The following is a 72,089-nucleotide window of genomic DNA, read 5'->3' on the forward strand; positions in this document are numbered from 1 at the left end:
GAGTAAGTAGAATAAAGATTTTCATCCTTGTAGTGCACCTGCCTTTTTGCAGTTAACGAGGCATCACCATCGAGAGTTATGGTCTTAATAGTGGAGTCCTACGGGGCTTGCCTATGGCTTAACCACTATTGAGCTATTAGAAGCTTGACAAGAGCCGGTGCTGTTTTTGTTGAGATGTCGAGCTCTACATCTTGAGCTGGCATCCACTACGGGTCTTGGCCGCTAACGACATTTACTCAATGGCGCATTAGGTGACCGACACGGAGGATCACTGCCAGTGATTCTACAACTCAACTACACTTATAGTGCCAGTCTAGTACGCTTCTAGCGAGTTCACACTTAGTGACCGCATGTACATATGTGCTACTTTTCAGTTTTAGCACTTAGTCATTTTGTACTCTCTTTTCTGTAAGAAGAAGAAGAAGCTTTCCATCTCTGTGTGCTTTGTGCTTGTCTTGTGTAGCTCTCTTGCATCCTCTTTCTTTACATGGTATCAGAGCCTGGTGCAGGCAAGAGAGGCTAAGAGAGCAAGAGCATCACAATCCCTTCGTTCGCAATCCACTTTTTCGTACAAGTTTCTGAACAGGTCTCCAGTGGTTGTATGTACGCTTGATTGTGGACACTCGTTCAGTGTAGAAAGCGTTACAAGTACCACGATAATAGGTTCAGCAGATTTGAGGTTTTTGCAGATTGCAGCTATTTTGTCTTAGTGCTTCAAGATGTCTGACGGTTTCAGTCATATTTTTACTGAGAAGCTTAAGAAAAATAACTACCCTGCATGGAAGTTCAGAATAACTAATTTTCTAAAAGGAAAAGGTTATTGGGACTATGTAGAAGGAGACAATGAAAAGCAACCAGAGATTCCCAAGGCAAATGCTACAGCAGAACAAAGAAAAGCTTTGAGGGACTGGCAACAAGGCTAGAGCAAAGTGATGTATTGGCTTTCTATGAGCATCACAGATGGCATGATGGGCTATCTACAGGATGTTGAAACCCCCTCCATTGCATGGAAAAACTTAGGAAGAGTGTTCGAGGTGAACACCAAGGCCAGGAAGCTTCAACTAAAGTCGGAGCTAAATCAAGTTAAGAGGAACAACCTCTCCATAAATGATTATGCCTTGAAGATCAAGAGTATCATTGAAGCTCTTGGATCTATTAAAGTGTCAGTGGAAGACGATGACATTGTTCATGCATGCTTGGATGGTCTAGGAGATGAGTATGTACATTTCAGGTCTTCCATGAATATAAGAGACGACATCCCCGTGTTCCAAGATTTGATTTCTATGCTTATTCTTGAGGAGAATAACCTTGACACATCTTCTTCTCATGGAAGAAATAATTCTGAACAGGCCTTCTATTCTAACTCGAACAGAGGTAGAGGTAGAGGCCGTGGTCGAGGCCCAAGTGGTTGCAGGGGCCAATTTTGAGAAGGTCAATCAAATCAAAACAATACAGGTGGCAAGGGAAACCAGTCTCAAGGCAGGGGGAGTCAAAGAGGTCGTGGTGCAGGATCAAGCAGGCAGCAACATACTGCAAATTGCAGAGAATGTTGGACTTGTGGTGAAAGAGGTCACATGTCACATGACTGTCCAAAGGGAAAAGCAAGTGGAAAGAGAGAACAGGGCAACTATGCATCTACTAGTAGAGATGCAGATGACAGCAAAAACGAGCGCATGTTTGTTATGCAGCATGTAATGAATACAATGACTGCAGAGAATTCCACCCAAGATGATGTTTGGTATGTAGATTCAGGTGCCTCTAATCACATGACGTCTCGTGGAGAGTGGTTTAGAGATATGCGCAAACCAGATGTGTCAGGCTATGTGCAGACAGGAGATGACACATCTCATCCCATTGCTCATGTAGGGGACATACCTCTAAATACGAAGAGTGGGAAATCAAAGTACTTAGCAGATGTACTTCATGTCCCAAACATTACAAAGAATCTTGTTTCTGTTGGACAAATGGTTGAGCAGGGTTTGCAGGTTCGTTTCAATCCGAATGGCTGTTATGTAGAAGATTTCCAGAATGACTGTAAGCTGATCACAGAGGGCAAATGTGTGGGCAGAATGTTTACGCTGAATGTAGACATGCCTGAGGTAAAAGCTGCATTATTTGCACAAGGCACAGGTGTTGTGGCTGATGTTGACATTTGGCACAAACGCATTGGCCATGTCAATGAGCAGAGATTGCATAGCATGCAATCAAAACATATTGTAAAAGGTTTGCCCAAATTCAAGGTGGATGGTATGCATAAAGTGTGTGCAGCATGCCAGTTTGGAAAACAGTCAAATGGCTCATTTCCACATGAGCGCAATGTATGTAAAAATCCACTTGAGGTGGTGCACACAGATATTTGGGGTCCAACCGATACTGCAAGTATACATGGTTGCAGGTATTATGTCTCTTTCATTGATGACCATACAAGGAAAGTATGGGTCTACTTCATGTGTAACAAAAGTGAAGTCTTTGGTCACTTTCAGGACTTCAAAGTCATGATTGAGAAGGAGACAGATATGCAAATCAAGACATTGAGGTTAGATGGAGGGGGAGAGTACTTCTCCAATGATTTTTCAGATTTTCTGTGAATGCATGGTATACGCAGGCAGTTTACATGCAGATATACTCCACAGCAGAATGGGGTCGCAGAAAGGAAAAACAGGCACATTGCAGAGGTTGCATGTGCATTGATGAATGAGAAGAACATGCCTCATTATTTCTGGGCTGAAGCTGTAAATACAGCTGTGTACATTATGAACAGGACACCTACAGCTGCGGTGCATGATGTAACACCTGAGCAAAAGTTTACAAGTACAAAGCCTGATTTGGCACACTTGAAAGTGTTTGGCTACATAGCTTACGTGCATGTGCCAGATGAGTTGTGTAGGAAATTGGATCCTAAAGCAGAGAAATGTATTCTTGTGGGATATTCCCTTGAACAAAAGGGGTACAGGTGCTACAATCCTACTACACGAGAATTACGAGTGAGCAGAGATGTAGTCTTTGATGAGATGAGCAGCTGGTACAGTAATGCACATGGCACTATTGGGGCTGATGTAAAAGATGATGTGGTTGTACAAAATGTGAGGCCACAGTCACAGGTTTTGAGTGGACCACAAGAGTCGTCTTCTCGTGGCTCTGTTGAGAAGCCATGGAATGGTAGACTACGTACGCAGGTTACTCCACCAGCAGGTACAGGGAATGTATCACGAAAAGGAAAGGAAAAGGTTGATGAACCTCCCTTTATGGCTGATGCATCATCAGGTTTTTCACATGTAGACATGGATTCAGATGGTTCTGAACAAAGTCTTGATGAGGAATTTGGAATTCCGGCTGTCAGGACACCTGGTGTAAGGAAAGTACAAGAAGATGCTAGAGGCCAAAGGAGTGACCCAGGACCGCGCAGATCTAACAGAGTCAAAAATCCAGTTCAAAAATTGACTTATGATGGGTATCTAGCGCATCACCAAGCCTACATGGCTAAGGTGAAACAGGATGTGGAGCCCACATGTTTTGAGGATGCAGTTGGACATGTGCATTGGGATGATGCAATGAATGAAGAGATGGCTGCATTGGAAGCAAACGACACATGGGAGTTGGTGCCATTGCCAAGTGGCAAGAAAGCTATTGGCTGTAAATGGGTGTATAAAACCAAGCATAAGGCTGATGGTAACATTGAGCGTCAGAAGGCAAGGCTGGTCGCAAAGGGTTATGGATAGACGTATGGCATACACTATGAGGAGACCTTTGCTCCAGTGGCAGTGGCTGCATCTAGAGGATGGATTATGCATCAAATGAATGTAAAGAATGCCTTCTTGAATGGTGAGTTACAAGAGGAAGTGTATATGGATCAGCCACCTGGCTATGTCGATCCAGGTTACCCAGATTATGTATGCAGACTTCTCAAAGCTTTGTATGGTTTGAAGCAGGGCTCTAGAGCATGGTATGACAGGATTGCTAAGTATCTTGTCAGTATTGGGTTTAGGAGAGCTCATACTGATCATTCACTCTATGTACGTGAGAGTGATGTGGGGATTGTGGTCATTACCATTTATGTAGATGACCTTATTATTGTGGGTGACAATGCTATGGAGATTGACCATATGAAGGGTCTTCTCAAACAGGAGTTTGAAATGAAAGATTTGGGCAAGTTGCGCTACTTTCTTGGCATTGAGGTGATCAGGACTCCAGAGGGTGTATGGCTGTCACAGAGACAGTATGCTTTGGACATGTTGCCAAAGTATGGTATGGCTGCTTGTAAGCCTTTTTCTATGCCCTTGGATGTGAATGCAAAGCTGAGTGCAGAGAAAGGTGACATTGTTGAGGATGTCAAGATGTACAGGAAGATCGTGGGTAGTCTAATCTACTTGACTATCACGAGGCCAGACTTGAGCTACACAGTAGGCTTGGAGAGTCAGTTCATGCAGCTTCCGAGGAAGCCACATTTGGATGGAGTACAACGCACACTTCGGTATGTGCAGGTAGCATTGTTGATAGGAGATCTACGAGTGGCTTCATGTTCTCTTTTGGGAGTGCTGTTGTTACTTGGAGCAGCAAAAAGCAGTCTACGGTTGCTTTATCGAGCACAGAGGCCGAGTATAGAGGTGCAGCAGTTGCGGCGTGCGAGGTAGCTTGGCTACGCACATTACTTGAGGACTTGGGAGTGCAGGTGGACCAGCAGATTTTCATCCATTGTGACAACCTCAGCAGCATGCAGTTGGCTAGGAACCCAGTGTTCCATGCCAGGACCAAGCACATAGAGGTCCATTACCACTACGTTTGAGAGCGAGTATTGGCGGGCGACATCGACTTGGTCTACGTCAGCACAGAGGAGCAGATAGGGGATATCTTTACCAAGGCCCTCGGATTTGAGAAGCTTCGACGTTTCCAGACTATGCCTGGACTCTGTGACATGCAGAGCTCGAGGGGGAGTGTTGAGATGTCGAGCTCTGCATCTTGAGCTGGCATCCACTACGGGTCTTGGCCGCTTACGACATTTACTCACTGGCGCATTAGGTGACCGACACAGAGGATCTCTGCCAGTGATTCTACAACTCGACTACACTTATAGTGCCAGCCTAGTACGCTTCTAGCGAGTTCACACTTAGTGACCGCATGTACATATGTGCTACTTTTCAGTTTTAGCACTTAGTCATTTTGTACTCTCTTTTCTGTGAGAAGAAGAAGAAGAAGCTTTCCATCTCTGTGTGCTTTGTGCTTGTCTTGTGTAGCTCTCTTGCATCCTCTTTCTTTATAGTTTTGGTGTTGAACGACCCTCTCTTCTATTCCTTGCACTTAATGGTATTCAAGCCACGGGTATAGTAGCTTGAGTGCTTTTTCTAAAGGGGTAAAGAGTAGGAACTAGGGCTTGAAGTGCCAAAGTACACCTAAAAAGTTTACACCTAAAAGTTGTTAGAATGGCTGACAACAGTAAAGAGAGTGAAATTAATGTTGATAAGTTTGATTTTGCTAATGAGCAAGCTACTAATGATGCCCCGATGCTTGTTAACTATCTTGTTTCTAGGCTTCAACAAGCCATGGGAAATCCATCCCTCCAAAGTGAAGTGCAACGGCAGATTCGTGCTCATGGGATTCTCCAAGCTCCCCACCATGACGAGAGAGCACCAAGGAAGCCTCCTTGCGAGACTTCCAAAAGAGTTCTCTCTCTGATATGGGAAGAAGAAGAGGATCCATATGAAGGGTTCAGAAATTTTCTCCTTGATGACGTGTCTCCTTCTCAAAGGAGAATTCAAGAGCCTCCACCAAAGGAACAAGAAAGCAGTGAGTCTCCTGCCACCTCGGTGGAGATGGCTCCATGAAGACAGCGGGCTAAACACTCTCCATCGCCTCCAAAATGGAGAAGACCATCGCATACTTCTCCACACCATACTTCAAAGAGGGATGAAAAAAACCAAGAGAAGAAAAAGGCGAGAAAGAGGATACCCTCTTCTCAATCTTCTTCATCCTCTTCCTCTTATGAAGTGATGGTGAAGACAACAAAGATCAAGGAAAGAAAAAGACGAGAAAGAGGTCACCCTCTTCTGCACCTTCCTCAAATTCTTCATCTTCTGAAGAAAGTGATGGTGCATCCTTTGAACCATCGACAAGAAGAGGCCATAGGAAATCCTATGCCACGTGGAAGAGGTCATCCAAGCTCAAGAAGTTCAAAGAGGGAGGGAAGCGCATCTCTTTCCTTACCTACGATGGAACTTTTGGTGCTACAGACAAAGTCTTGGCCTTTATCCAACAGTTCGATGCGGCGTTTGGAGATGAGGGCTTCACCGAGTCCTCTAAGCTACACCATGTAGCTATGCACTTTCAAAAGTCTGCCAGGCAATGGTGGTCTAGCCTATGGGCCAACGATGAAGCTCCACGAACATGGAAAGCTTTAAGAGCTTCCATTATGAAGCAAATTTTGGCCACCGATGCCAAAGACGAAGTACTCACCGAATGGCGAAGCTTAAAGCTCTCTCCTTATGAATCCATTCACAAATATGTAGACAAGTTTTGGGACCTACAACTCAAAGCCACTGTCTTCAAAAAGTTGGATTTTGGAGAGCAAAAGAAACAATTTTGTGCGGGCTTAACTGAAGAAATGGCGGAGTATGTCAACTCCCAAAGGCCACTCACCATATCGGTGGTTATACACCATAGTATGGTGGCCTCTCGAATCAATTTTCAAACGGGGGACTAAAAGAAATTCTTAGCCCACGGAAAACAAGGGTTCCAATGAGCCTAAGGGGAAGGACAATGTCCAAAAGTCTCCTAAGGGAAACCCCAACAAAGCTAAAGAGAAGGGAGTTTATAAAGGCAAAAATAAACTCTCTCTTGAAGAGCTTGAGCGTTATCGCAAGGATAACCATTGTTTCAAGTGCAGCGAGCAAGGGCATGTGTACCGCGCTTGTCCCCAAAAGAACACCCTCCATGAGCTACCTTGGTCGAAATCCAAGAGGAGGAAATTTACCACAAAGGATCTCCTCTATGCCATGCTTGGGGAAAAGTAAGAGAACATGATGCTTTTATTCTCTTTGACCCTGGTTCTACTCAAAATTTTATATCTAAAGATTTGGCCACCAAGGTAGGCATACAAGCTTACGAGATGGGAGATGTCCTACCGGCAGACAGTGCTTTCAAGGGGCAAGAAGCTTCAGTCACTCCCTTAATCAGGAAATTGAGGCTCCATGTCCAAAGCTATGTGGACAAAGAGGACTTCTTTATCTCTCCTCTCAAGCATGAGGATGTAATCCTAGGGGCACCATGGTTTGATCGCATGGCTTCCAATGTTAAATCCCTTGAAAGGAGAATCTCCTTTAAGTTCAGGGAAAAAGATATGTATATACATGCTAAGGAGATGGGTAACACTATACCCATTGTACATACACAAGATTTCAACAAGTCAATAAAGAGCTCTATTTCCGTGTACATGATTTTTGTTAAAGATTCTCAAAATGAACCTAATGTTTTAGCAAAAGAAAATATACACAATCAAAAGGAATTAGAGTTATCCAAATTTCTCAAGGGGTTTTAGGATATCTTTATTGACGACATCCCTTGTGAGCTACCTCCTAAACAAGGTAATGATGACCATGCAATTAAACTTCTTCCAGGAAGTTCATTGCCTAACAAAACTCCTTATAGGGTTTCTCAAGCTCAACAAGAGGAGATTATTTGGCAAGTTCATGAGTTAGTTGAGAAGGGCATGGTTAGGCCTAGCTCATCTCCATTTTGTTCTCTTGTGCTACTAGTGCAAAAGAAAGACGGCACACATTCAACCACTTGATGGAGAAGCTATTCAGGCCTCATCGAACCTTTACTGGAGTGTTCTTTGATGATATCATCATCTACTCCAATTCATTAGATGAACACAAGCGACACCTCCAAGTTATATTTCAAGTTCTAAGAGAGAATAAACTTTATGTTAATCAAAAGAAAAGTGAATTTTTCTTAGAAGAGATTCAGTATTTAGGTCACATTATCTCTCAAGATGGCATCCAAATGGATCCATCAAAGTTAGAGGTAATAAAAGGATGGCCTAAACCAAGGAATCTTCATGAGTTAAGAATCTTTATAGGTATGTGCGCATACTATAGACGCTTCATAGAAAAGTTATCACTAATAGGAGGACCATTACATGACCTAACAAAGAAAAACGTTAGGTACACATGGTCTGCCAAGGAGAACAATGCTTTCAAAAAGCTTATCTCTCAACCTGTGCTTACATTACCGGATCTCTCAAATCCATTTGAGGTCCAATGTGACACTTGTGGTGATTGCCTTGGAGCTGGTTTGCTCCAAGAAGGGCACGCCATAGGCTATGAAAGTTGAAGGCTCGACCCTGTTGAGCAATCTCTAGGCATATATGAAAAGGAACTCCTCGCAGTTCTACATGCCTTAGACTCATGGAAGCACTATTTATTGGGGATTGCTTTTATTCTGCGAACGGACCACCAAAGTCTTAAGTACTTCATGACGTAGACCAAGCTCTCCGACAAAATAATGAGGTGGCCAAACTTTCTTTCGCAATTTCATTTTCATATTGCTCACATTGCTGGAAAGCATAATCAAGTAGCCGATGCACTCTCAAGACGACCAAGAGTGAATGCGGTTTCCATAGAAACTCACAATGATCTATCTTCTATGATAGATGAGTATGCTATTGATCCCTATTTTTGAGAGGTGATTTAAGCCCTTGCACTAGGGAAGAAAGAGGAACCATTTACTTTACAAGATGGTTATCTTCTCTACAGCAATAGACTATGTGTTACTAGCTCACTACGTGAGAAAGTAATGTATGAATCTCATGCTCCTCCTTATGCAGGGCATAGAGGGATTCACTCTACCCTAAAGGGGATTGAAACATATTTCAATTGGCCTACCATGAAAGCAAACATACAAGAGTATGTTTCTAAATGTGTGGTATGCCAAAAGACGAAGTTTGATAGAGGGAAGCAACTTGGATTTCTTCAACCTTTGCCAATCCCTAATTCACCATGGGATAGCATATCCATAGATTTTATCTTTGGATTGCCTAAATCTATCCATGGGAATACGGGAATATGGACGATAATAGACAGGTTCAGTAAAGAAGCTCATTTTATACCTATCAAAAAGACTATCAAAGCTCATCAAATGGCAACCCTCTTCATTTCACAAATCTTCAAGTACCATGGCTTTCCAATGTCCATAGTGTCGAATAGAGATCCTAAAATGACCAGTAATTTCTGGAAGGGTCTCTTTGAGAATTTAGGAACAAGGCTAAACTTCTCTTTGGCCTAGCGGCCTATCACCCGCAAACGGATGGCCAAAGTGAAATAGCTAACATAACAATTCTCGATCTACTAAAAGCCTATGTAATGGAAGTAGATCAAAGATCCCAATGGGAGAAGTACTTACCCTTAGTGGAGTATGCCTACAATAACACTGTACATACTTCCACGGGAAAAGCACCTTTTGAGGTAATTGAAGGAAGATCAAAAAGTCCCTTGCTACTTAAGGCACACGGGAAGATCTTCACTGCAGATGAGTATAGCCGAGACCTACAAGAATCTTTCCAAAAGATTAAGGATGCTATCTCTATCTCAAAACAAAGGCAAAAGACTGTTGTTGCTGACAAGCATAGAAGAGCCCAAGCCTTTAAAGAAAATGATTGGGTCTTACTCAAATTTCCCAAGGCTCGATTAAGGCACATGACAGGCAAGAATCCTACGGGACACCAAAAGTACTATGCTAAGTTAGCAAAAAGGTACTATGGTCCCTTCCAAATTCTTAAGCCAATCAATGAGATGGCCTATCAACTCATGTTTCCCAACCATTGGCTCATACACAATGCTTTCCATGTGAGCCTACTAAAGCCTTACAAAGGAGAGCCACCGCAAGAACCAACTATTGAAGACCCACCGGAGATCGAGGACCAAGAAAAGGTGTTGCAGCCCGAGTCTATTCTCTGACATGAGGACAAGGTACTAAGAGGCGGTAAGACTATCCGACGATATCTTATTAAGTTTAAGAATTATCCTTTTGAAGATGCTAGATGGATGCAAGGCATACAATTGAAGGATAACCTAAACCTTGTCAATGCTTACAATGCTTCCCTAGAGTAAGAAAATGCACAAATGTTTAAAATGAACAAAGTTTTTGTCTTATAAGACTCTCTTTTTCTTTATTGTGCACAAAAATGAAGTAGTATGCATGCTTAGATCAAGTTTGCGGAGACGACGTCTCCCGAACACCAAGTAGAGCTTGTCACTCTACTATGGAAGACTGATAGGACTAATGTGCAGACATGCTTATAGAATCGTAGGCTCTCAAGCACCAAATGGACTAGTCATCCATTCTGGAACGATGTCGTAGGGTAACATAGGGATCCCCTACCCGCTACAAAAAGGACTAATGAATATGCTTTATCTTCTCTACCCCATAGTCGAGGATGACTATGATTTCAAGAGAGAGGTAATGTCATAATAATCAATATCTAATTCTCCTAAATGATTCTCTCATGTTAAATTGATCATTTAATATGGGAAAGTGCCAAGGGATAAAAAGCTAGAATATTGGTTAAGCTGGTAGATCGGCCACAGTAGGGATCCATAGGAGGGAAAATAGGGATCCAAAGTGAGGGCCATCTGCAAAAGAGCTATGTGCAAACAATGGACTCAAAAGACCCTAAGGTTCAACCCATTAAGACTTCCAAAATGCTAAGGTTCCAAAATTCAAAGGTTGTGTCCAAAGGTCAAACATTAGGGGAATTGTATGCTTTGTGTGTGTCCCAAAAAGTCTTTGTCAAGCCCTACATAGGAGGGGGCGAGCCCAAGAAGTAGGGGATGAGAGAGAAACACCCCCCCACACATACTCACAAGCTTTATTTGTACACAAGGGGAAAGAAGGACACATGTTAGCTCCCTAGGCCAGATGCCCACAAGGTGTACTCAAATCCTATTGGATGGCCATGGAGGTGGACCAATGAGAAGGCTAGAGTAAATCTAGTTTAATTAATTTAAAAACACTTAATAAAGAACCAATAAGAATTAGAAGACTATTGGACAGTCTCCCAAGGGGACCAATGAGAATTCAACAGCTCAATGGCTTGCCTGATTCCTATTGGCCAGGAGGCAAAGGGGTCCAATGAGAGTTTAGTTGCATTTATTAATTACCTAAAGCTCTCACAGAAGGGGAAAGGGGGACACATGTCAGAAGGCTATCACTTATGCTGCTTAATTTCCATTAGCTTAGGCCCAGGGAGGTCAAATAAGGCTGCATCATGAGCATTTAGCAAGGGGGGTCCCCCAAGAGAGAGAGGGGGCTGATTTTTGCAAGGCATTATCACACACACACTCACACAATCTCATGTGTGAAGCAAAGAAGAGTCTCTCTCCTTCTCAAGCTTTAATGGAAAGCTTACCACCTACTCCAAGCTTGTGAGAAGGGATGCCTACACCAACAACTCTTGGCTTTGTGATGCAAATCCAACCAAGAGCAAAGCTTCAATGCATGCTCATCTCCTCTACCATGCTAATTACTAAGCTAAGCTATGCTAATATGAGTGATTATGTGAGGAGATGTACATCTTTCTCGAAAGAATACTCCTTCCTCTCAATCTACTCTCATACCCCGCTAGCTCTCACCATCTTCGAAGGTGTGTGAGGTCTTGGGTCTGAGACCGTGAGGGAATTGATGTTGTGTTTGATAAGTGTTTTGCTTAGTGCATGAAGTTTCCATCTTCATTGCACTAGCTAGTACTGAAGGAACACAAAGAATTGTATTGTAAAATGTCTCTCTTGATGGGAGAAACCATAATACAAAGACTTTTGGAGGGGGGACCGGCTCCAGGGAAATCCGATCCTCAACTGTTGTCAATTGCTTAATTTCTCTCTCTTTTGAAGTATTGTTCATGCTATCTAACTAGGTGTTATACTTTTTGTTGCTCTCTCCACGTCCCAATCACTCTTGTTATTCTCATTAGGAAGCTATTCTAATGAAATGCTCACTATGTTCATGCTATTTTCCACTACACACAAGTTACTAGACCATTAAATGTTACAGCATGGGAAATCTATTGACAGATAGACCAAAGAAAACAAAATCTGAGTTTGGTGAATTTGGGGAAGGATAGCTACAAAAATGGCCAGCAAATGGATTAAGAGGGCAATGGGATCTTATGGGATTTACTCTCAAAGAGAAATATCAATAAATTCAAACTGATTCACTATAAATCCTGGTCTAATTTGTCTTAAGAGATCTACTTTTCTCTTTTCTATGATCCAATGGGCCCCAAATTGGCATGTAGGTTTTGGGTAGCCTTGAGAGAAGTGGTCCTCTTGGAACCATCTAAAGAGTACATGACTAACATCTTTTATTTTTGAGATGACTCTCCATGGTTTGGTTTTTCTACAGACAAGTGCAATTGAACATTCAAGAGGAGAACCCATACATGATTTAAAGCAGGGCTCCAAACCTGGGGGGAATTTCTTTCAGGATCACACCATATAAGATGTTTGAGATTTATAGGAGGAGTTTAAAATAAACTATATAGATGCATAATGGACTCTAGATAGCCTACAAATTGTCCTAGACAAGTTCCATCTATCCCCTAGAGGTTCTAGACTAAAAAGTGCCACAAGCAATGTGGCTAAGGAAATCCACTCTTAGTTTAAGGCAAGGTGGAGTGAGTGAAGAATTCAAGAAGAAGCTAAATAAAAGATGGAGTCTTACCTGGAGCTCTAAGGAATGAAAATATAGGCTTAACTGTGTTTGGATTTTCATATAGCTATAGTTTTTTGATGTGGAATATAATACATCAAGGGGTTTGGAGTAGTTCCAAATCATTAAGGTTTGGAATTAGTAAAGGGAAGTGTTCAAGATGTAAAGGTACAATCGAAGAGATATGTCATCCATTATTCTCATTTAAGGAGAACAACCAAGCCATCACAATACTTCAGAAGGGGGCCTCAACATAGTACCCAAATTCTAGGGATACAAGATCTGTTATTGCAATTAGGTAATTGCAAGAAAATGGCATCAATCTTAATTAGAACATTTAGAGGGGCCTTTGAGAAGAGAAAGAAAGAGAAAAACAAAGAGATAATATGCAGAGACTGCAACTCCAAAATGTGTAGAATACTCACACTATATGCATATATAAGGGGCTATATATAGATCAATCATACATATGGCTCAAACAAAGGTCCCTATTTGTGGATGAAAAACGCTTAAGGGCTCAAGAAAAAAACCCATAGTTCCATAAATCCACACGTTATATTAAAATATCATTTAGCTATTAAAAAATATTTATAGAATAAATGCCATTGACTTTATCTTTAGAGTTTTCCACCAGCTTTACTTTGTCATATTTCAGCTATGTATAATCTACCAACAACTCAAAATCATAGAGCACAATATAGAAATTATTATACATGTCTTTGGAGGCGATTTGTGATGTAGCTCTTTTGAAAACATTGAAATTAACAAAACAAAACATTACATATAATCTCACATAATATGAATATCCCATGCATGCAACATATATGCAAGTATAATATTGCAACATGAAAACAATACAGTGGGACCCCTAATATGCATATGTTCTCTTCAATATAAAAGGCTAAATGTAATTATCATGGAAACGCATCATGATATCATGAAACAACTTCATGAATAATAATTATCTCAATGATAAATGATCAGTACAAACAATTTCTAGTCATGAAAATGTATCATGGCACCATGAAACAACTCCATGGAAGGATAATCATCTCAGTAACAAACGACCAACATGACAATTTATAATCATCATGAAAACGTATCATACCATCATGGAATAATAACCATCTCAATAACGGAAGATTAGTAGGAATGATTTGTAATCATCATAAAAATGTATCATGGCATTGTGAAACAACTCCATGAAAGAATAACCATCTTATGAACAAACAATTAGTACGAACAATTTGTAATCATCATCAAAACGTATCATGGAATCATAAAACAACTCTATAGAATGATAACAATCTCAATAAAAAATGATCATAAGCAATCATCATGAGTAAAAACCACAAATCTTTGATTTTGTATTTAAATATAAATTGTCAAAATGTACCTCTTCGATTAATCATCAAAGTTATAACTCTTCAACATTTGTACGTAAGGAATAAAATGAATCAATAAACCATCAAGATTTGACACGAGTTAGCAATGATAACCAAAATTGTTAAAATTAAAATTCTTTGATGTCATAATCAAAAGTATAACTCTTTTCTAAACCATCAAAATTATAATTTTTTGACGTTCCTAGAGAAGAGAATTAATATGAATTGTCAAAGCATAAGCTTCAACATCGGTTAAAGATTATAAGATGAATCATTAAAATCATAAGTATTTGAGATCTATAGCCAAAGAAATCATTAAAACATAACTCTTTAATATCCACATGAAAAGAATAAAAAGAATTATCTAAACATAATTCTTTGACATCGATCCTTGAATATACTCAAATAGGCAATGCATGGGGGCTATACAGCTGTGGCCAAAAGAAGACGGGCCCAAAAACACTCGGAGGATTGAGCTACTCGGATCCTAGGACCTCTCGACGGACTCCATGACTCTGGAAAAGAAAAAAACAACAAAACCTTTAATTAATACAAATGGATACATAATTCTGCATGCACTCATTTTATAAAAAAAACTCACACTTACAGGCTGTAGTGTACAACATGCATTTTCAAATTCCTCGCGATTGATTTTGTTGTTTTCATACAGCCAGCACCATGTCTGATATTCGGAGTGGCTCTCTCTGTATCTCTGGATCTCTCGACTTGGGCGGGTCATGGTAATATTTTGCTATATATCAATTAAAAAATATCACAAACCTAACCTTATTACCACAAATTAAATCAATTCAAATGAAAATACACGCACTCACAAATTTATCTTTCCATGCTGCTTTTCCGCCCGAGCCGTAATGCGTGGGAATTTGTTGCGCCCTCGTCTCCACCTGCCGAGTGTGCGCCCTAGCACCTGCCACTCTCTCGTCCTCCAGCTCACCCTGGGCTTTCTCCCACTCCTCATCGTGAACATTTCCAGGGCGATAGTTGTGACCCTCAGATTCAAACGTTTGCTTTGCCGCCCTCCGCACACTAGACTTCTCATGTTTCAAGAAATTCTTGACGTACTCCTCGAGACACTGCCTGCAGAACTCTTCCACTTCCGGATTAGGGAACCGCATGAGCAATGTCCTGTGAATGCCAAAGCAGCACGAGCCACTACCTCGACGAGAGCGTGAGCCACCACTACGGGAAGAGCGTTGGGCCGAGCACGAACCGTTGGGTGGTGTAGGCGACGGATAACTCGACGATGCGGACGTGGATCGCTGCGAATGCAAGGTGGAGGGAGGTGCGGGTGACGGGAAAGTCGAGGGTAAGGTGGAGGGAGGCGCTATGGGAGGCACACTCTGCACGTAGGGAGTGCCGACGCCCGGTGTCGCAAGCGGTGAGAGCCCATAGGCAGCTGATGCATGGTTTTTAGGACCCCTTCTGAAGATGCAATAAAGGCACAGTCAGTTGTTGGGGAGATGAGGATACTCTAGTCCAAGGGATCTCGAAAGAGAAGAAAAATCTACTTCACAAGCACCAAAGAGTAAAAAGTGCCATGGACAGAAGATACGTGGGAACAAGCTCTTATGCATGCCTACAACCTATATCTTACAGAATAGCCCATTCTAGGTGTGAATTTCTAGTGAAATTTAAACGAGGATGTTCGTGTGGACTCACAGCACAGCATACTCCGTTTTCACTTTTTTACCGACAGTAAATATTTTTTACCACAGTAAATATTTTTTACCTACAGTAAATATTTTTCACCTACATGGTAAATACAAATCACTTTTTACCTACAGTAACTTTTTTTACCCATGGTAAATATTTTTTACTACACCATAAGTATTTGGTAGGTAACAGTTCACTGTTACTAGAAGCAGTGATTGGGCATCAACAATGCAGTTACAGGAGGAGAAAAGGGGAAAATCTTATGGTAAAGGTGAGTCAACAGGGATAAAGACTTTTGAGTTGAAAAGAGACATGCTGATTTTTTCAAAGAACACATGTCAAAAGAAGCCATGGTTGAGGATTTTTTGAGAATTTGATAGTCAGGAGGACCCAGTTGCCACCTCCTCCCCGCAGGTCCCCCCCTGACATGTGCAGAACCTCCAGTTTCAACAGCCACCTTACCTGCTCTTAAATGTTGGTCAAGGCCTTATCCCCATGTGTCACAATCAGAAAAATCAGCATTTACCCTCCCCTCTCACATCACTCTAGAGAATATCTTGATGGTGACATATCAGGTGACCTCAATCTGTTGACCACCCTAAGCAAAAAGTAACCCCAATCAACGGATTTAAGCATGTTTATCCCTAATCCTAAACCCACTCAGAAACCTATATAAGGAGGCCTTCTCTCACTCAAAACCAACACTTCACCCACTTCACCAAGCAACGAAGATATGACGGCATTGCTCACAACGAGGAGCTATGGATGGAGCTCTACTCTCTCTCCCTCTCTCTCTCTCCCTCTAGTATGCTACATTACTAGCCCTAAAACCTAAATAAGGAGTCTTCTCTCATGCTCCATGGCCACCATCCTCGCCATCATTCTCTAAGGTATTGATGTGTTGCTAGTAGGATCATACCTACTTGCTGGGTTGATTGTTTTTGACAAGGGATTATGCCATCCTTGGCTTGCTTCTCTATATCCTTGTTATGTATGATCAGATGCCGTTGTATTGTTAAGCTGATGTCTTGTGTATATATATGCTACATAAGGTCTCTAAGCTTCGTTTCTATGTGTTTTGCCATATGTTTTGATGCCATCATAATGCCAGAAGTCTCACTTGCCTATGTGCACTATGTGTGAGGTCCCTAAACCTCTTAATTTAGGGTGGTGCCCCCTTTGTTTTGTTCTTTGCTTGTTTGCATGAGGCGTGGTTTGTGGAGTGTGCACGAGTACAGAGGCCACCCGATTGCACTGCTCTTTTTCCCGCTATCATTTTGGTGCCCCCACTGAGGAGGGTTACACAGACCTTCAGACCACAAGCAATGAAGATGTGCAATCTACAACATGGACGAATGGCGTGAGGAGTTTGCAAATTGGAGAACAGAAGAGGAGGAGGCTTTAGAGGCCTTAAAAGCTTTCATCGAGGTCTTGTTACCAGGTTGCAGTGTCATTGAAATTCAAGAAGTAAGTTCTTCTACATGCCTTGTTTGTGATCGTCGCCAATGAAGGAGAGTAAGAAGAAGAGCTTGATATACCTCTCCTCTCAACCTATGAGTGCTCCAGAAACCTCCAACGCACACGAGCTTGAAATATTCTACATCAACATACACGAAGGTACTGTGACACACATTAAGGAAAGAGAAAGCATCACCAGACCTCTCTTTCCTGAGGAGCCGACTAAGAGGAGGAAGATCACCTCTACACCTAAGTGGCCCAAGGCCGCAGCCCGTGCTCAAGCGTAAGGTAACATTTGGCTTAATCTCATTAATAAGGGATTACATGACCACTACAGGCAAGAAAAAGGCTAGTGAGCAACCAACTTCAACCTCCAACTTGCAACCACGACTCTCACCCGTAAATCCTCCTGAAGCAAAGAGGCGAAGGCTTGCCTACAAGATTGCCGTCCGTCTGCGAGTGCTCCCAGTGCACTTTGTGAATCCAGACACCACCAATCCCAAGCCAACCTCCTGTCCGCGTGAAGATCACTTTGGATATTGTCCAAAGTGCTTTGGAGACCGGGTGAAAAGCCTCCCTACCCTACCTTTGCTACTAATTTTCAAGAAGTTATCTCAATCTAAGGAAACTATCTTACTTGATGATGTGTTGCACATTAATGGTGTCACTTTCATTCGTCATGTTGATTATGGTAATAGCATCCAATTGTTGCTTGCTAAAAGGCTCAACATTGTACAAAGTGTTGCCATCACGCCTTACGTCTTCACAGATGCATCAGGAAGAGTCGAAGTGATCCAAGGTGCTGACCTTCTGTGGCTGATCAGGCTCATTGGTCCCAAGGTGGTGCAACTAATCTAGGCTCTTGTGTGTAAGTATGGATGCCAATAATGAGAATGATGATCCCCGCATGTTTCCTTTCCATTTTGTGCGTCATATCCGTGTGAATATTTGTATTGATAGAAAAATCTTTTATCAGCAAAGAATAGCCCTGTTGTTTGGAGCCGAGAGACTTGGAGAAACCTTGCGCTCTCCTCATCCTGTCATTCTACCCTTACTAGACTATTACCATTCCTTTGATGTGTCGATCTTCATCCTATTTTGAGCTAAGTTGTGCTAAAGCTCCAAATTGTAATTACCATACTCTATTTTAAAATAAATTGGAGCTGTTTGTGTAATTGTTTACTCTCTCACTTATGGCCTTCCCTAATTTTTATGGTAAGCCTGGGGAGGTTGCTCCAGACTTTTTGGATAATTTGGAAATGGCCTTTCTGGTATCGGGAAGGGATGACGAAGCTACTAAGTTAAGGGCCTTTCCTTTGGTCTTGAGGGAAGGTGCAAAATTATGGTATCAAACTTTGGCACCTGAAGAAAGAAGAGACTGGGAGTCCTTAAAGATGGCCTTCATCGAAGAATTTCGCCGCCATGAGCCTCCAGAGGAGATATGGAGACAGCTCTTAGAGCTACGCCAAACATCACCCAATGACTATAGAAGCTATGAAGGAAAGTTTTCCAACCTGTGGGAGAAGTGGTGTGCATCACTAGGTGAAGGAGAAAGGGCGCCAGAATTCCTAAAGAAGGACTGTTTCCTGGCAGGGCTTTACCCCATCCTTTGAGAAAAGGTAAAAGGTAAATTCCCAGATACCTTTGATAAAGCTATGACTTATGCAAGGGGGAAGGATAGGAAGTTAAAATTCCAAGCTCAACTACAAGGGGGAATGGAGCCTCCACCGCTAGCTCAACCTACAGCAAGGGTAGTAGCAGGGACAGGAGCAATAGACCAAGAGTCCTCTCAACAAGAATTACTTCAACAAATCACCAATCAACTAGAGAGCCTGTCCATCAATCTGGTTCAAGGTGTAAGGGCTCCCCAGCCAGGAAATGAACGAAATAGACAAGAAGGACAAAGGCAAGCACGTGAGTACATTTGCTACAACTGTGGAGAGGTAGGTCACGGCATGTATTATTGCCCCCATCCACGACGCTATCAAGGAAATGGTAATCAAAGATGGCCTCCTCGCCAGCAAGTCACTCCTCCTCGAGCTAGGCCACTAAATGGACAAAATGCACATGTGACTCCACCAATCCAAATATTGAGACCCCCTCCTCCACCACCACAAGCACCAGCAGAGATCCCTCCACTACCATCGGGAGGGGAGGACAGGACTGTCTCTGTCATAAGTCTTGACAATGGTAAGGATAAAGGGAAAGAAAAAATGGAGGAAGCTGTTGCCATGCCAATAAAGAGAGTTAGGAGACAAAGAACTGATGAAATGGAAGCTTCAGAGCTGGATAAAGTTAATGAGGGTTCCTCCCAAGTGATAGGAGACAAGAAAAGGAAGAGTAGATCAAGGAGGCACATAGGAGTAGAAGACTTTCCACTTGGGGTAGGATCCATACCTTACGACCTGGTAGCAGATGTGAGTAAGCAAGGACCAAAGATTTCATGGCAGCAACTCCTCCACCTTTCCCCAAAGATGCGTAGAAGTTGGTCTAAGATGGTCAGCACCAGGAGGGCTAAGGCAAAGTAAGTTGGGTCTATTAGTGCAAGAGGCATGAAGGATATCCTGCCAGTCATTGATGCAGAGATTAAGAGTCAGCGAGTCTCCAATGTGTACGTAGATGGTGGAGCCGAGATTTGTGTTATGACAGAGAAATTAATGCACAGGTTGGGTTTGGAAGTAAACGAGCAAACTTCCTTACAAGCTAAGATGGCAAATAATGTAAGGGTGGCTTGTGTGGGAAAGGTTAATGGAGTGAAGGTTTCATCTTTTGGTGTGGCAATCTCAATTGATGCTTATGTGATCCCAACTAAGGGGGAGGGCTATCCGCTAATCCTTGGAAGACCTTGGATTATGGCTATGAAAGCTAGGCAAGATTGGGAGACAGGTTCCCTTGAGTTGCGACCAAATCATAAGGTAGGTGGCAAGAAACAAAAAAATGTGTATGACATGAAGCAGGGTAGACAACAAGACCTAGAGATGGAGACTTCTATGGATGAATGGAGCACAAGTAGCTACTCTTCATCTAAGGATGAGTCATCTGAGGAGGATGCTAGCTCTTTGGAAGTCATGGGTATAATACTGCGAAACCCAGAAGGAGAAGGTGGTTAAGACTCTCTAAACAAGGAAGAAGCCACAGGCTTAGAGGAGATGCTAGCTAAGGACCTACTAGAAGAAGAGAGAGAACCCTATTTGCAGGTACTAAAGAAGCATGCTGTCCTCTTTATCATTGATTACGAGCACATTAAAGGAGTGACGGTAATCCAACACCATATCCAATTAAAGGAAGGTGCCAAACCAGTGGTGCAAAGGCTAAGGAGATTAGGGCTAGTGCAACGAGATGCACTCTTAAAAGAAGTAAAAAGATTACTCAAGGCAGGATTTATCTACCCAGTGGAAGATTCTGAGTGGGTGTCTCCAGTTGTGGTAGCACCAAAGAAAAATGGGAAGTGGAGGGTATGTGTGGATTACAAGCCTCTAAACGCAGCCACAAAAAGGGACCATTTTCCTTTGCCTTTTCAAGATGGAAATAATAAAGTGGAGTGGCTGGTCATGAAAGGTACACAGTGTGTGATGGGTACTCAGGCTACTTCCAAATCAGAATTGCAGATGAAGACCAAAGAAAGACTACCTTCATAACACCTTGGGGGTGTTTTGCTTATAGAGTTATTCCTTTTGGTTTAACTAATGCCCCAGCTACTTTCCAGAGGTTTATGAACTTGGTGTTTCAACCTTACTTTGGTAAGTCCATACGAGTCTTCATTGATGATTTTTGCATTTACAGCTCTAGGGAAGTACATCTGTCCAAGGTTGATGAAGGTTTCACCCGTCTGGCCCAATTGGGTGGGCAATTGAATAAAGACAAGTGCCACATAGGTGAGAGCAAGGTCACTCTACTAGGCCATGTTGTGTCTCAAGATGGTATTGAGGCTGACCCTGAAAAGGTAAAGACATTGTTAGCTTTACCTACTCCTTCAAACGTGAAGCAACTAGTCTCCTTCATTCAAAAGGTTCGCTACATGGGACGATTCATACATCTCCTTTCTCAGGCAATCTATCCTTTGCAGCAGCTCACTAAACACACTACATTGACATGGAGTGAGGAGGGTGAAAGGTGCTTTCAAGAAGTTAAAACCATTTTCAGCTCATTGCCTGTCGTCCTACAACCCACATGGGGTGAATTACTCTATGTAAATCCTAGTGTAGGTCCAGAAGCTCTAGGAGCTGTCTTGATGCAAAAAGACCCAAAGACATCTCTCATGAGACCAGTCTACTTCTCTAGTAGAGTGATGACAGCTGTTGAAGAGGGTTTCAGCGCAACTGAGCAATTGGTGCTAGCTCTTAAGTTTGCAGTGGAGAAGTTTCAGGCTTACTTACTTCCGAGACAATTTGTGGTGATCACAACTGAGGAGGTTTTTCCATATGCCCTACAACACATGGAATCGTCTCAAAGAATAGCAAAGTGGGTGGTGCAGCTTCAAGAGTTTGACTACACACTACAAGTAGAGGATTCCACCCGTGCTTGTTTGGCAGATGTCCTCATACAAAGGTGTTATGAGAAGGCCAAGAAAGAGGCACCTAGTAAGGTACCGCCTATTCTGGAGCCTGAAGTTCTACTGGGAGCACACAGTCTGTATTTTGATGGGGCTTACAAGAGGACCAAAGACAAGGCATCAGCAGGCATAGTAATATTAGGTCCAGAGAAGGAGAAGATCTTTGCAAAAGGGTTTCATCTAAAAGAGGTTCATTCTAACAATGAGGCAGAGTACCATGCCCTTGTTTTAGGGTTGCAATGTTGTCTTTCTCAGGGCATCACAAAGCTAAATGTTTTTGGTGACTCCATGTTGATTGTTAAGCAAATGGTTGGTGTATGGGCCTGTAAAAATGACAAATTGTTTGTTAAGATGAGGGAAGCAAAGGCCTTGTTGAAGGGTTTTAAAGAATTTCGAGTGCACTTTGTACCTAGAGATCAAAATCGAGAAGCAGATGCCTTAGCAGGTGGAGAACTACAAACTCTCATAGTAGGTGCTATCCTTGTGAAAAGTCCTTTATACCAGGGAAAGGAGGAGCTACATGATTTACTTTACTTTCTTGAGCATTGTGAAGCACCCTCTGGTATGAGTAAAAGTGAACGTAGGTGGTTGGCAAAAAAGGCTACCAGCTATAGCTTAGTGAATGAGGACTTGTATTGTAGAGGGAAAGATGATGTCTTAAGGAGAGTTCCTGCATCCCAAGAGATAAAGGATATTTTGTTTAGTTGTCATGAAGGTGTGTGTGGTGGCCACTTTGCACAAGAGATTACTAGCAGAAAGATTTTACAAGCAGGGTTCACGTGGCCAAGCCTCCATCGAGATGTACAACATTGGTGCCGCACATGTGAGGTTTGCCAAAAAGCTGGACCAAGGCGTCTTACCCATGAAAATCAGCATCCAATCAAAACCTATGGGCCATTTGAAAAATGGGGGATAGATGCAATAGGGCCACTACCTTGCACTCAATCAGGGAAGGAATACATCATTATGGGGGTGGAGTACATGACCAGATGGGCAGAAGCTCGTCCCACAAAGCGCATCACAGCCAAGGACGTGAGTGATTTCATTTTTGAATTCCTTTGTTGCCGTTTTGGCACACCTTTGGAGATTCTCTCGGATAGGGGACCGGGATTTCGAGCTAATTTAGTCGGGCAATTGATGAGCAAGTTAAAAATCAATCGCAGGCACTCTACACCATACTACCCTCAGTGCAATGGTCTTGTGGAAAAGGTAAATGGTCTTATATGTAAAATCATCACTAAGCAAGTGCATTTACATCCTAAGGCATGGGACAAACACCTAGATGCAGCACTTTGGGCCTACAGAACATCCTTTAAAACATCCTTGGGGTATACACCTTTTCACTTGGTTTACGGGCAAGAGGCACTATTGCCTATAGAAGTGGAGCTAGCGAGCCTCTGAGTTCTAAAAGCACATCAAGAGGATAGTCAAGAGAAGCAGGTGGAAGGAAGAATCATCGATTTGGAGAGGTTAGGGCTAGATTGAGAGTCTGCAGTGAAGTACTATGCAGCCCAGGCAGAGAAGAAACGAAAGAAGTTCAATCGCAACCTTGTCAAAAAAGGTATCAAGGAAGGTTCTTTAGTGCTCAGATACGACAATCGCTTTGATCGCAGGAAGGGTGGTAAGTTCTTGCTTAAGTGGGAAGGCCCTTTTGTAGTGATACAGAGGTTCTCAAATGGTAGTTACCAACTAGGTGACCTAGATGGTAAGGTACATCAGACCCCGGTAAATGGTTGGCGATTGAAGGCCTACCAATGTCGTCTTTCACAGCCATATGCTGGTGAAATCAATGCTAAGGATGGTTCAGAAGAGAGCTCATCATATTCGAGCTCCAACTAAGGTAACAATCATGTACATAGTCGTTTCAAAAAAAAAAAAAAAAAAAGAGAAAAAAGAAAAAAAGAGAATGCTACCAGTGAAAGCGGATATTGACAATGGATGGGGTATGGCTTTCAAGGGTCTAGGAGACCAGTTGTTAGTCATGGATGGACACAATTATTCATCAGAAAGGACTAAACAGGGTGCATCAGCCAAGAAAGCAGTAACATGGCAAATTCAATTGGTACCAGGTGGGTAAGTATTCAAGAGAACCCTATTGTAGCACAACCTACAGCTAGAGGCATCAAATACCTCTAGCTTAAGGGGGAGGGCTATATGATGCATGGTTTTTAGGACCCCTTCTGAAGATGCAATAAAGGCACAGTCAGTTGTTGGGGAGATGAGGATACTCTAGTCCAAGGGATCTCGAAAGAGAAGAAAAATCTACTTCACAAGCACCAAAGAGTAAAAAGTGCCATGGACAGAAGATACGTGGGAACGAGCTCTTATGCATGCCTACAACCTATATCTTACAGAATAGCCCATTCTAGGTGTGAATTTCTAGTGAAATTTACACGAGGATGTTCGTGTGGACTCACAGCACAGCATACTCCGTTTTCACTTTTTTACCGACAGTAAATATTTTTTACCACAGTAAAATATTTTTCACCTACAGTAAATATTTTTCACTTTTTACCTACAGTAACTTTTTTACCCATGGTAAATATTTTTTACTACACCATAAGTATTTGGTAGGTAACAGTTCACTGTTACTAGAAGCAGTGATTGGGCATCAACAATGCAGTTACAGGAGGAGAAAAGGGGAAAATCTTATGGTAAAGGTGAGTCAACAGGGATAAAGACTTTTGAGTTGAAAAGAGACATGCTGATTTTTTCAAAGAACACATGTCAAAAGAAGCCATGGTTGAGGATTTTTTGAGAATTTGATATTCAGGAGGACCCAGTTGCCACCTCCTCCCCGCAGGTCCCCCCCTGACATGTACAGAACCTCCAGTTTCAACAGCCACCTTACCTGCTCTTAAATGCTGGTCAAGGCCTTATCCCCATGTGTCACAATCAGAAAAATCAGCATTTACCCTCCCCTCTCACATCACTCTAGAGAATATCTTGATGGTGACATATCAGGTGACCTCAATCTGTTGACCACCCTAAGCAAAAAGTAACCCCAATCAACGGATTTAAGCATGTTTATCCCTAATCCTAAACCCTCTCAGAAACCTATATAAGGAGGCCTTCTCTCACTCAAAACCAACACTTCACCCACTTCACCAAGCAACGAAGCTATGACGGCATTGCTCACAACGAGGAGCTATGGATGGAGCTCTACTCTCTCTCCCTCTCTCTCTCTCCCTCTAGTATGCTACATTACTAGCCCTAAAACCTAAATAAGGAGTCTTCTCTCATGCTCCATGGCCACCATCCTCACCATCATTCTCTAAGGTATTGATGTGTTGCTAGTAGGATCATACCTACTTGCTGGGTTGATTGTTTTTGACAAGGGATTATGCCATCCTTGGCTTGCTTCTCTATATCCTTGTTATGTATGATCAGATGCCGTTGTATTGTTAAGCTGATGTCTTGTGTATATATATGCTACATAAGGTCCCTAAGCTTCGTTTCTATGTGTTTTGCCATATGTTTTGATGCCATCATAATGCCAGAAGTCTCACTTGCCTATGTGCACTATGTGTGAGGTCACTAAACCTCTTAATTTAGGGTGGTGCCCCCTTTGTTTTGTTCTTTGCTTGTTTGCATGAGGCATGGTTTGTGGAGTGTGCACGAGTACAGAGGCCACCCGATTGCACTGCTCTTTTTCCCTCTATCAGCAGCCAACTGTGCGGGTGTGTACCCCCCTAGAACACTCTGTTGCGAGGATAGCCACTCTGCGTGGGCGCGGTATGCCCTCTCGAGGTCAGGGTCGTGTAGTGCATCTCGGAACCATCGAAAGCTGAAGGACGATTGTGGCTGGTGGGAGGAAGACTGCAAGTAGTAAGCATCACAAGCGTCCTCGTAAGAGAGGCCATCGGCGAGAAAGTCCTCTATGGTTCGATAGCCGGGCGTGGAAGTGGATGCCATATCCTACAATTTCACAAAAAAAAGGGATCCTAAATAACATTGGATTCTAGTCAAAGTGAGATTCTTTATTGCATAGGATTCCTCCTTGCATAGGATTCCTTTTATCTCCTATTTAAGAAATGGTTTGTGTGATTTTTTTTTGCATCCATTTAGAGTGTGTGTGTGTGTGCTTCTAATTAATCTATTGTGTGTGTGCGTTAGTGTGTGGCAAAGAAATTAATCTAGTGTGTGTGTGTATTGGCCCTTAATCTACCGTTGGGCTTCTCGGTGACCATTGGGGTCTCAATCAACATCATCGCACAACCACATGGAGGTATGTTTTGGTATGCTTGTAACGCATGCACACTAATGCAAGAGTTAGTGTGCTTGTAACACATGCACACACTAATGCTTGCATTAGTGTGTGTGTGTGTGTGTGTGTGCTTATGCACTAATTAGTGTGTGAAAACACACCAATGCATGCACACACACACACACACACACACACACACACACTAATGCGAGCATTAGTGTGTGCATGTAGCGCATGCACACACTAATGCTTGCATTAGTGTGTGTGTGTGTGTGTGTATGCATGCATTAGTGTATTTTCACACACTAATTAGTGCACAAGCACACACTAATGCTTGCATTAGTGTGTGCGATTTTCTCACACACCAATGCTCACAATAGTGTGTGCTTGTGCATGCATTAGCGTGTAGACGCACTAATTTGTGCACAAGCACACACTAATGCAAGCATTAGTGTGTGCAAGAGAGGTATGCACACACTAACCCTTGCATTAGTGTGTGCTTGGGCACAAATTAGTGTGTGGAAACACACTAATGCAAGCATTAGTGTGTGTGTGTGTGTGTGTGTGTGTGTGAGAGTGTGTGTGTGTGCGTGTGTGTGTGTGTGTAATACATGCACACACTAATGCGGACATTAGTGTGTGATTGTGCACAAAATAGTGTGTGAAAACACGTTAATTTGTGCACAACCACACACTAATGCAAGCATTAGTGTGTGTGTGTGTATAATGCATGCATACACTAATGCTCACATTAGGGTGTGCTTGTAACGCATGCATGCACTAATGCAAGCATTAGTGTGTGTATAATGCATGCACACACTAATGCTTCCATTAGTGTGTGATTGTGCACAAAATAGTGTGTGTCTGTGTGGGCATGTGTGTACAATGTGTGTGTGCATGTGTGTGTATGCATTGTGTGTATGTGTGTGTATGCATTGTGTGTGTGTGTGTGTGTGTGTGTGTGTGTGTGCATTGTGTGTGTGTGCATGTGTGTGTGAGCCTGAGTGTGCATGTGAAGAAGCCGCCCAAAAAATCAAAGATTCATTGCTAGAGGCAGCACACACCGCTCTTTACGAGGGATGCTTGAATGTTCAAGCAATGTTTGCATGGAGAAATCCAGGGGTCGATGCACTATTGAGGTATGTTGTTAATCCTCACGGCTCACGGACACCCATCACCTACGATGGACGCGTATTATGTATTTGGTAGAGTCAGGTACCGGGCTTGTCGGACCAATAGGGAAAGGTAGAGTGATCGCCGATGAGAGGCGCACTTTAACTTGGACATTCAAGGGATTAGTTGGTTAAGCATGGGCGCCCAAGTGTGAATGGGGTGAGCTCCTATAAAAGCCAACTAAACCTAATTTTTACTCATTCTCTCATTTGTGCAATTGAAGAGTGCTCTTGCTCCATCTCCATCTTCTTCTTCTTCTTCACCTCCTTGTGTGTGTGTGTGAGAGAGAGAGAGAGGGAGAGTGTGTGTGCGATCGAGCATTACGAAGGCACGACGGCGGCGAAGCGGTTGAGCGCGGCACGACTGCAGCTTCTTCTTCATCGCGGCGAGGAATCCACCACGAAGGCGAGCGTAGAGCGGTGAGTGACACACCCTTTGTTTTCTTGAGCTTGCTAGTTTAGGCTTGTTGTGTGCTTGGAGCCGTTTGTGGCTCGCACACGGTGTATTGGCAAGTCCCCGGCTTCGACAGTGCGGCAAGGAGCGCACATTTTTGCAAAGAGTGTAAGTGCATGTGCTTTTGATACCCTAAGGTGTCAGAAAGCTGCTCTAGGAGGCCTTGTGACTAGTTTTTAGCGTGTTTTTTGTTTGTTTTTTTGCTAGATTTTTTAGAGCGTGTCGTGGAATGGGCCGTGTGATAGCTCAAAATGAGCGTATCGGTCAGAGGGTCGTGCCGTGCTTTACAGCCCTCCGTTTGGTCACTCTATGCCCTCGAAATCCCTAAAACTGTCAATTTCCAGTAGGGAACTAGGCCCAAACTAGAAAGTCTAAGGGTGCAAGTGGGAAGAGAAAGGAGGAGAGTGGAGGACTTGTCCCACATGCTCTCATTCTCTCTTGAGGGAGTAGGGTATATATATAAGAGTGAGTCTAGTATATATCATAGGACTGAGGCCTGAGGCCTGGGCTTGGGCTTGGGCTTGGGCTTGGGAAAATGATCCCGATCCCGATCTATCTTTTATACAAACCAACCCGTCCGTTTTAAGAGTCACGTTTTTTATTTTCGAAAAATATCGCCGCCCACTCACTCGCGTTTTTTCCCGAATTTTTTTTTTAAACCTTTTTTGTTGATGCAGAAAATACAGAAATTGAAAAACGCAGAAATGCAGAAATTGCAGAAAAAACGCAGAAATTGCAGAAAATTGACAGAAACGCAGAAAATTGCAGAAATTGAAAACGCCGAACTTGAAAATGCAGAAATTGCGAAAATTGAAAAACGCAGACAATAGCAGAAATTGAAACTTGACAGCAATTGCAGAAAACGCAAAAAACAGAAATCTTCCACACACTCCTTCCCTGCCTTTCCTATGATAGAAATTGCACCACAAGGAAGCGTAAAGTGCTAACCGAGCTTAGTGTAGGGCATATCCCCGGCAGCGGCGCCAAAAATGTGCGCTCCTTGCCGCACTGTCGAAGCAAGGGACTTGCCAATACACCGTGTGCGAGCCACAAACGGCTCCAAGCACACAACAAGCCTAAACTAGCAAGCTCAAGAAAACAAAGGGTGTGTCACTCACCGCTCTACGCTCGCCTTCGTGGTGGATTCCTCGCCGCGATGAAGAAGAAGCTGCAGTCGTGCCGCGCTCAACCGCTTCGTCGCCGTCGTGCCTTCGTAATGCTCGATCGCACACACACTCTCCCTCTCTCTCTCTCTCTCACACACACACACAAGGAGGTGAAGAAGAAGAAGAAGATGGAGATGGAGCAAGAGCACTCTTCAATTGCACAAATGAGAGAATGAGTAAAAATTAGGTTTAGTTGGCTTTTATAGGAGCTCACCCCATTCACACTTGGGCGCCCATGCTTAACCAACTAATCCCTTGAATGTCCAAGTTAAAGTGCGCCTCTCATCGGCGATCACTCTACCTTTCCCTATTGGTCCGACAAGCCCGGTACCTGACTCTACCAAATACATAATACGCGTCCATCGTAGGTGATGGGTGTCCGTGAGCCGTGAGGGTTAACATACGTTAAAGTGTAATAAATGTTAGTTGTGAGTTTTTTTCGTGGTTATATGCAATAACGAGTTTTCTTTAATTATGTCATAGGCTAGTAGGCAAGATGATGCCTAAAGGCAATCATCTTCCAGAAAATCGAAGGAAGGTACAACGGGTGGTGACAGGACTTGGGATGGACTATGATCGCATACATGCATGTGTCAATGATTGTGTGGCTATTTCGCAATGAACATGCAGGGCTTGATGCTTGCCCCGAGTGTGGAGAATCAAAGTACAAAGACGGAATGCAAGGAACCACAATACCTCGCAAGGTTCTTCGTCATTTCCCCCTCATTCCCCGCATCAAGCACATGTTCAGCACCAAAGGAACAAGCGAGATTCTTACATGGCATATGACAAATCGCTCCACGGATGGGGTTATGAGAGTGCCGGCTGACTCTCCGGCATGGTAACACATCGAGCAGACATGGCCGGAGTTTAGAGAAGAGCCTCGTCACTTGAGGCTTGGTCTGGCTAGTGATGGGGTAAACCCATTTGGGCATCGGTCTACCTCATGGAGTACTTGGCCAGTAGTTGTTGTGAACTACAACATTCCACCATGGGAGTCAACCAAGAAGGGGAACATTTTGCTCTCTCTTCTAGTCCCAGGAAAACACAAGGTGAAGAATATGGATGTATATTTAGCACCTTCGATTGAAGAGCTTCAAGAGCTATGAAATGACATAGATGTTTTTCATGTATCAAGACCACTTCGTGATCGGCGCACAATGATCAAGTGCATTCTCATGTGGACCATGCATGATTACCCCGGGCTTGGAGAGATTTCTGGTAAGCTTATACTTTGTGACACTCTTTAATGTCTTTGCATTGGTCACTTATATGCGGTTATGTCTTTTGTTTTTGTAGGACTATCGACATCTTGACATAGTGCATGCCCAACTTGTGGACCCTCACTCGTGACAGAGAGACCCACTCTACTTCATAAGGTGATCTACCCCAATAACCATGGCTTCTTGCTGCCCACACATCGATCTTATGCTCCACCGTGCAATGGGATGGAGCCACTCCATTGGACCATGGCCGATTGGACAAGACATTGGAACGAGCATCACAACACATTGCCTCCTCCCAATGATCCACTTAGTGGTATGTCTAGGTACTCTATTTTCTTATCACTACCCTATTGGGCTTCATTGAAAATCCAACACCTATTGGATCCAATGCATGTGTTCAAAAATGTTGGGCAAGCTATATGGGATCACATAGTAGGCAAGAAAGATTCATTGGGGGCTAGAGAGGACATGAGGGCCATAAGGAGGCTCCCTCCTTCGGCCACACCTCGCATGGGGCCTCGGGGAAATATGGTTCTTCCAAAGGTACCTTGGATTCTATCAAGGGTGGATCAAGAGCGGATGAAACAAGTCATTGCCGCTACATCCGTACTCCAACAAGTTATATGTGTTCGCTCAAGGGTGCCTTCACTAAAACTAAGAAAGGAGGATCCACACAACTCTATGGGCTCAAATCCCATGATTGGCACAAGATTCTTCAGGTAATGTGTGTGTGTGTGTGTGTGTGTGTGTGTGTGTGTGTGTGTGTGTGTGTGTGTGTATGTGGTTTAGGGTTCTGGATACTAATAAGTCTTTTTTATTGTGCAATAGTTTGTGCTTCCAATTAGGATTAGTGGATTTGCGGACACGAAGGTAAAGGCTGCAATATTCAAGGTGGGAGAAGTTGTCAGGTATAGCACATTTGATCCTCCCTCCTAAACTTTACTTTGAAGACTAACATTACTATGAAGATTATGAAGGGTTTTTTGGTTATAGTTTTGTGAGTTCCAAAGAAATCAAAGTTTCAGCCATTCCAACAGCTTGACTTCTAGCGATTGAAGCAACTTGTGCTATTGAGGATGCATTGCCACGTTCTATCCTTGTTAGCCAAGTTCACCTATTGCTCCATCTTGTTGAGGAGATAGCCATTTGTGGTGTGGTTCACTCCAGGTGGATGTTCTTTCTTGAGAGGTTCCTAAAGACCTTGAAAGACTTTGTAAGGCTACGATCACAACCAGAGGTATTCATCGATCTTAAGCCTTAAACCTTATTAGGATTGGATTGTATTCACAACGCTTTTTATTGGTTACTTTAATCACTAATGGTTTCATGTGTTCAGGCAAGCATGGCAGAGGGTTGGATTGTACAAGAGGCTTTTGTGTATATCTCTCAATATCTTTTCACAATAGACCCATCATTGCCTCGTTTAAAGACAGAGGAACAGCATCCAAAAAACACGCAAACATTCCAAGTGGGAAAGGTTCTCTCTTGATTTTGGATGGGGAATTTCAAGCCATAGTCAACAACCATTGTCTACTCAATGCTCCCATCATGGGGCAAGGGGTGGATATGTATGTGGAGGTGCGTACAACGAGAGAAAGGAAGAGGGAAGCATGGAAGAGGTCGCATGGCGGTAGGCGAGCACCTCCCTTTCCTAAAGAGATTTCCAAATACCCTGATCTAATTCCAGTTGGGTGGATACACAATGCCATGACCAAGGCCAAGGCACAAGGAGAACAAATAAGCCCTAAAGAATGGGAGTACGCGCGAGGATGTCTACCAAGGTTAAACTACTCAATGTGTTTAGTGTGTGTGTGCGAGTGTGCGTGTGTGTGTGTGTGTGTGTGTGTGTGTGTGTGTGTGTGTGTGTGTGTGTGTGTGTGTGTGTGTGTGTGTGTGTCATCTCTCTCTCTCTCTCTCTCTCTCTCTCTCTCTCTCTCTCTCTCTCTCTCTCTCTCTCGTCTATCCTGATTGGTTTTTGCAGGCCTTCACATTCAACTCTATGTGGTCCGAAGGACGTCATTTTTGAACCCACAAGATAGATGAGCGTCAAACCACTCACGATAGTGGAGTTATGGGTAACTTTGACACGACAACACAAGAAGTGAGGGAATGTGGAACAATAGAGAGGATAATCAAAGTGGATTTCAAAACATTTCACAAATATCTCTTTGACTGCTGATGGTTTGCGGGTGAGGCTAAGAGACTTGAGAATGGGCTCTATATGGTAGACTCCGGGCAATTTCATCGCGGGAAGACCAACAACTTGGTGCAACCTAGTAGTTGTGAGCAAGTAAAGTCCATGTGCAACTCACTAAAACATTATATGATACATATAAAACTACATTCATGTTATTGTTTGCTCTGTGACCTACAGGTGTTTTATGTGCCTTGTATGTATCGAAGACGACTTTGGTATGTTATTCCAGTCACACCACGGAGAAGATCTATCTTGGCAGATATGAACATAGAGACTTTGGCAGGTCCCACCATACCATCTCAAGAAGACGCCAATCACGATGATGCAGTTGAGGTCGAGGAGAACCAACCATAGTGAGGAGGGGGAAGGATGGACAGGATGATGATGATTCAATAGGAGACGCTGTAGAGGATGAATCAATAGATTTATTTGTTGATTTAGCTACCATGGGGTTGGACATGGATGTAAGCACTTGTAGAGATCTCTTGGAGGATTAGGGTATTTGGAAAGCTCTTTAGGAAAGGGAGGTGCTCGCCTACCGCCATGCGACCTCTTCCATGCTTCCCTCTTCCTTTCTCTCGTTGTAGGCACCTCCACATGCATATCCACCCATTGCCCCATGATGGGAGCATTGAGTAGACAATGGTTGTTGACTATGGCTTGAAATTCCCCATCCAAAATCAAGAGAGAACCTTTCCCACTTGGAATGTTTGCGTGTTTTTTGGATCCTCTTCCTCTATCTTTAAACGAGGCAATGATGGGTCTATTGTGAAAAGATATTGAGAGATATACACAAAAGCCTCTTGTACAATCCAACCCTCTGCCATGCTTGCCTGAACACATGAAACCATTAGTGATTAAAGTAACCAATAAAAAGCGTTGTGAATACAATCCAATCCTAATAAGGTTTAAGGCTTAAGATCGATGAATACCTCTGGTTGTGATCGTAGCCTTACAAAGTCTTTCAAGGTCTTTAGGAACCTCTCAAGAAAGAACATCCACCTGGAGTGAACCACACCACAAATGGCTATCTCCTCAACAAGATGGAGTAATAGGTGAACTTGGCTAACAAGGATAGAACGTGGGAATACATCCTCAATAGCACAAGTTGCTTCAATCGCTAGAAGTCAAGCTGTTGGAATGGCTGAAACTTCGATTTCTTTCGAACTCACAAACCTGTAACCAAAAAACCCTTCATAATCTTCATAGTAATGTTAGTCTTCAAAGTAAAGTTTAGGAGGGAGGATCAAATGTGCTATACCTGACAACTTCTCCCACCTTGAATATTGCAGCCTTTACCTTCGTGTCCGCAAATCCACTAATCCTAATTGGAAGCACAAACTATTGCACAATCAAAAAGACTTATTAGTATCCAGAACCCTAAACCACATACACACACACACACACACATTACCTGAAGAATCTTGTGCCAATCATGGGATTTGAGCCCATACAGTTGTGTGGATCCTCCTTTCTTAGTTTTAGTGAAGGCACCCTTGAGCGAACGCATATAACCTGTTGGAGTACGGATGGAGCGGCAATGACTTGTTTCATCCGCTCTTGATCCACCCTTGATAGAATCCAAGGTACCTTTGGAAGAACCATATTCCCCCGAGGCCCCATGCGAGGTGTGGCCGAAGGAGGGAGCCTCCTTATGGCCCTCATGTCCTCTCTAGCCCCCATGAATCTTTCTTGCTTACTATGTGATCCCATATAGCTTGCCCAACATTTTTGAACACATGCATTGGATCCAATAGGTGTTGTATTTTCAATGAAGCCCAATAGGGTAGTGATAAGAAAATAGAGTACCTAGACATACCCCTAGGTGGATCATTGGGAGGAGGCAATGTGTTGTGATGCTCGTTCCAATGTCTTGCCCAATCGGCCATGGTCCAATGGAGTGGCTCCATCCCATTGCACGGTGGAGCATAATATCGATGTGTGGGCAGCAAGAAACCATGGTTATTGGGGTAGATCACCTTACCAAGTAGAGCGGGTCTCTCTGTCACGAGTGAGGGTCCACAAGTTGGGCATGTACTATGTCCAGATGTCGATAGTCCTACAAAAACAAAAGACATAACCGCATATAAGTGACCAATGCAAAGACATTAAAGAGTGTCACAAAGTATAAGCTTACCAGAAATCTCTCCAAGCCCGGGGTAATCATGCATGGTCCACATGAGAATGCACTTGATCATTGTGCGCCGATCACGAAGTGGTCTTGATACATCAAAAACATCTATGCCGTTCCATAGCTCTTGAAGCTCTTCAATCAAAGGTGCTAAATATACATCCATGTGCTTCACCTTGTGTTTTCCTAGGACTAGAAGAGAGAGCAAAATGTTCCCCTTCTTGGTTGACTCCCATGGTGGAATGTTGTAGTTCACAACAACCACTGGCCAAGTACTCCATGAGGTAGACCAATGCCCAAATGGGTTTACCCCATCACTAGCCAGACCAAGCCTCAAGTGACGAGGCTCTTCTCTAAACTCCGGCCATGTCTGCTCGATGTGTTTCCATGCCGGCGAGTCAGCAGGCACTCTCATAACCCCATCGGTGGAGCGATTTTTCATATGCCATGTAAGAAGCTCGCTTGTTCCTTTGGTGCTGAACATGTGCTTGATGCGGGGAATGAGGGGGAAATGACGAAGAACCTTGCGAGGTATTGTGGTTCCTTGCATTCCCTCTTTGTACCTTGATTCTCCACACTCGGGGCAAGCATCAAGCCCTGCATGTTCATTGCGGAATAGCACGCAATCATTGACACATGCATGTATGCGATCATAGTCCATCCCAAGCCCTGTCACCACCTGTCATGCCTTCCTTCGATTTTCTGGAAGATGAATACCTTTAGGCATCATCTTGACTAATAGCCTATGACATAATTAAAGAACACTCATTATTTCATATAACCACAAAAAAAAATCACAGCTAACACTTATTACACTTAAACGTACCTCAATAGTGCATCGACCCCTGCATTGATCCATCCAAACATTGCTTAAATATTCAAGATCTCAAGAGACACTTGTAATATGGAGTAGGAGCATCCCTCGTAAAGAGCGGTGTGTGATGCCTCTAGCAATGAATCTTTGGTTTTTTGGGCGGCTTCTTCACATGCACACTCAGGCTCACACTCATTCGCCGCCTCAGGTGCAAGAAGATCCTCGACCATATTGTGCAAATGATCTTCCTCCACCTCCATGTGGGGCGGGGTGGTGGGGAGATCCCCATATGTGGTGGATGTAGGATGCGCATGCGCTCGTGTGGACCCACCCACATCGAACGGCCGGTGTGACCCCCCTCCCATGACTGCTTCCTGGCACAATCGCTCTTCCATCCTCCTCCGCCCCCGATCACACTCCAACGGGGAGCGACATCAATGGATGCCAAAACCCTCGAATCGCTAGTTTCCATTCGAGCGCGTTTTCTCGGATCGTCCCATAGTCCATAATCATCCACGTGAGCCAAGCATATACGCCAAAGCCATGCAATCCAATGCTTACAACGCGTACATGGACATGGTAATCGCTCGCTCAACAATCGAGTTTGTTCCGCGCCAACCGGCGGACCCACGTCATCGCAATCGACCTACACACACGACCACACACTAAATAAGAAAAAATAAAATAAGAAAAAGAAGAATCAAGAATGTTGGTACTGACATGACTGACTCATTAAAGATAGAGGGGATTGTAAGGTAAAGAGGTGGGTACAAGCGGTCATCCAGTCGGCGTAACCTTAATGGCTCATCAGAGCTTTTCGCAGTAATACGTGCGGGAAGAGACGCGGTCATAGACGCGGTAAAATTTACAGCAAATTTTTTTATATAAAGGGGGCACCTATGTGCCACCGTGAAATTGAATGCTAAAAATTCAAAAACGAGCTCCTTCTCTACGCGGGCCTGTTTCCCTCTCCATCTCCAAGCTCTCTCTCCTTCTCCCTCTCCATCTCCAAGCTCTATTACTCTCTTCATCTCCATCCCCACCATATCCAAGCGATCGAGGTCACGAATGTAAGTGCTCGAACTCTCTCTCTTTCTTCTCGTTCTTCTACACACACACACACACACACACACACACACACACACACACACACACACACACAATGCATACACATTGCACACACACACAATGCATACACACACATGCACTAACATGCACACACATTGTACACACACACACACACACTATTTTGTGCACAATCACACACTAATGCAAGCATTAGTGTGTGCATGCATTATACACACACTAATGCTTGCATTAGTGTGTGATTGTGCACAAATTAGTGTGTTTTCACACACTATTTTGTGCACAATCACACACTAATGCCCGCATTAGTGTGTGCTTGTGCATGCATTAGTGTGTTTACACACTAATGCATGCACAAGCACACCCTAATGCAAGCATTACTGTGTGCATGCATTATACACACACTAATGCTTGCATTAGTGTGTGATTGTGCACAAATTAATGTGTTTTCACACACTATTTTGTGCACAATCACACACTAATGCCCGCATTAGTGTGTGCATGCGTTACAAGCACACACTAATGCAAGAATTAGAGTGTGCATGCATTATACACACACACACTAATGCTTGCATTAGTGTGTGATTGTGCACAAATTACTGTGTTTACTAATTTGTGCACAATCACACACTAATGCAAGCATTAGTGTGTGCATGCATTAGTGTGTTTCCACACACTAATTTGTGCCCAAGCACACACTAATGCAAGCATTAGTGTGTGCATGCATTAGTGTATTTCCACACACTAATTTGTGCCCAAGCACACACTAATGCAAGCATTAGTGTGTGCATGCATGCACTAGTGTGTTTCCACACACTAATTTGTGCCCAAGCACACACTAATGCAAGCATTAGTGTGTGCATGCATTAGTGTGTTTCCACACACTAATTTGTGCCCAAGCACAGACTAATGCAAGCATTAGTGTGTGCATGCATTATACACATACTAATGCTTGCATTAGTGCGTGCATGCGTTACCAGCACACACTAATGCTTGCATTAGTGTGTGCATGCATTATACACACACACACACACACACTAATGCTTGCATTAGTGTGTGCATGCATTAGTGTGTTTCACACACTAATTTGTGCCCAAGCACACACTAATGCAAGCGTTAGTGTGTGCATACCTCTCTAGCGCACACTAATGCTTGCATTAGTGTGTGCTTGTGCACAAATTAGTGTGTCTACACACTAATACATGCACAAGCACACACTAATGCAAGCATTAGTGTGTGCTTGTGCACTAATTAGTGTGTGAAAACACACTAATGCATACAAGCACACACTAATGCTTGCATTAGTGTGTGTGTGTGCATGCATTGGTGTGTTTTCACACACTAATTTGTGCATAAGCACACACTAATGCAAGCATTAGTGTGTGCACGCGTTACAAGCACACACTAACGCTTGCATTAGTGTGTGCTTGGGCATGCATTAGTGTGTTTTCACACTAATGCTTGCTTAATCACACACTAATGCAAACATTAGTGTGCATGCGTTACAAGCATACCAAAACATACCTCCATGTGGGTGTGTGATGATGTTGATTGAGAGCCCAATGGTAGATTAAAGTCCAACACACACACACTAGATTAATTTCTTTGCCACACACTAATGCACACACACAATAGATTAATTAGAAGCACACACACACACACTCTAAATGGATGCAAAAAAAATAAGCACACAAACCATTTCTTAAATAGGAGATAAAAGGAATCCTATGCAAGGAGGAATCCTATGCAATAAAGAATCTCACTTTGACTAGAATCCAATGTTAATTAGGGTCCCTTTTTTTGGTGAAATTGTAGGATATGGCATCCTCTTCCATGCCCGGCTATCAAACCATAGCCGACGGCCTCTCTTACGAGGACGCTTGTGATGCTTACTACTCGCAGTCTTCCTCCCACTAGCCACAATCATCCTTTGGCTTTCGATGGTTCCGAGATACAGTACACGACCCCGACCTCGAGAGGGCATACCGCACCCAGGCAGAGTGGCTATCCTCGCAGCATAGTCTTCTAGGGCGGTACACACCCTCATAGTTGGCTGCCTATGGGCTCTCACTGCTTGCAACACCGGGCTCCAGCACTCCCTACGTACAGAGTGTGCCTCCCACAGCGCCTCCCTCCACCTTACCCTCGACTTTCCCGTCACCCGCACCTCCCTCCACCTTGCATTCACAGTGATCCACGGCCGCACCATCGAGTTATCCGTCGCCTACACCACCCAGCGGTTCGGGCTCGGGCCAGTGCTCTTCGGGTGGCCAGCGCTCTTCCTGTAGTAGTGTCTCACGCTCTCGTCGAGGTAGTGGCTCGTGCTACTTTGGTGGTGGAGGGGGCAGTGCTACAGATTCACCTCCTCTTACACCCCGACCTCCTCGCTCACCCCTTGGAACTCCACATGAGGATGATGACCGCGATGCGCCCACCCCGGACGCTCGTGGCTACTACTATTATATACATCGAGGGGGGGAGGTGGATCTAGGTTCCTCTTTGGGGAGGACATTTTGAGGGCCCCTTAACCAGCTGATCCACTCGACATACCAAGATTGCTTTAAATCTTTCAAAGATCAGGACCCAGTCGACTTGACGTACATTCACACGACATTCCTCATGCGGTTCCCTAATACAGAAGTGGAAGAGTTCTCCAGGCAGTGGCTCGAGGAGTACGTCAAGAATTTCTTGAAAAATAAGAAGTCCAGTGTGCGGAGGGCAGCAAAGCGAACATTTGAATCTGAGGGTCACAACTATCGCCCTGGAAATGTTCACGACGAGGAGTGGGAGAAAGCCCAAGGCAAGCTGGAGGACGAGAGAGCGGCAGGTGCTAGGGCGCACACTCGGTAGGTGGAGGCGAGGGCGCAGCAAACCCCCACACATTACGGCTCGGGCGGAAAAGCAGCATGGAAAGATAAATTTGTGAGTGCGCGTATTTTCATTTGAATTGATTTAATTTGTGGTAATAAGGTTAGGTGTGTGATATTTTTAAATTGATATATAGCAAAATATTACTATGACCCGTCCAAGCCGAGAGATCCAGAGATACATAGAGAGCCACTCCGAATATCAGACATGGTGCTGGCTGTATGAAAACAACAAACTCAATCACGGAGAATTTGAAAATGCATATCGTACACTACAGCCTGTAAGTGTGAACTTTTTTTTTAAATGAGTGCATGCAGAATTATGTATCCATTTGTATTAATTAAAGGTTTTGTTGTTTTTTTCTTTTCCAGAGTCAGGGAGTCCCTCGAGAGGTCCCAGGATCCGAGTAGCTCAATCCTCCGAGTGTTGTTGGGCCCGTCTTCTTTTGGCCACAGTTGTATAGCCCCATGTATCGCCTATTTCGGCAATTTTGTAATATCCAATATAATTAAACACTTGATTTTGGCCCAAAGTCTTCTTTTGGCCACAGTTGTATAGCCGCCATGTATCGTCTATTTGGGCAATTTTGTAATGAACAATTTCTCCAATATAATTAAACACTTGATTTTGGCCCAAAGTTTTTGTGCAATGAAATTGTTGTTTTTTTATTTATTAAATGTATAGAAAAAAAAGACAAATGACCATTTGGATGGGTCCTACCAAGGACCATCCAAATGGTCATGATCTGCTTTTTTTTTTAAATACTCGCGTGTGCCGTAATGCGTGCGGTAATCTCGCGTGTGCCGTAACTCTTGCTGTAATGCCTGCGAAAATATAGCCGGGCCGATTACCGCGTGTATTGCTGAAGGGCCATTACCGCGAGCATTGACTCTAGCATTACCGCCTCCGAGATTTTTTGACTTGAACTTTTCCTTTGTTTTTGTGCGTCTATCTGAGCGGTAATGTTATTTCCACACATGCAATCTTTTCTCTTTCTATTTTCCTTTGTTAGCCCGCGATAATGCTAGCGGTTCTCAGTTTTTACTCTTATAGTGACCCAGGTTCCTCCGCCGGTGGTAGATCCAGACCTCCAGCATGCTCTCTCTTTATGAGACGAGTACCTCCGTTCGACAGAGGGATTGTTTGGCCGCTATCCACATCAACTTGCGGCCTACGATCTTTCTCAATAGGCCACACCATGTGGGGGAGCCAGGGAGGGACTCCCTTCATCCACAGCCTCGCACCAACAGCACCTCCTTCTACGGTCTCTTCTTACCGACCTACTTCCCTTCCATCGCACTGTCTTACTCTCCTTCCATCACAAGATCCTATGCCACTCCATTCCACTCCAGTTTCACTCGAGCATCGTGAATGGCCCAAATCTGCTCTACGCACTTCTTCTTGTAGCGTGCACCGACGTTTGTCTCAAGGCAGCGAGAGTCGAGAGAGATGGAGTGGCGGGGGATCATGTGGGTTTGCTTGTTTTGGTAGTGAGGGGGGGGGGGGGGGGGGGGGGGGGGGGAGTCCCCTATTTCAGAGTGTGCCGCCCCAGACTCAGAGGACAAGGATACTCCCTCACCCATGCCAGACACACATGGTTGCTACCTCAGTGTAAAGTATGGCGGCGAAGTGGATTTTGGTATTGCGCAGGCAAGGCGTTTCAACATCATCTTCATATTCTTTTACATTTGACGTATAAGAATTGTCTTGTAAAGTTCAAAGACCAGTTGTCTGATCATACATGCTACATTGAGAAAGTGTCGCATGCTCGATTCCCAAATGCCCCCACTGAGCGTTTTTTGACACAATGGTTGGAGGGCTACATTTAAATTTTTTTGGAAAACAAGCAATCAAGCGTACCGCGTGAACCAGGTCGCAAATCCAGATAGGAGCTACCACGGAGGCAACATGGCAGATGCAGAGTGGGAGTGGGCCATGCAAGAAAAGGGCGAACAAGCTGCAACCACCTCATCCTATAGACAACAACGGCAAACTCAATCGGGCAAGACAAACTGATCCCACACACTATGGTTCGGGAGGCAAAGCAGCATGGAAGGATAAACATGTCCTAAACTGATTTAAAAAGATTTTAGATTATAAATTTCTCTTGTTATTGCATCTTTAGAAAATATCACTCTGAGTCGCCCGACCAGAGAGATGATCAAGTATCGAGAACGTCACACAAAATTTGATACTTGGCAATGATTGTTGGAGAACCATCACATCTCTTGTGAGCAGTTCAACTCGACTATCGGATCTCTACAGGCGGTAAGTTTAAACAAATCATATTGTATTAATTGTTTTGAGTTGCTAATTTGTTTAATTTCGTTTGGTTAATGTAGAGTCAAGGTGATCAAACATATGATCCTATGGACAATCAAGAGAACGAGAAGGAGGAGGAGGGTTTGCACAGATAGATAATTATTTGTAGTCCTCGTTTACAAGTGCAAATGTGGCACAAAGAACTCTATGATCACATGTATATAAAACTCAATTAGAATTTTGATCTTATTTGTAACTTTTTTGAATTATTGATTTTTTGCAGTTCAATTTGTCAAGGTAATGTATTTTTTAACTCTAATTTTTTTTTTGTACAAGTTTCAAAAAACAATTGATGCTTTATATGTTTTATGTGTGTCAAAAATAAAGGTGCTCATTTGGGCCATCCAATTTTGGGTGGCCCAAATGAGCAGCTTTATTTTTTAATAGACGCCTGGCGACGATAATACGGGCGGTAATAGCAACGACAATATACACGATAATCCTCGCAGCAATGTATCCGTGTCTATTACCACGGATATCGTTGTTTAACCATTGCCGTAAAAATTCTCGCTCCTATTATCGCTCACGCATTTTTTTTTTCTCTAGATCTCTCTATTTCCATGTGTTATTTGGAGGTAATAGAAGGGTTTCTCAATCTTTTCTCTTATAGTGATACAACAATATTGCAATATGTCAACATTAAATAAAAGACTGTCTACACAACCTCGCCATCAACTTTCGATCATAATGTTACAACACTCGGTAAATAATTCCCATCATGATGTGTAGTCTTTTGTTTTGTTATGAGTACAATAATACAACAATATTACAATAGTAAATAAAAGTGAACAACACAACAATATTGCAATATGTCAACATTAAATAAAGGACATGCCACACAACCTCGCCATCAACTCTCGGCCATAATGTTACAATAGTGAGTAAATAATTTCCGTCACATGTAGTCTTTTATTATGAGTACTATAATACAACAATATTGCAATATCTCAACATTAAATAAAAGCCTTGCGAGTACACAATCGTGCCATCAACTTTTCGTTGTAATGTTACATCACTGAGTGAATAATTTCCATCATGTGTAGTCTTTTATTATGAGTACAATAATACAACAAAACTACGAGAGGACCAGCTTAGTTGATAAAGCAAGAGCCTCTTGTGTTCAATTCAAACACCCAAGGAAGCTCGTGTGATGTGGTGCCTAGGGACTGTTCTTCAAGTCTATATGATGGGTTGGCCAACCTTATCCGGTTGGAATGCTCCACCTCATGAAGTTGGATATAAATTCAAATTGTAAGTATCTTTTAAAAAAGTTACAAGAGTAAATAATATGTCAACATGAACAAGAGTATATACAACAATGTGCAAAATGACAACAAATAAAAGACGTGGCGCCATCAACTTTCAGCCGCGAGGTCCTATATAAGAATGTCGATCGGGGGTGGATCAAAGCACAGCAAGAAACCATACCGTCTTGAGTGGCGAGGCTCGCAGAGGTCGTGGAGAAGCATGGCATCTCGTATCAGCAGGTCTCTCTCTCTCTCTCTCTCTCTCTCTCTCTCTCTCTCTCTCTCTCTCTCTCTCTCTCTCTCTCTCTCTCTCTCTCTCTCTCTCTCTCTCTCTCTCAATATAGCACAAGGTGCTGCGCACTCTCTGATCTCTCGCACTCACACACAAGCTCGTACGCCACTCAGAACATTCATAGATGGCCCAAGGTGCTGGTGGGCAGTAGCTGGCTCGCAGGAATCTCTCTCTCTCTCTCTCTCTCTCTCTCTCTCTCTCTCTCTCTCTCTCTCTCTCTCTCTCTCTCTCTCTCTCTCTCTCTCTCTCTCTCTCTCTCTCTCTCTCTCTCTCTCTCTCTCTCTCTCTCTCTCTCTCTCTCTCTCTCTCTCTCTCTCGATATTTGTTTGCTGATACATTGTTGCGTGTTGTGCCAGGAACGACTAGTTATGTGCGCCATGGCGGTAGCGGCGCTATTATCAGCGGGCGGAGGAGGAGTTGCGGGTCGGGTGGTGGAGGAGGGCTGCCCGGAGATAGAATATGCATACCCCTTTCAAAGTACTTGTCAGTACCCAGCCGAGAACAGCTTATCACTTGGTGGCGCCATTCTCCAACGCGGTGGTGGCAAAAGGGGGCCTCACGCCGTCAGAATCCGATAATTTTGTTCGATTTATGTGTTGAACCCCGTGGACCTTCAGCATCCAAAATGTCGCTAATAATAAGTCTCTAGCATACAAATTCACCGAAGACCTTACCTCCTCTATTCTCTATGAGGAGGAAGACCTTCTCGGTGCAACGATAGCATATTTTGTGCTCCAGGTCGCTTGTGACGTCCCGTTGCCCTGCCCCACCACCCAAGGCGCTCGCTGCCTCAGCTACTACTTGGACCTTGATGACTATGGTACTCGCGTCTTCGCCGTGCATAGCGATGGCATCACTTACGCCGCCGTCCACGGCACAGACTTTGTTGGTGTTGTACCCCTTCCATTCCTCCTACGTCGAGTCTCTAGCAATTACGAGCTCACACAAGTGCCTGGCACCTACTTACTGGCCTAGCCTCAAGAGGTCCCATTACTGCTACACTCTCGCATCTTCAGTCGCACCTTTGCATACCACGCACAGTGTCTGCAATACCCATGCTCTTGTCCTGTAGGTCATTTTCAGCCTAGTCTGAGGCAGTAATAATCTCTCTCTCTCTCTCTCTCTCTCTCTCTCTCTCTCTCTCTCTCTCTCTCTCTCTCTCTCTCTCTCTCTCTCTCTCTCTCTCTATTTTCTTTGAGCATCACCAAAGCATCTAACATTTCGCATACTCGATGCAATTGTTTAATGTTTTATTTGCAATATCTAGCTAATTGAACAGTGTTTTTCCGTGTGTGAAAGAAAGAGAGGCTTGTCTCAAGAGCGTTGATCTATGTTGATCTCTCTCTCTCTCTCTCTCTCTCTCTCTCTCTCTCTCTCTCTCCTTACATATATTGCACACACACTTCTCACAGCCGGCAACAACCCTACACCACTATGCTCTCTTTATGGACTCGATTGGTGTGATTCTAATGTGGGAGACAGAATATCATGAGAGTTGAGAAAGCTAGCACCTACAAAAGCTTGAATACACTCAAACACAAACGTAAGTCATATGATATGAGAACAACATACAACTAATTGAAGATAAAATGGATGCAAATTAGATGTATGAAAACACTAAGGTAAAATTGCTTGTGGTTATAGTAAGAGAGCTTACAAGATATAAATTACAAATGCGAGAGGTCAATAAGGAGCACGGAAACTAGAGAGACATGAACGAGATCAAGTTCTCAACCTTGAGGCACATGAAGAGAATACCAAGTGGATTGACGTTGCTACAAATAAGGGCCTTAGCACCCATATGCAAAAACAAAACATCACATACAAGTGTGTGAGGGTTACATAGACACTTGTACATGTACTAACTCCTTCTCTAGGTAGTAACTTTGTGCGCATAGTGGCACTACAAGTGAGGGAAGATACAGAAAAAGGTGTAGAGGACACCTAGACTCTCTTTAATTTTCTTGTCTTTAATGTCATTGTCTGCATGTGTGTGTATGTATGCATTTCCACTTAGTATGTGTGTGTGTGTGTGTGTGTACATGCGTGCGCGTGCATGCGCAGTGTCCATTTAGTATAGATATATTACATATGAAGTGAGAGGCGGAAGTGAAAAAATAGACCCGGTGGCCTCTACACCAAGACTATGCACAATGGCCTCATCATGGGGAATACACAATAGGGGCACCACCTAGCAAGATATGCGGCTAGGACGCATACATATACACAATGAAGCATGCATGGAAAACAATTTCAAGATCCACGCCCAAATGTGGAATGGGGTGGTCGGAGAATAAGGTGAGAGGAGTGGTGAGTGAGTGAGAATGGGCTTGCTACGCGTGCATGTAGTAAGGAAGATAACGAGGTCAGGGATACATGCAAGTATGCTCACTTCTCATACAAAAGGTGGCGAATCCGCACACCTCAATATGGAAGTAGCAAGATGATAGGAATATGAGAGGGAGAGAGAGTGTGTGTGTATGGTGGCGAATCCGCACACCTTTACATAAGCAGAAAAAAAATGGCAAGGAACAAGCATATACCATACTCACAATGAGATGTATCCAAAGCGACACAAAGTATGGCACCAAGATGGAGTGTATTGATTGCTTGCAAAAGATGAATACAATAGGTAGCGTATGACAGGAAAATGAGAAGGGAACAAGATCGTAGGAGGCATAATGGAGAGATGGGAGTTGATGGCGAGGAATATCATGAGTGTGTCCACCCTTCTTCTTCTTGAAATTGTGCCTTCAACCCTTAATTACAAGTGGTGTGGAGGTGTGGTGCTCATCTTTTGTGCATGGTGATGGTGATGATGATGGTGTTGTGATTATGTGATTAGGGTTCATGCTACAAGCATGTAGCATAAGAGTGTGTATGGATAGGGGTGTGTGTGTGTGTGTTCTCTCCCCAAGTGAGCTCTCATGGCCTCCTTATATAGGGAAGGAGGGAAGGATTTAGCAATATTTCTATTTGAGGTGAGTGTCCCACTTTGGTGACTAGGAAAATGGGGTGCATGTGACTGTGGCTCCCATCTTGTCTCCTCCTTATTTAAAATACCAAAGTCAATAGAGAGAGAAGAAGAGAGAATGTGGGTAGGTTGTAGAGGATAGGAAATATTTACAATAGTCTAGCTTTGGATAGACATAAGCTTATTAGGGAGAAGAGAGAGGTAAGAAAATTATAAGAGAGGTTGTGGAAGGTGGATATTTGTTGATGAGGATGGATCCTCCAAAATGGTGATAGAATTACTCTAGACTAGCCAAGACCTCATTAAAAGAGCCTTGTCTCTTGTAATCATGCTTGAAGACTTGTAGAACCATAGCCATTCTAGAAGGAAGAAAAGTGGGGATGGCCTGTGTCACCATTACACGAGAAAACTGGGGTCCACTACAAAAATCATATATCCGTGTTCATAACTCCAAAAATTCTGAAAAAAAATTGAGCTAAAAGTTGAGATCACGAGCTACATCTTTCATGTTGAACGCTCCTTCAGATTCGGGGTTCTTCTTTACTTAAAAAATTCAGCCAAATAATGTATTATTTGTGGCTGCAAAAGTCTTTTGGTGGTCCCCTTTGAGTGGACTTCTCTCTTGCCTTCAAGTGTAAGCTCCTTCATGTGTATGAAAACATGACCTAGAGTGTTGAAAAGATTGGCAATCATCTAGATGGAGGTATTATTGAAATTTGAAAGTGGGGTTGAGGTTTGAAAATGAAAACTAGTGAATAAAATATTTGGTAGAGTGGAATAATATACATACATGAAAAAAATATATTAGAAAATACTAGAATATATATATTTAATATTTTTAAGGTCAAAAGAGAGATCAACAAAGAAAGCTTACTTATTATGCTACATCGTGATTGATTAGCATAAGTAATATTTATTTAATAAAAGCTAAAACGTTTGTGAAAAAGGAAGAAAAAAAATCAAAAGTAACTTATATAATAGGAAATATTTTTGGTAAAAGAGAAAAAAATATGGGGGGGTTCCCATGCATGGAAAAGCATGCCTCATTAGCCCTCTCCCTGAGGCTAGAGGTATTCATGCCTCTAGCGTTGTACCTGATTCTTCTTCAATTGAGGTGGAGGAGTCTCCCTCCTCGGGGATTTCCATCATAGGTGTTTGATCAAATCTCAAAAAGTATTGCTTCAACCTCCATCCATTGACACGTGTTTTGTGGAGCCTACCATCTGCATCCATCAATCGGTAACTGCCATTGGCGTAGCGCTTTCTAATGACAAATGGCCCTTCCCATCTGGGTGAAAACTTTTTATCCTTCCTAGTGTCAAACCTGTTATCATACTGTAGGACCAACATACCTTTCTTGAGACCTTTTGCCCTAAGTCCCTTGTTGAAGGTAAGTCGACGTTGCTCTGCCTGTGCTGCATAATAGTTGATAGCATCTTCTCTGTCTAGTTGAAGCCTCTCTAGATCAAGAATGTGGTTGTGGAGATGAGCATTAGGACGTTCCACCTGCCCACCTAGCACCCTGAGACTAGCCAATTGTACTTCAATGGGTAAAATGGCTTCCTTACCAAACACCAAGTGATATGGTGTGAACCCAAGGGATGTGCGAAATGAAGTGCGATAAGCCCAAAGTGCAGCCATAAGATGCTTGTCCCAATCACTTTTGTGATTGTTTACATGCTTAGTGATGATCTTGCAGATCATACCATTTACCTTTTCCACCAAACCATTGCATTGTGGGTAGTAGGGAGTTGAGTGTCGTCGTGAGATACCTAACTTCTCCATTAGCTCTCCTACAAGGTCTCCTCTAAAACCTGGTCCCTTGTCAGAAATTATTTCAAGAGGAGTGCCAAAACGGCAACAAATGTTTTCAAATACGAACTTAGCCACTTCCTTAGCTGTAATCCGGGTGGTGGCAACTGCTTCAGCCCACCTGGTCATGTAGTCCACACCCATGATGATATAAAATTTACCTGATTGGCTCCTTGGCAAAGGCCCAATAGCATCAATTCCCCATTTCTCAAATGGTCCATATGAGATTATAGGAGTCTGTGGCTCATATGTGAGCCTCCTATCCCCTGCCTTTTGACATTCCTTGCATGTTTTACACCAATGATGCACATCCCTATGTAGACTAGGCCATACAAACCCGGCTTGTAGAATCTTTCTACTAGTGATGTCAAGTGCAAAGTGTCCTCCGCAAACACCATCATGGCAACTTGAAATGATCTCAGTGATCTCTCTAGAGAGAGGTACACGCCTAAGAATTTGATCCTTACCCTTGCAGTAGAGGTCGTCATTGATAAGGCGGTATTTTGTTGCCTGCGCACAAGCCACTGCTTTTGGCCCTTAGTAAGATCCTTAGGACACTCTCCTGTGTCCAAGAAACTCATGATGTCAGGCATAGCATCGCTACCTTGGAAGAGAGGCAGCTTCAACTTGATAGCACCCACCACTGAAACATCTTGCAACTTCTCTCTAGCTAGAGCATCTGCTTCTTGATTTTCTGCTCGAGGGACATGATGTAATTGTACAACTTGAAATTTCCCTAAAAGTTCCTTGACTTTGCGCAAATGGCCTAGCAAGATATGATTTTTACAAGCCCAAGTTCCTTGTATTTGTTTTATTAAAAGCATGGCATCACCAAATACATTTAACCGTTGAATGCCCTGTGTCACACACCACTCTAACCCAAAAGTTAAAGCTGCATATTCTGCCTCATTGTTAGAGTGAGAATCCAAGAGATTCCCAATGGAGAAAACCTTGTCCCCTTGCTCGTTGAAGATGACAATGCCTGCTGCAGCTTTGTCCACTTTCCTCTTGTAGGCTCCATCAAAGAAAAGAGAGTGAGCCTCCTCTACCTTAGGGACTTCCAGCACATGTGTAATATCTTGATCATTTGGCTTTATCTTTAGCTTCTTTTCATAGTGGCGATGAGTGAGAATACCTCCTAGACTGGCCCTTGTGGAGTTCTCCACTTGCATTGTGTAGTCAAACTCTTGTAGCCTTGTGAGCCATTTGGAAATCCTAGAAGAAACATCCATGTGCTGCATTACATAAGGAAATACTTCTTCCATTGTTAAGATTATGAATGGTCTAGACAATAAATAAGAGCGAAATTTGGTGGTAGCAAACATTAATGCAAGCACCATGTGCTCCACTACCGTGTATCCCTTTTCTGATGGGGTCATCATTCGACTAGAGAAGTAGATAGGACACATGAAAGAAGTTTGAGGATCCTTTTGCATCAATACAGCCCCAAGTGTGTCATTGCCAACACTAGGGTTTACATAAAATGGCTCGTCCCACTTTGGAGGTGCTATGGTGGGAAGTGAAGCTAGAATTTGTTTTACCTCATTGAATCGTTGTTCATTTTCTTCACTCCAAGTGAAGATCTCTTGATGGGTAACTTGTTGTAAAGGGAGAACCACTTGGGAGAACAAGTGAATGAACCTACTCAAATACCTCACCTTTTGAAGAAAAGAGACCAATTGCTTTGTTGTGGTGGGAGAGGTCAAAGCCACCAAGGCTTGAACCTTGCTTGGGTCAGCTTCAATGCCGTTGGCCGAGATCACATGGCCAAGAAGAGTAACCTTGCTTTCACCAATGTGCCATTTCTCCACATTGAGTTGGCCACCCAAAGCTTGTAGCCTAGCTAGACCTTCATAAACTTTCTCCAAATGAAGAGAGCGAGAGCTATAAATGCAAAAGTCATCAATAAAAACACGGATTGATTTTCCAAAGAATGGCTGAAAAACAAATGTCACATATCGCTGAAAAGTGGCTGGAGCATTAGTGAGACCAAAAGGCATAACTCTATAAGCAAAACATCCCCATGGTGTGATGAAGGTTGTCTTCTTTTGATCTTCTTCAACGATGCTAATTTGGAAGTAGCCTGAGTAGCCATCACATACCGTGTAGCGCTCATGTCCTGCTACCTCATTGAGTATTTCGTCTTGAAAAGGAAGAGGAAAATGGTCCCTCTTTGTGGCTGCATTAAGAGGCTTGTAATCAACACAAACCCTCCACTTACCATTCTTCTTTGTTGTGACTACCACTGGAGAAACCCACTCTGAGTCTTCAACAGGATAGATAAAACCGGCTTCTAGCAATTTCCTCACCTCTTTGAGTAGGGCGTCTTGTTGAATTACTCCTAGCTGCTTGAGCTTCTGCACTACAGGTTTACTTCCCTCCTTGAGCTTAATGTGATGTTGAACTACTGTGATGCCAGTGATTTTATCATATTCATCAATGAACAATGTGGTAAAATTACTTAGCATCAAAATATAATCTTCACGCGCCTTCCCACACAACTCACTAGAGAGCATTTGATGTAGCTTACTTGCTTCTACCAGAGGTTGTATACCTGGTGTCTCCCCTTGGCTTGATGATGAGGCATCAGGTTGCTCCATCTTCTTAGGGTCCTTGAGAATGATCCCCATCACCTCAATGCTATTGTCACTTTCTTCACTCACTGTTGACTCCTCCTCTGAAGTGGTTGAAGAGTCACCACTAGAAAACTCATCCTCGGAGGTTTCTAGATCCATGTCACGTTGTTGACCTATCTTCATGTCGTAAAGTATTGGCCTTCCTTTTGCATCCTTCATCTGGATTATGCCGGTGTCCCAGTCCTGCTTAGCTCTCATAGCCATAAGCCAAGGCCTCCCTAGAATGATAGGAAAGCCCTCCCCTTTGTGTGGCATGACAAAGATGTCCACATCTACCTCGGTGTTGAATGCCTTTATCCTAACTGCATTTATGACACCAACACATTGAACTTTTAAATTATTTGCCATTTTGGCTCGGCATGGTGCCGGCCGACTCACCTCTAAACCCAAACGGTGCATCATTTTTTCACTCATGACGCATATTTGTGCGCCACCATCGATGTAGATATTGGAGATGTGTTGCCCTTTTATGTAAGCATCCATCACTGGTAGTATGTCGTCTAGATTCCTCCCAGAGATAGCCCCAGCTATCTTTGGCTTTGGTCGCCTCGTGTTAACCATCTTTGTCCATTGTCTCCTCACCCTAGGTGCTAGGTGGAGTAACTGGGGCCAGGTGATTTTTGGGCCCTGCACAGAAACATCTTGAACCAAATCATATGGTTTAGAACATTCACCCAAAGAGAAATCTACAATGTCAATTTTACGTCGTGACTTGGACGGCTTTTTGCTAGATTCCCCTTTATTCTTCATCTTTTCTTCCTTTTGAGAAGATTCACCATGCCTAGCGCGTTTTACCCCAATGGCATCTACTCCTTTAACCTTGGTCTTATCCTCCTCCACTTTCTCCTTTCCCTTACCTTCAAGACTGATGACGCTTACTGTTTGATTGCCAACTGGTGGTGGGGGTAAGGGTGGAATGAGAAGTTGTGGTGGTGGTGGTGGTGGTTGTGGTTGAATCGGTGGTTGTAAGATTTGCACGGGTGGTGCTTGTCGTGGTGCCCTCGGTGGTGGTGGTCTTGCTCTTGGTGGTAAAACCTGGTTTTATCTGGCTCCTCTGTTGAAATTCTTCCTCCTTGGTTGTGGACAGTAGTACATGCCATGACCATCCTCCCCACAATTGTAGCAGTGGTATTCTTGGTTTTGCCTTCATTGTCCTCTCCCTTGCTCTTGGTTGCGATTGTGTGCATGCCCTTGTTGTATCAAATGGACCGAGAGATTCTCAAGTTCATTGGTGATTCGGTTGAGCAGGTCTTGTTGATCTTCAATTGGTTCTTGTGGTTGAATCCTCTGGGCGACTGTTGTAGGTGGTGCTAGAGGTGGTGGGGTCCTAACGGCTTCCTCTCCATCAATATTCCTGGCTTGTAGGCGCAACTTCTTGTCTTTAAGGCGGGCCACTTCAACTGCTAGCTCATACGTAGCAGGAAACCTTCCCTTCACCTTCTCTTTAAGAGTTGGCCATAACCCAGCCACAAACCGATCCTTCTTTAGGAAATCAGGTGCCCCCTCATCCTCTCTTAGCGATGCAACCCATCACCCCCATAAATCTACAAACTTTGACTCATATGATGCGTATTCCAGCATACTGCCCTGCTTCAACTCTGTCAACAATTGCCATAGCTTCTCTAATGTTGTGCCCTCTCCAAAACGCTTGACAAAGGCTGCCCTTAATAAGTCCCACCGTTCCTTGGTTTCTTGTGCCAAGGCATTGTACCATGATCTTGCCTCCACCTTCATTAGAAGTGGGAAGATGCGCAAGCGCAAAGCATCATCATCTCTCGCAGAGATGACACATGCTATTTCCAAGTTGTCTAGAAAGTCAGCAGCATCCTCGCCCACCTTACCAGTAAAGGTTGGAAATGCTACACTTGCCATGATTACTGAGAGAGAGCTAGAAAGACACACTTCTTAACTTGCAAAATTTTTTTCTTGTTTACAAGGAGGCGTGTATACCCTATTATACTAGGACATAGATTAAAACTTCAAACGGTACATTACCTTGTACCAAAGGTAAAACAAATGGCTGATCTGATGCCAGAACCTCAAAAAACCACTCCCCACCCGGCAGGGTGTCAATGACGTGCTGGTAGTGAATCTTCAAGTCCAATATTACCTTGATTGAGCGTACACGTGTTGGTATGTGTGATCTGTCTTTAGGTAGGTTGTCCTGATTCATGTGAAGCTTAGAGGTGCTTAGTCACTGTCCAAGCTTGTAGGAGAGGGTGGTGTTCTTTCCTAAAACAAACTCAGTAGATCCCTAGTTTCTCTAGTGAGAGTGTGAGCCAATGCTTCTGTTATCTGTGCTGCAGCATCAGGTGCGACTTGAAAACTGACTATGATAATTACCTCGGTGACTTGAGTTACCCGATTCTCAAAGTAGAATAGTGTTGATTCTCTATTGTGCAGAGCTCCTTCCATTTTATTTTTGTTGGTTGGTTGTAGGTTGCGGACATGGTTTCCACCTCCTCCTTCTTCTTCTTGGCACTTGGCCTATGTATATCCACTGGGTTTGGCGCGTTGGTTGACTCTCCCACTTCAAATCGATTACCGTTACGCCTGGCACTCGAGCTTCGATGGAGATGCGGAGTTCGTCTAGTTGTGCTTGGAGCTCTTCTTCTTCTGTCGTCCAGTTAGAAAATCCTTCATACTCATTCATCCATTCACAATAGTTTAGGGTTTTCAGTCTTGTAAACTGAAGGGTTTCAAGAGCCCTCCTCAGTGGGGGCACCAAATGAGAGGCGGAAGTGAAAAAATAGACCCGGTGGCCTCTACACCAAGACTATGCACAATGGCCTCATCATGGGGAATACACAATAGGGGCACCACCTAGCAAGATATGCGGCTAGGACGCATACATATACACAATGAAGCATGCATGGAAAACAATTTCAAGATCCACGCCCAAATGTGGAATGGGGTGGTCGGAGAATAAGGTGAGAGGAGTGGTGAGTGAGTAAGAGGAGTGGTGAGTGAGTGAGAATGGGCTTGCTACGCGTGCATGTAGTAAGGAAGATAACGAGGTCAGGGATACATGCAAGTATGCTCACTTCTCATACAAAAGGTGGCGAATCCGCACACCTCAATATGGAAGTAGCAAGATGATAGGAATATGAGAGGGAGAGAGAGTGTGTGTGTATGGTGGCGAATCCGCACACCTTTACATAAGCAGAAAAAAAATGGCAAGGAACAAGCATATACCATACTCACAATGAGATGTATCCAAAGCGACACAAAGTATGGCACCAAGATGGAGTGTATTGATTGCTTGCAAAAGATGAATACAATAGGTAGCGTATGACAGGAAAATGAGAAGGGAACAAGATCGTAGGAGGCATAATGGAGAGATGGGAGTTGATGGCGAGGAATATCATGAGTGTGTCCACCCTTCTTCTTCTTGAAATTGTGCCTTCAACCCTTAATTACAAGTGGTGTGGAGGTGTGGTGCTCATCTTTTGTGCATGGTGATGGTGATGATGATGGTGTTGTGATTATGTGATTAGGGTTCATGCTACAAGCATGTAGCACAAGAGTGTGTATGGATAGGGGTGTGTGTGTGTGTGTTCTCTCCCAAGTGAGCTCTCATGGCCTCCTTATATAGGGAAGGAGGGAAGGATTTAGCAATATTTCTATTTGAGGTGAGTGTCCCACTTTGGTGACTAGGAAAATGGGGTGCATGTGACTGTGGCTCCCATCTTGTCTCCTCCTTATTTAAAATACCAAAGTCAATAGAGAGAGAAGAAGAGAGAATGTGGGTAGGTTGTAGAGGATAGGAAATATTTACAATAGTCTAGCTTTGGATAGACATAAGCTTATTAGGGAGAAGAGAGAGGTAAGAAAATTATAAGAGAGGTTGTGGAAGGTGGATATTTGTTGATGAGGATGGATCCTCCAAAATGGTGATAGAATTACTCTAGACTAGCCAAGACCTCATTAAAAGAGCCTTGTCTCTTGTAATCATGCTTGAAGACTTGTAGAACCATAGCCATTCTAGAAGGAAGAAAAGTGGGGATGGCCTGTGTCACCATTACACGAGAAAACTGGGGTCCACTACAAAAATCATATATCCGTGTTCATAACTCCAAAAATTCTGAAAAAAAATGAGCTAAAAGTTGAGATCACGAGCTACATCTTTCATGTTGAACGCTCCTTCAGATTCGGGGTTCTTCTTTACTTAAAAAATTCAGCCAAATAATGTATTATTTGTGGCTGCAAAAGTCTTTTGGTGGTCCCCTTTGAGTGGACTTCTCTCTTGCCTTCAAGTGTAAGCTCCTTCATGTGTATGAAAACATGACCTAAAGTGTTGAAAAGATTGGCAATCATCTAGATGGAGGTATTATTGAAATTTGAAAGTGGGGTTGAGGTTTGAAAATGAAAACTAGTGAATAAAATATTTGGTAGAGTGGAATAATATACATACATGAAAAAAATATATTAGAAAATACTAGAATATATATATTTAATATTTTTAAGGTCAAAAGAGAGATCAACAAAGAAAGCTTACTTATTATGCTACATCGTGATTGATTAGCATAAGTATTATTTATTTAATAAAGGCTAAAATGTTTGTGAAAAAGGAAGAAAAAAAATCAAAAGTAACTTATATAATAGGAAATATTTTTGGTAAAAGAGAAAAAAATATGGGGGGGTTCCCATGCATGGAAAAGCATGCCTCAGAAGAAGTTAGTATATATATATATATATATATATATATATATATATATATATAAATGTGTGTTCGTATATCCATATATATGTCTTGGGGGGTGCACTCACTGAGTTATATAATATACCATGTGAATTCAAATTAAGGGGTACAAGTTTTTGTAAACAGAAGAGGCATATCTATGTATGCTATGTGAGTTTACATTATGGGTATTTTTATTTAATTTTTTTTTAGAAGTACACTACATTGTAGTAGTATTTTAATCCTACTATGAAGTTTAGTCTCTAACGGACTTAGTGTACATGGCCTCCCCAATATGATACAACTTTGCGTTCATGTCCTGGGTTCACATGATGTCTGATCGTAGTTTATGCTTGAGACTCTGGGCCTTTGCAATAAATGTTTTACGATATAAAGGGCGTGTTTTCCATAGGGATCCCAAACCAACAAATTCTTTTTGCATGTGAACAAAGATCAGAATGTCACATAAATTTAAACGATGCGTCCTAATTTGTTTCCAACGTCTCTTAAGTTTATTCATCATTTTGCATGTCACACAAATTTTCCACTAACGTGATTCCAGAGTAATATCTGCTTAGGTTGTAGATAGCTATGCCCCTACTTGTCATTTCACCACCTATATAGCAAGTCCTCAGGGGGAGAGAGAGAGAGAGAGAGAGAGAGAGAATACAAACATACGGATAATATTTGAGAGGGAAGTCAATGGGATTGTAGCCTAGTAGTGATTACGGTGGTTACTACGATGGCGTCACTGACACTGCCATCCATGGCGCAAACTTTGTTGGTGTTGTACCGCTTCCATTCCTCCTACGTCGAGTCTATAACGATGACGAGCTCATACAAGTGCCTGGTGTCTACTTGCTGGCCTAGCCTCAACATGTCCCATTACCGCTACACTCTCACATCTTGAGTCGCTTCTTTGCATACCACGCACAATGTGTGCAATACACATGCACTTATCCTGTAGGTCATTTTCAGCCTGTCTGTGGCACTAATAATCTCTCTCTCTCTCTCTCTCTCTCTCTCTCTCTCTCTCTCTCTCTCTCTCTCTCTCTCTCTCTCTCTCTCTCTCTCTCTCTCTCTCTCTCTCTCTCTCTCTCTCTCTCTTCTTTGAGCATCACCAAAGCATCTAGCATTTCGCATCCTCGATGCAATTGTTTAAAGTTTTATTTGCAATATCTAGCTAATTGAATGGTGTGTTTCTGTGTGTTATAGAAAGAGAGGCTTGTCTCAAGAGCATTGATCTATGTTGATCTCTCTCTCTCTATCTCTCTCTCCTTACATGGATTGCACACACACTTCTCACAACCGCCAACCACCCTACACCACTATGCTCTCTTTATGGAGTCGATTGTTGTGCTTCTAATGTGGGAGACAGAATAGCATGAGAGTTGAGAAATCTAGCACCTACAAAAGCTTGACTACACTCAAACACAAACGTAAGTCATACTATATGAGAACAACATACAGCTAATTGAAGATAAAATGAATGCAAATTAGATGTATGAAAACACTCAAGTAAAATTGCTTGTGGTTATATTAATAGAGCTTACAAGATATAAATTACAAATGCGAGAGGTAAATAAGGACAAGGGAAACTAGAGAGACATGAACGAGATCAAGTTCTCAACCTTGAGGCACATGAAGAGAATACCCAGTGGATTGAGGCTGCTAAAAAATACGGACCTTAGCACCCATATGCAAAAACAAAACATCACATACAAGTGTGTGAGGTTTGCATAGATTCTTGTACATGTACTAACTCCTTCTCTAGGTGGTAACTTTGTGCATAGTGGCACTGCAGGTGAGGGTAAGGTAGAGAAAAAGGTGTAGAGTACACATAGACTCTCTTTAATCTTCTTGTCTTTAATGTCACTGTGTGCATGTGTGTGTGTGTGTATGCACTTCCACTTAGTATGTGTGTGTGTGTGTGTGTGTGTGTGTGTGTGTGTGTGTGTGTGTGTGTGTGTGTGTGTGTGCGCGCGCACGCGCACGGGTGCGTGTGCATGCACAGTGTTCATTTAGTATAGATATATTACATATGAAGATGTTAGTAAATATATATATATATATATAAATAAATGTATGTTCGTATAAGCATATATATGTCTTGGGGGGTGCACTCACTGAGTTATATAATATACCATGTGAGTTCAAATTAAGGGGTAATTTAACCCCATCTTCTTACAAGTTTTTGCAAACAGAAGAGGCAAAAACTAAATATTTTTTTTAGAAGTACACTACATTTTTTCCTTTTTTTTTTAGAAGTACACTACATTGTAGTAGTATTCTAATCCTAATTTGAAGTTTAGTCTCTAACGGGGAATTAGTGTACATGGCCTCCCTAATATGGTACAACTTTTTGTTCATGTCCTTGGTTCACATGATGTCTTATCTTAGTTTATGCTTGAGACTTTGTGCCTTTGCAATAAATGTTGTACGATATAAAGGGCGTGTTTTTCATCGGGATCCCAAACCAACAAATTCTTTTTGCTTGTGAACAAAGATCAAACAAAGATCAGAATGTCACATAAATTTAAACGATGCATCCTAATTTGTTTTCAACGTCTCTTAAGTTTATTCATCATTTTGCATGTCACATAAATTTTCCACTAACGTGATTCCAGAGTAATATGTGCTTAGGTTGTAGATAGCTATGTCCCTACTTGTCATTTCACCACCTATATAGCAAGTCCTGAGAGAGAGAGGGAGAGAGAGAGAGAGAGAGAGAGAGAGAGAGAAAGAGAAAGAGAGAGAGAATGGAAGGGAATACACACATATGGATAAAAATTGAGAGAGAAGTCAATGGGATTGTAGCCTAGTAGTGATTACGGTGGTTACTACGATGGCGTTGTCAGGAGTTTTTTGGAGCAAGGGATTGCGCATATGTACATATACATGCATGGTGCATCAAATAAAGGATTGCCCATTTTCCAGAGCCAGGTGGTTACGTGGGGCCCACATGTGTACAGGTAGGACAGCATGTACATAGTGCAGCGATTTTCTGTATTATCAGTATTAGTGTGTTTTTTCTACAATAAGGAGGAGTTGGTAGTGCGTAAAACTTCTCGAGGAAGCTATCCGCGGGCCGACGACGTGAGGTCAGCAGGTACGTCAGATGGCATCTAGTGGCGTCAGGAGGGCGAACGAGGTCAATATTTGCACGCGGATGAGGACGGACACAAAGTGGTGTTTTCTTGTGAGAGTTATGCAGAAAGGTCATCATTAGGACCACTTTTTGGGGCCACTTCACGTGGTGGCGAGATGCATTATTGGAAAAAAGCTGAGTGCCAAGTGTGCGAATGATGCAAAAAGGTGACAACTATGCACTGCGAGGTCAGTTTTTGGCCTGTTCGGGGTCCTTTTGAGGTCATCTAAAAGACCAAGAGTTCCCAACTAATAAATCTAAGTGTGGGAACTGAAAAAACTGAGAGAAGACCAGAAAAAACGTGGAGAAGAGAGGAGGAACAGCCGCAGGTGTGTTTTTTGGGTTTTTGGAGCCTGTTTTGGCCGTAAACTGCTCATCCGATGTCGGATTTGAGCACTTTGACATTGTAGATTGGGGTTTTGGGCCGTTCCGGACGCGATGGCGCTGTCCATTTTGCCAAATTCCTCACTCTTTTTCTTCTGTTTTTCTGTGTAATCTTCTCCGGTGAGTGAAGCTTCTCCTCCAATTTGTGATAGTATCTGGTATCTTTTACCCATATTGTGTGAGCTGTTTGCCCCATTGGTGTTGGCCCAAGCTCATTTGTATCTAAACATCAGAAGTTCTCCTCTTTTGAGCTGAGTTTTTGTGTGTGTGTGTGTGTGTGTGTGTGTCTCTGTGTGGAGTGGGCAAGTGGATAGTCTCTCTCCTCTCACTCCAGAGGTGTGTTCCCTATCTCGGCCAGGTGTGTTGTGTAAGCCGAGTGGTGCCCCATAGCGTGTGTGTGTGTGTGTGTATCATTCCAAGAGTGTGTGTCGGGTCGTTATAGAGGCGCTGTGTGTGTTTTCATCCCGCTCACATTCTTTTGGTGCCCCCACGGAGGATCTTCTTTGAGTACCTTCTGCTTCGAGCTTCAAGCTTCGAGATTCAGGGTTACAGGTTACAGGTTACAGGTTACAGGTACAGGTACAGGTGATTCACACAGGTACAGGTAGCTGGAGTACAGTGATATACTAGCAGTGATGTCACTTGCAGTTGTTGTGGGAATGCATCACTTGGCGCCTATTTGAGCGCATTGTCTGCTGGATTGTACGTTACTTGTGGAAACAGCCATTGTACGCATTTGTGGAGCCATACTTGGTTGTATTTGGCAGTCCCAGCCATTTCTGAGACTTGGTCTGGAAGATAGTCATTTCTGAGACTTGACTATACGCGATTTGCATTAGCCTTCGTGTGAGGGTCGATAGCGTGAGGTTTTTATTGAGCTGTGGGATTGTCAAATGTGGAGATCCTTTCGGTGATACAGGTAGCTGGAGCACCCTTTTTGTGACCTCGCCATAGGCTATGTACTAGTGAGTCCTACTTGATGCTCGGGTTCTATTGTTGACAGTTTATGCATACATAGACAGTCTATATTTTGGGTTCCTACTGCTCTACTTCTGGGGAAACTCTGTCGAAATTTTCCCAAGTTATGATGGCTGGTTTTTTGGTATTTTGAGCCATTTATGCTGTTATGCTGCTGAAATTTTGGCAAAATCAGAGGTTGAATCAGGTGTGCCTTCTTGGGAGCTTCATGGTTGGCTTTAATGGATGATCAAAATGGCCCTCAGTTCACTCCTTTTCATTTAACTCAAAGAATTCAGATTAATGTTCATGTGTCCAGGAAGATCTTTTTCCAGCAGCGCATAGTCTTTATGTTTGGGCCAAGAAGATTGAGAGAGATCCTGGAATGTCCTTTGCCTGTTGTCATTCCGATGATTAACTATGAAAACTCATTTGATGTGCATGTGTTTGTCCTTATCTAAAGCTGAGCTCCATTGAAGTTTCTGGGGATTGGGTAGTGAAAAGTTTTGGGTTCTTGCACGTGTGTTTGAAGGGGTTCTCTAGCCATGGCTTTCTCTTATCCGGAGTTTCATGGAAGAAGTGATGAAGATGTGGAAGAATTTTTGGAAAAGATGGAGGTTGCCTGCATTAGCAACCAGATTCATGACCCTGCGCAGATGTTACGCCTTCTCCAAATTTGTTTGAAGAGTGACGCACGAGTTTGGTCTAAAGCATTTGAAGAGGAGTTGCGTGTGGCTGATCCACCTGTAAGGTTGAGTTGGGACAATCTAAGGCATGGATTGGAAGTGGAGTTTGTGAAGATAGAAGATCCTAACAAAGTGTGGCAAGAAGTACAAGGTTTGGTGCAGAAGGAAGGTGAGCCAGTAGATATGTACATACGCAAGTTTTCATTGTCATGGGAGCGAATGTGCAAGGCTTTAGCACCACAGGTACCCCCGCCTGACATGATGAAGAAGGACAGGTTCTTAGCTGGTCTTTGGGAGAATATGTGTTGGAGAGTGGAGCTAAAGAAGCCTAGGACATATGAGGATGCACTAGAGGTAGCAAGGAACAAAGAGTGGAAGCTGAGGAAAATGAGCCAGTTAGGGGTGGAGTCTTTGCCAATGAGGTCTGAATTTCAGCCTATAGAGTCTTTACAAGGGCGCATGTCAGGGGTTCATCACGAACCAATGGTTCCTGTTACTACTCAGGTTATGCCAGCAGTGGTCACTACAGCAGTGCAAGATGATGGGCTAAGGCAAAACATGAGGCAAATGGTAGATTTGATGAAGAATCTCAGCCTAAACATGCTAGGTCAAGTGGGAAATAATCGAGGTCGAGGGCGGTTTGCAAATCAGCCAGGAGGTGAAGAAAGGCCTAGGAATGGTGTTGGACAAAGCAATGGTAGGTTTTGGAGGCAGACACCCACATGTTACAATTGTGGAGAGTTGGGTCACATCAGCCCGCAATGTGATAAGCCACCAAGGATGGGGGGAGACATGTATCCATTGCCAAGACAGGTGCTAACAAGGTCAAATGATTATGGCATCGAAATTAAGGGAGACGAAGGAACCAGTGGACTGACCTAGGAGGAAAAGGGAAAGACAAAAGTGCTAAGTGTAGTCACCTTGGAGAAGGCATCAAAGCTAGAGGATACATTAGTGATGCCTATTGGGAAGAGAACCACAGAGGAAAAGGAAGGAAGAAGTTCCCCAGGTCCTAGTAAGAAGAAAGGAAAGAGCCATGAAGGCGAGGATGTCAAGGCCAAGAGGAAAAGGAGAGCTCGTCGAAAGTTTCATGTTTCAGATTTTCCACTAGGGGATGGGCAATTAAGCTATGACTTGAAGGAGGATCTGACGAGCAGGAAGGCAGATGTTACTTTTGGGCAGCTTATAGAGATGGTGCCTAAGCTAAAGCGACAGTGGAAGAGGATGGTTAACCCAATGGAGAAAGAGCCAGAGAGAGGTTCAGTGAAGGTGTTGGCAATGGACGAGCTACCAGACATTTGTCCAATAGTAGATGTGTGGCATAAAAGGAAAAATTTGGGACAAGGTTATGTGGATGGCGGAGCCCAAATATGCGTCATAACACACTCATGTGTTGAGAAGATGGGTCTCACAGTGGCTGGGGTGTCAGGTTTTCGGATCAGATTGGCAAACCATCAAAAAGTAAAATGCTTGGGTGTTGTAAAGAGCTTAGAAGTGGAGGCATATGATGCAAAGGCAGTGGTTGATTTTCATGTGATGCCAGCAGGGTTGGGAGCATATCCTATTATACTGGGCAGACCATGGTTACGTGCGGTGGGAGCTATTCAAGATTGGCGACATGGTACGATTAGCCTCTATGGAAAGACAGGTACCAAGAAGCTTTATAATATGGACACAAGGAAACGATTAGAGGAGCTTTATGAAGATGAGGATGAGTCTAGTGATGAAGACTCTTCCACGGTGACAGATGAGGACAGTGATAGCACTACCAGCAGTGATGAGGATGCTGATGTTGCATTTCTTTTGATGGACAAAGAAATCCAGGAGATTGGTTTAGTCGCATTTGCGAATGAAGTTGAAGATGAAAGTGAAGGGCCTTATGAAGTGATTGAAGGGCTGATGCAAACCAAGGTTGAGTGGAGACCTCTCAGCTATGGAGAAGGATATATTTTTGCATATGCTGGCTAGTTTTCCTGATTTGTTCATTACTTCATATGAAGAGATCAGAGGGTTCAAGGGTGAAGAGATGCATATAGAGCTGAAAGAAGGTGCTAAGCCAGTGCGGCAAAAGCTAAGAAGGATGGGTCAAGAGAAAATGGAAGCCTTGCGGGTAGAGGTGGACAAGTTATTGAAGGCAGGGTTCATAGTTCCAGTGGAGACCACAGAATGGGTGAGTCCAGTTGTAGTCAGTCCAAAGAAGGATGGGAAGTGGAGAATTTGTGTGGATTTTAAACCCTTAAACGCAGCCACTAAGAAGAACCCATATCCTCTTCCATTCATCGATCAGATCTTGGATTCAGTGGCAGGTTATGAGAGGTACAGTGTGTGTGATGGTTTTTCAGGCTATTTTCAATTGAAGATTGCTCTTAAAGACCGCACAAAGACAACTTTCATTACGCCATGGGGCTGCTATTGCTACACAGTGTTGCCGTTTGGGTTGTCAAATGGACCATCTTTCTATCAAGAGAGAGCGAATTGGGTGTTGGAACCATTCATTGGTAGTTGTGTTAAAGCTTTTATGGATGACTTCTGTGTTTATAGCAGTAGGGCTGAACACCATGAGAAGCTACAGATGGTATTGGCTCGATATGATGAATGTGGAGGACAACTAAATCCAAAGAAATGTCATCTAGCACAGCCAAGGGTGAAGTTATTGGGCCACATGGTGTCAGAAAATGGCATTGAGGCTGATCCAGATAAGGTGAAGTCTATTATTCTTCTTCCATCACCTATGAGTACGAAGCAATCGGCAACCTTTATACACAAAGTGAAGTACATGGCACGGTTTATTCCATTGTCTTCGCAACTTCTTTATCCATTACAGCAAGTGGCAAAGCATGATCCATTGCAATGGGATGACAAGTGTGAAGAAGTGTTTCAAGAGGTGAAAGAGGTGTTAGGGGGGTTGTCAGCCATGCAGGCTCCTGATTGGGAGAAAGTTTTTTATGTAAATCCATCAGTAGGGGATGATGCCATTGGCGCCATGCTATTGCAAAAGGGGAAGGGCAGCCATTATATGAGGCCAGTGTATTGTGCAAGCCGAGTGAAGTTGGTAGCGGAGAGAAAGTTATCGGAAGTAGAGCTAGTGATGGCCAGTGTAATATTTGCTTGTCGACGATTTCGTCATTACTTGCTACCACGGCCTTTTGTTTTCTTGACGAGTTATGCCTTTTTGCCACAGTTAATTAATGGTATTAACATGTCAAATGTGGTGAAGAAATGGGTAATTGAGCTGCAAGAGTTTGAGTTCTCTTTTCTAGTGGAAGATAGTACAAGGGCTACCCTAGCTGATTTGTTGACCTACAAGGAGAATCCCCTTATTGTTAAGGAAGAGGTGGTGAGAAAGGTAGTTGAAGAAGTGCCACAGATCAGCAATGCACATGTGTTGTTCTTTGATGGTTCATACAGAAAGAGCCATGATGCAGCTTCAGGGGATACAGCACTTTATGATCCAAAGGGGAAGCTAGTATGCAAGAGAGGGTTCAAATTGGATGCGCATAGTAACAATGAGGCTGAATATGCTACATTGGAAGCCGGATTACACATTTGTTTGAAGCATGGGGTTCGAAGGTTGAGCATAAAAGGTGATTCCTTGTTAGTGGTGAAGCAAGTGCTGGGTGTGTGGAAGAGCAAGAACACCTCATTGAAGGAAATGTGCTTCAGAATTAAAGGCCTGTTAAAAAAGTTCGAAGTATGGAGCATCAGACACATTGAACGTGCTCTAAATGGAGAGGCACATGAAGCAGCTCAAGGCATGATTGGGACGCTATTCGTGTTGAGGACCAATTTACCTCTTTATCATGGCCGGGAAAGTTTGGCTCAAGAAGAGGAGTTTTTGCTAACAGGAATCATTCCAAAGGAGATTCAGAAGTCTAAGAAGTATGGCTTTGTGCGTAGAGCATACAGGTACAAATTGATTGGTGATGTCTTATACATGAAAGGGGCTGATCTCGTGTTGAGACGTGTACCTTGGCGGGAGGAGCTTTACAGAGTGTTGGAAGAGAATCATGAAGGTGCATGTGGTGGCCATTTTGCTCTAAAGATCACCTTACATAAGGTTTTGCAAGAGGGGTATGTATGGCCTAGTTTGCACAAGGATGTTCACCATTGGTGTAGGTCTTGCAATAGGTGTCAAGCATTTGGGAAGAGAGTGTTGAAGCCAGAGCTACGAAAAACCATTATGGCATTTGATGTGTTTGAAAAGTGGGGGATTGATGCAATAGGCCCATTACCTATCACAAGCAGGGGCAAAAGCTATATTTTGACGGCAGTGGACTATCTTTCTAGATGGGCAGAGGCTATAGCAGTAAAACAGATCACTGCAAAGGATGTGGAAAAATTTGTGTATGATGAAATATGTTGCAAGTTTGGGGTGCCATTAGAGCTACTTTCAGATAAGGGGCCAGGATTTAGAGCTAAATTGCTAGACTTCTTATGCACAAAGATGAAGATTAGGCACCAGCATACCACTCCTTATTACCCGCAGTGTAATGGCTTAAATGAAAGATTCAATGGTGAGTTGGTACAAATTCTTTCTAAAGTGACAGAGCACCAAGGAAAGAATTGGGATTTGGAATTGCCTAGTGCATTATGGGCTTACCGTACTTCGGTGAAGACAGGTACAGGGTTTACTCCATTTCATTTGGTGTATGGAAAGGAAGCACTATTGCCTGTGGAGGTAGAGTTGCCTGCGGTCAAGATGTTAGAGAAGTTTCTTGGGCCGCCTAGTGATGCATTCAAAGAGAGGCTCTTGCAGTTACAAGAGGTCCAGTTGGATAGGATGAGCGCATTGGAGCATTATGGGCAGATGCAGGATAAGGCTTGGACAAAGATAAATGAAAAGTTCAAAAGTAAGGGTATCAAGAAACATGACTTGGTTTTGCGCTACAACAGTAAGCTGGACAACACCTTCCAAAAGAAGTTTCAAATTAAGTGGGAAGGCCCTTTCAAGGTAGTGGAGTGTTTCCCGAATGGTACATATCAGTTGGCTAACCTGGATGGGATTTTACATACGTCAAGGGTAAATGGATTGCGTCTTAAGTTGTATCATGCCAGGTTGATGATGGTGGAGCAAGATGAGCTATCTGTGGATCAAGCTGTGTTGGTGAGGGATGAGGAGACCTGTGATGCGGCGAGTCTCATATCTCTCTTTGCTGCTGCTGATCATGAATGATCTAGCAGGCTAGGGGATGGGCAAATTATGTCAGGAGTTTTTTGGAGCAAGGGATTGCGCATATGTACATATACATGCATGGTGCATCAAATAAAGGATTGCCCATTTTCCAGAGCCAGGTGGTTACGTGGGGCCCACATGTGTACAGGTAGGACAGCATGTACATAGTGCAGCGATTTTCTCTATTATCAGTATTAGTGTGTTTTTTCTACAATAAGGAGGAGTTGGTAGTGCGTAAAACTTCTCGAGGAAGCTATCCGCGGGCCGACGACGTGAGGTCAGCAGGTACGTCACATGGCATCTAGTGGCGTCAGGAGGGCGAACGAGGTCAATATTTGCACGCGGATGAGGACGGACACAAAGTGGTGTTTTCTTGTGAGAGTTATGCAGAAAGGTCATCATTAGGACCACTTTTTGGGGTCACTTCACGTGGTGGCGAGATGCATTATTGGAAAAAAGCTGAGTGCCAGGTGTGCGAATGATGCAAAAAGGTGACAACTATGCATTGCGAGGTCAGTTTTTGGCCTGTTCGGGGTCCTTTTGAGGTCATCTAAAAGACCAAGGGTTCCCAACTAATAAATCTAAGTGTGGGAACTGAAAAAACTGAGAGAAGACCAGAAAAAATGTGGAGAAGAGAGGAGGAACAGCCGCAGGTGTGTTTTTTGGGTTTTTGGAGCCTGTTTTGGCCGTAAACTGCTCATCCGATGTCGGATTTGAGCACTTTGACATTGTAGACTGGGGTTTTGGGCCGTTCCGGACGCGATGGCGCTGTCCATTTTGCCAAATTCCTCACTCTTTTTCTTCTGTTTTTCTGTGTAATCTTCTCCGGTGAGTGAAGCTTCTCCTCCAATTTGTGATAGTATCTGGTATCTTTTACCCATATTGTGTGAGCTGTTTGCCCCATTGGTGTTGGCCCAAGCTCATTTGTATCTAAACATCACAAGTTCTCCTCTTTTGAGCTGAGTTTTTGTGTGTGTGTGTGTGTGTGTGTGTGTGTGTGTGTGTGTGTCTGTGTGGAGTGGGCAAGTGGATAGCCTCTCTCCTCTCACTCCAGAGGTGTGTTCCGTGTCTCGGCCAGGTGTGTTGTGTAAGCCGAGTGGTGCCCCATAGCGTGTGTGTGTGTATCATTCCAAGAGTGTGTGTAGGGTCGTTATAGAGGCGCTGTGTGTGTTTTCATCCCACTCACAGCGTCACTGACGTCGCCATCCACGGCACAAACTTTGTTTGCGCTATACCGCTTCCAGTCCTCCTACGTCGAGTCTATAGCAATGACGAGCTCATACAAGTGCCTAGCGTCTACTTGTTGGCCTAGCTTCAAGAGGTTCCATTACTGCTACACTCTCGCATCTTGAGTCGCTTCTTTGCATACCACGCACAGTGTGTGCAATACGCATGCTCTTGTGTTGTTGGTCATTTTCAGCCTAGTCTGAGGCAGTAATAATCCCTCTCTCTCTCTCTCTCTCTCTCTCTCTCTCTCTCTCTCTCTCTCTCTCTCTCTCTCTCTCTCTCTCTCTCTCTCTCTCTCTCTCTCTCTCTCTCTCTCTCTCTCTTCTTTGAGCATCACCAAAGCATCTAGCATTTCGCATACTCGATGCAATTGTTTAAAGTTTTATTTGCAATATCTAGCTATTTGAACAGTGTGTTTCCGTGTGTGAAAGAAAGAGAGGCTTGTCTCAAGAGCGTTGATCTATGTTGATCTCTCTCTCTCTCTATCTCTCTCTCCTTACATGGATTGCACACACACTTCTCACAGCTGGCAACCACCCTAAACCACTATGCTCTCTTTATGGACTCGATTGGTGTGATTAATCTAATGTGGGAGACAGAATAGCATGAGAGTTGAGAAAGCTAGCACCTACAAAAGCTTGAATACACTCAAACACAAACGTAAGTCATACGATATGAGAACAACATACAGCTAATTGAAGATAAAATGGATGCAAATTAGATGTATGAAAACACTGAGGTAAAATTGCTTGTGGTTATATTAAGAGAGCTTACCAGATATAAATTACAAATGCGCGAGGTCAATAAGGACGAGCGAAACTAGAGAGACATGAACGAGATCAAGTTGTCAACCTTGAGGCACATGAAGAGAATACCTAGTGGATTGAGGTTGCTAAAAATACGGGCCTTAGCACCCATATGCAAAAACAAAACATCACATAAAAGTGTGTTAGGGTTGCATAGACACTTGTACATGTACTAACTCCTTCTCTAGGTGGTAACTTTGTGCATAGTGGCAATGCAGTGAGGGTAAGATAGAGAAAAAGGTGTAGAGGACACCTAGACTCTCTTTAATTTTCTTGTCTTTAATGTCAGTGTGTGCATGTGTGTGTATGTATGCACTTCCACTTAGTATGTGTGTGTGTGTGTGTGAGTGTGTGCGCGCACTCGTGCGCGTGCATGTGCAGTTTCATATGAAGAAGCTAGTAAAAATATACATATATAAATAAATGTGTGTTTGTACAAGCATATATATGTCTTGAGGGTGCACTCACTGACTTACATAATATACCATGTGAGTTCAAATTAAGGGGTAATCTAACCCCATCTTCTTACATGTTTTTACAAACAGAAGAGGCATATCTATGTATGCTATGTGAGTTTACACTATGGGTATTTTTATTTAATTTCTTTTTAGAAGTACACTACATTGTAGTAGTATTTTAATCCTAATTCGAAGTTTAGTCTCTAACGGACTTAGTGTACATGGCCTCCTCAATATCATACAACTTTGTGTTGATGTCCTCGGTTCACATGATGTCTTATCTTAGTTTATGCTTGAGACTCTGTGCCTTTGCAATAAATGTTTTACAATATAAGATCAGAATGTCACATAAATTTCAACGATACGTCCTAATTTGTTTCCAACGTCTCTTAAATTTATTCATCATTTTGCATGTCACACAAATTTTCCACTAACGTGATTTCAAAATTAATATGTGCTTAGGTTGTAGATAGCTATGCCCCTACTTGTCATTTCACCACCTACATAGCAAGTACTGAGTGAGAGAGAGAGAGAGAGAGAGAGAGAGAGAGAGAGATAGATAGATAGATTTTATTATCGTCCTCGGAGGTCAAATATGACCTATGGGACCAAAGTTACATGTGATGTAGTATGTGTATGGCTGATGAGTGACTCTCGATGCTCCAAAATTGTAGTGATGAGAGTCGCAATGGAGAGCCCACACTTTGGCTGGGAGAGGAAAGTGTGTAGGTCTAAGTTATGGCTGAAAATGTGAGAGAAGCAAGTTCGGATGTGATCAAAAGCTGAGCACTCTAGTAGTGTGTGGTACTCAGACTCTCGAACTTGCAGTGAGCATAATGTGCACAATCGATTTGACTCTTCTCCATTGCCCCAACGCCCTATCTCGCATCGAAGGAAATGGGAGCTAAGCCGAATTGCTGCGATAGTGCGTATCGCGGACAGGGGAATAGGCTCAAGCATGTAAGTGTGAGTACGGTTTCCTCTCTCAGCGAAGAACATGGTTTTGTAGTTGGGGGCAATATAGGTGGTGTAATGTATGAAGCGTGACCCACCGGATTTCTCCCAAGCCGTAATACATTGGCGTTGTAGAAAAGCTTCATTCACTTGAGAGTCAATTGAAGCATCATGTAGCAAGTGTAATGCATCCCATCTCCCAAACCACTTCTTTATGTCTTGCATCCATCCCGTGCTCAAGATCTTGCTTTTATGCGTCTTTTGAACTTTTTTGCTTGATTCCCATGCAATTGTAGGAAGTCAATGTGAGGGGTTTTGACGCATCTTTATCATGTACTCCACAACCCTTTCCATGCCCATAACCTCAATTGGAAGAGATCCCGACTCAAGAAGTAGGAGCATATATGGTGTTTGTGTCTTAACTTGGAGAAAGTTTGTAAGAAAACGCTTTTGGACATTCTCAAACTCTTTCCAAGTAGACTTTGAGATGCTCCCGCCCCACACTTCAACTCCATAAAGAAGAACCGGTGTCACCAATGCATCAAAAAGATACTTCTTGAGAACCCAACACTTGATGTTTCCCGCATTACACATGTTCTCAACTGCATAATATGCTCTCTTTCCCGCTTCCAAACGACGCATAGCACATTCATGCCACTTGTGATTGGATGGAACCTCAAGGCCAAGGTACTTAAAGCTCTCAACAACTTCAAGTGTCTCGTTGTTGAGAGAGAGAGAGAGAATGGAAGGGAATACACACATACGGATAAAAATTGAGAGAGAAGTCAATGGGATTGTAGCCTAGTAGTGATTACGGTGGTTACTACGAGGGCGCCACTGACGCCGCCATCCACGGCACAAACTTTGTTGGTGTTGTACCACTTCCATTCTTCCTACATTGAGTCTATAGAAATGACAAGCTCATACAAGTGCCTAGTGTCTACTTGATAGCCTAGCCTCAAGAGGTCCCATTACTGCTACACTCTCGCATCTTGAGTCGCTCCTTTGCATACCACGCACAGTGTGTGCAATATGCATGCTCTTGTCTGTAGGTCATTTTCAGCCTAGTTTGAGGCAATAATAATCTCTCTCTCTCTCTCTCTCTCTCTCTCTCTCTCTCTCTCTCTCTCTCTCTCTCTCTCTCTCTCTCTCTCTCTCTCTCTCTCTCTCTCTCTCTATTTTCTTTGAGCATCACCAAAGCATCTAACATTTCGCATACTCGATGCAAATTGTTTAAAGTTTTATTTGCAATATCTAGCTAATTGAACAGTGTGTTTCCGTGTGTGAGAGAAAGAGAGGCTTGTCGCAAGAGCATTGATCTATGTTGATCTCTCTCTCTATCTCTCTCTCTGTACATGGATTGCACACACACTTCTCACAGCCGGAAACCACCCTACACCACTATGCTCTCATTATGGACTCGATTGGTATGATTCTAATGTGGGAGACAGAATAGCAGGAGAGTTAAGAAAGCTAGCCCCTACAAAATCTTGAATACACTCAAACACAAACGTAAGTCATACGATATGAGAACAACATACAGCTAATAGGAGATAAAATCGATGCAAATTAGATATATGAAAATACTGAGGTAAAATTGCTCGTGGTTATATTAAGAGAGCTTACAAGATATAAATTACAATGCAAGAGGTCAATAAGGATGAGGGAAACTAGAGAGACATGAATGAGATCAAGTTCTCAACCTTGAGGCACATGAAGAGAATACCCAGTGGATTGAGGTTGCTAAAAATACGGGCCTTAGCACCCATATGCAAAAACAAAACATCACATACAAGTGTGTGAGGGTTGCATAGACACTTGTACATGTACTAACACCTTCTCTAGGTGGTAACTTTGTGCATAGTGGCACTGCAGGTGAGGGTAAGATAGAGAAAAAGGTGTAGAGGACACCTAGACTCTCTTTAATTTTCTTGTCTTTAATGTCAGTGTGTGCATGTGTGTATATGTATGCACTTCCATTTAGTATATGTGTGTGTGCGCGCGTGCGTGCACGTGCATGCACAGTTTCCACTTACTAATAGATATATTACATATGAAGAAGTTAGTAAAAATATACATATATAAATAAATGTGTGTTCGTATAAGCATATATATGTCTTGGGGGGTGCTATATAATATACCATGTGAGTTCAAATTAAGGGGTAATTTAACCCCATCTTCTTACAATTTTTTGCAAATAGAAGGGGCATATCTATGTATGCTATGTGAGTTTACAATATGGGTATTTTTATTCAATTCTTGTTTAGAAGTATACTACATTGTAGTAGTATTTTAATCCTACTTTGAAGTTTAGCCTCTAACGGACTTACTGTACATGGCCTTCCCAATATGATACAACTTTGGGCTTTATGTCCTTGGTTCACATGATGGCTTATCTTAGTTTATGCTTGAGACTATGTGCCTTTGCAATAAATGTTTTATGATATGAAGGGCGTGATTTCCATGGGAATCCCAAACCAACAAATTCTTTTTTCACGTGAACAAAGATCAAACAAAGCGCACTTGAGACTATGTGCCTTTGCAATAAATGTTTTATGATATGAAGGGCGTGCTTTCCATGGGAATCCCAAACCAACAAATTCTTTTTTCACGTGATCAAAGATCAAAGATCAGAATCTCTTAAGTTTATTCATCATTAGGAAATTTCGGAGGTCATTTGGAGGGCCTTTTAAGAAAGTGTATTTTTTGCACTCTCTTTTTAGAAAAAATGGCAAATAATAGAGTTGGGTCTTTCATGGTAAAAGTTCAAACAGTGTACTTTAAGTAGATTTCTTACTCTTCTGAACATTCGTTCGTAATGATTGAGGGATAATCTTCTTTTCAATTGCATTGAATGAACGTCGTCAATATGGAGGGAAAGAGGCTAACATGGAGGGACGAAGGCGCAGTCGCTATTCACTTTCCATTAAACCTGCACATTTGGCTAATGGCGCACTCCTCAAATGGCACAAATGTTACGCAGAAACGAGCCAAATATCACCTTCACATTGATTTGGACAATGAGTACCAACCATTGATTAAGCGTAGTAAATCAAACACACATATACCTCCCGCTTCCATAGACACGCTCAGAGCTTAGGGAGCTAAACACATAGATATCTGGACGAGAGGCTCTCTCTACCCTAAGAATCCAATGACTAATGCGTCTCCACCGTTTGTCAATCCTACAAGCTTATTGACCTTTGCTAGTGATGGAGAAAAGGGCCTTCTCGGTTATTGTAAATC

At 43.1% G+C, this 72,089-nt stretch overlaps 1 protein-coding gene across 1 annotated transcript; it reads left to right on the forward strand.

Moving 5' to 3' along the window:
• Positions 1-40,994: 40,994 nt before the first annotated feature.
• On the forward strand, positions 40,995-44,137 carry LOC147457975 (uncharacterized). The gene is made up of 7 exons (XM_086513384.1): positions 40,995-41,074; positions 41,212-41,251; positions 41,352-41,354; positions 41,429-41,489; positions 42,861-42,895; positions 43,304-43,510; positions 43,686-44,137. The coding sequence occupies exons 1-7, from the start codon at positions 40,995-40,997 to the stop codon at positions 43,920-43,922; spliced, it is 663 nt and encodes a 220-aa protein (XP_086369510.1). The 3' UTR covers positions 43,923-44,137.
• The last annotated feature ends 27,952 nt before the right edge of the window (positions 44,138-72,089 follow it).

This window comes from Adiantum capillus-veneris, chromosome 5, assembly GCF_014529385.1.
Source record: "Adiantum capillus-veneris isolate H3 chromosome 5, ASM1452938v2, whole genome shotgun sequence".
NCBI lineage: Eukaryota > Viridiplantae > Streptophyta > Polypodiopsida > Polypodiales > Pteridaceae > Adiantum > Adiantum capillus-veneris.

Coding starts and splice junctions, on each gene's coding strand:
- LOC147457975 (XM_086513384.1), top strand. CDS start 40,995: ATGGCAGATGCAGAGTGGGAGTGGGCCATGCAAGAAAAGGGCGAACAA. Junction 41,490..42,860: donor GAACGAGAAGGAGGAGGAGG/GTTTGCACAGAT, acceptor CGAGGCTCGCAG/AGGTCGTGGAGAAGCATGGC. Junction 43,511..43,685: donor GCAAAAGGGGGCCTCACGCC/GTCAGAATCCGA, acceptor TTTGTGCTCCAG/GTCGCTTGTGACGTCCCGTT.